The 72,089-nt window shown below is 37.1% G+C and overlaps 1 protein-coding gene across 1 annotated transcript; it reads left to right on the top strand.

Moving 5' to 3' along the window:
- Positions 1-34,944: 34,944 nt before the first annotated feature.
- On the top strand, positions 34,945-61,302 carry LOC121255328 (protein ACCUMULATION AND REPLICATION OF CHLOROPLASTS 3). Its single transcript, XM_041155590.1, is given in 17 exon segments — positions 34,945-35,337; positions 35,340-35,445; positions 39,991-40,049; positions 40,327-40,391; positions 40,539-40,673; positions 44,580-44,628; positions 52,882-52,994; positions 53,073-53,144; positions 53,400-53,510; positions 54,897-55,078; positions 56,921-57,205; positions 57,310-57,395; positions 57,553-57,956; positions 59,476-59,580; positions 59,684-59,821; positions 60,743-60,909; positions 61,087-61,302. Coding segments are annotated over 17 exon segments (2,385 nt in total). The 5' UTR covers positions 34,945-35,102; the 3' UTR covers positions 61,160-61,302.
- The last annotated feature ends 10,787 nt before the right edge of the window (positions 61,303-72,089 follow it).

Raw genomic sequence — 72,089 nt, 5'->3', positions numbered from 1 at the left:
CAATAATCATACTGGAAGGAAAAGTTCATACCCAGACTTCCTTATTACTTCGCTCAAAAGGTAAGAGAATCATTAGTAAAATCATATGGTACTATTGATTTTATTAATCTTACATATGGTGATATTATAATTACTATTAATAGAACTTGTAACACCGGGGTCCAACACCAAAATTGCATTGTAAAGCCTCGATTCCGGAAGTCTGGAGAGTTAACTCTTGTAATATAAAACCATCTCCCATAATATATTTATATACTCAAATTTTCCATGATATACAAATTCATTTATTCAAAGCAAATATATATGTTCCTCCACCAGGACATCAAATAAATACCTCAATGAAATAAATTAAAAACTCCACAAAAATTCGAAAATATCCATGACTCAAAATACCAAAATAACATAAAATCATAAGCCTACTAAATAAGACTCTCCAATAAATACTTATACCCTTTTGGCACTTATTCATCTACGATCATCAAACCTTACTAATACTTCATACTTTTAACTTCCAGCTGAGCCATCAAAATTATATGAAAAATATTGTGAAGATAAGGGGTGAGTTATCAACAACTCAATAAGCAGAGAATATATACTAGTATGTAAACATGAGCATTTATAGAGTTTTGGCTGCAGAGTAGAACATTTTCGTTCAGAATGCAGAATCAGAATATTTACTTTCAAAATGCGTAATCAAAACATGTTGTCAAAAATATCAAAGTGAAACTTTCATAAACATTCTTATTCAAAAATAAAATCATTTGGCATATCATAATCTGAGACATCATCTTCATATTATATCAGAGTATCACATCGGGACAGATACCATGTTTAACCCCATGGAAGTGTTATAAACCACATTATACCTGTGGCAAGGCCGTATATCACTATTATCACCCATGGTAGGGCCGTATACCACAACTATCACCCGTGGCAGGGCTGTATACCACTATTATCACCCGTGATGGGGCTTTAACTGAAACGAACCGAACCGAAAATAGAACAAGAACGTCATGCCAAAAGTTTTTCAGATGCCACCTCATATCAAAAGAGAGTATTGAATAGATTCAAATCATTTTCACATATTCAAAAACATATTCAAAACATCTTCACATCACATGCACAAATTTTCATAAATTTTATATTCACTCTTTTTGCACAGTTCAGAAATAAAATGTAAAAAATAAGCTCATGTTTACACCAGTCATGACAAAAAATACTTTCTTCTTATACACAGTGTCATGAGCAATGCAGGACAAATAACTGAGGTTATTTTCAAGTTTTCTTTTCATAACAAAACATGTACATTTTTTATAATTAACCTTAGTTCATTTCTTTTATGCAAAATCTAGAATAGGAACCCCCCGCTTACCTGAATTTCTTAGCTTGTCAGAATTTTTCTACAACAGTGCCGAGCAAATATTAATCATCACCTATAAAGTAATCACGAAACTTGCGTAAATTTTCAATTGAACGCGTATTTCATAATTAACACCCAAGTTATACAAAATCTATATTTCCCTATTGTCTAAAAATCATCGAGGTCCTAAAATATTGCCACTCTCCAAAATACTTTGATTGTCATGTAATGTCACCTATTAATCGATTAAACTCTAAAATTATTCTTCGCCCCTAATCATCTAATTTCTCTTAGTCCTATCGCAACAATCTCATCGTAACTATAATAATAATTTTATCACAATACAACTGAGGTCCACCGTAAAAACAATGTCCATCCTAAAATAGAAGTTCAAAACACCTTAGCTTGTAACACTGCAATTTCATTTGAAAAATGTTTATGCTTGACAAGCTTTACGGGAACTTAAATAAAACACTTTCAATTTGAAATATGCTTATTTCGTGTAGCACAAGTTGCGCGGCAGAGGCTTACTGAGAGGGAAAGGAACATGCGACGACGTAGGGAGCTGGACTGAGGCTGAGATGGTGAGTGTGGCGGCAGGGCACTGGGAGCGAGAGAGAGAGAGAGAGAGTGTGTGTGAGTGATGAGCGAAAGAGAAATAACATGAGAGGGAGGAACAGAGAAGTGACAATGGCTTATCGAGAGTGAAGGGAGAAGCGGCGGATTTGGGTGGTGAGACAAAGATGTCGGCGAGTTGGCCGGCTGAGCACTGAGGGAGATGAGTGATGAGAGAGATGAAGATAACGTGAGAGAAAGAGAGATGGAGTGAGAGACAGTGGGATGGATCAGGTGTGGCTTATCGAGAGCACGTTGGCAGACTTGGAGTGGTGTGTAGTGCCCAACGACACTCTCTGTGTAGGTGGCAATGGCGTGGAAGAGGCTGGCAATGTGGGCTTATTCCGTGGTGGTTAATGGCTGAGATGTGGAGGCTAGGTGCTGGTTTCACTGTGCAGCGGTTGGGTCTCCATGGAGGCTGCCGAACTTCACATAAGGGAGCTTCATAGTGGAACCGCTTATGCAACTACACATATATGTTATGTATATATATATGCAGTACTAAGTACCCTAGGGCAGCAAAAGGAAACGACATGCATGCTACGTGGTTAAAGCAGTTGGTAGAGGTTAGGAATTTTAATGGGAAGAGGACTTTAAATTGTAATCCTAGTGGAAAGAGGCGAGTATGACATAGGGTTATAAAAAAATGGGCCGTCGCGTCTTCATGGGAGGGGGCTAAGGTTGTGTGGAAAACTGCTATTGAGTGTGGTCTTTATCTATATATGTGCAATTGGAAACCTTAACGAAAGAAAATGAAGAAGACAACATGCATGGAGTTATGCATGGGTCTCATGAAGTGCTTTTGGGCTTTAACTCATGCATTTTAAATTTTGGGTCCATTTCCAAAATGTTAGGGGGCCCACATCTTGGGTAATGAATGGTCTTAACAAATATGTTAGGCCGGTTAGAGACTCTAAATAATTTATCTTATTTGTTTGTATTTTTTATGGGTTGAGAAAAAAATACATACTAATGGGCCTAGTATTCGATAAATTCCCTTGGCCTTGTCTCAAATTCTAAAAATAATACAACTTGTCCCAAAGATTTCTCGGGTCAATTTTCACTTGGCCCATTAGAAGATTTTAACCTAATTATTAAGCCCAATAAAATCCATACTCTGTCAAAATAAATTTTGGGCCCGTAACTTACTCTAAAATTACTTGTTAAAACTCAAATGGTCTTTTCATACATATTAACCCAATAGAAACATTTTATTGCACTCGTGCTTGGCTTGGGCTTGGTGCTGGACCTGGGTGTTAATGCATTCTAAAATTTTTTGGGTTTGTACGTATAAAAAACCCACTTGAGATTAACGATTAATTTTTGGGATAGGCTATGGGTTTAAAATTTTTATTTTTGTAGGATGTGGATTCTTTAAGGGGCCTGATAATTATGTTAAAAACCCACTTGCCTAAACTACGCCCTTGCCGCCTAGTAGCTCAGCCCTGAAGCCATGAAGGAAAAGTTGTGAGCCAACTTTCTACTTAAAACCGACGCCGTAGCCCAGCCCTCTATTGTCCCGTAGCGTCACTACATTAGTGCACCCCCACCGTAGCGCCCCCTGCTCAGCCACCATGTGATAGCCCACTGCGCAACTCCATGCACGGCAACCACCTGCATAAAGAAATAACATATGCACCTTTGTTTTTGCTTCTCAAAAATTGAGCAACTTTGGACTCTACTATAGAGCCATGTTCCCCCCCTTTTCAGCCATCGCTCCTCTTTGGAAACGACCACACCACATGGCCGCAGCTCAGTTGTACTACTCCCTAGACCACCATACGTAAGTCCCTCTCGCTTTCCCTCACCACATTCTCTCTCTCTCTCTCTCTCTCCATTCTCTCTCCCCCCACATTCCTTCTCTCACCTTATTTTTCTATCTTCATCTCGATGCTTTTTCGTCGCACTTGTTGCTGTTGATCTAGATTCGGCCACCCAGGTCCATTGTTGCAAGCTACACTTGGTGAGTTGAAGACTCCATCGCACGGCTTCATTACACTGGTGACTATTTATTTTCGTTTGGCAATATTGTGAGGAAATTCAAAAAAGTTAAAAAGTGCAGGTAAGTGGGATTTCTACGCTAGACTTTGTATAAAAGAAATGAACTGAGGTCGATTTTGGAAAATAAATTTGAAACAACCTCAGTTTTTTGTTCTAAATCACTCACGAAACTTTGTATAAGAAGAAAATATTTTCGATCATGACTAGTGTAGACATGAGTTTATTTTTGACATTTTGTGTTATGAACTGTGCTAAAAGGAGCGAATATGAAACTTAAATCATATGATTATGATCTGATTTGGTTGGGTTCTGAATATGTTCTATACCCTAATATGATATGATGCGACTTCTGAAAACCTCTAGTTTGTCATTCTGATATGTTCTATTCTGACCTTACCACAAGTGCAAAACTGTGGCCTCTATTCGGGTTGGTACCAACGTTTCTGCATGGTCTGTCCTGTGTGCACACTCGGGGCTCTGAGAATAATAAGGGAAAGATTTCACATTCTATTTCTACTTTGTTGGCTGTCGGGGTTTGCACAACCCTACCACGGGGGTTAAACATGAAATTCTGTTCTAATGTGATGTTTCAATTATGCTATGCCAAAGGAATTTTTAGTATATGTTCTTTGCTTACTAAGTTGTTGATAACTCACCCTTATCTACAATATTTTTCAAATAATTTTGATACTTCAACTGGAAGTCAAGAGTAAGAAGTGTTAGCAAGAATTGATGGTCGTAGAGGAATAAGTGTCAAATGGTACAAATATTTATTGGAGAGTTTTATTTAGTAGATTAATTATTTTATGCTATTTTAGTATTTTGAGTCAAGGATATGTCTGAGTCGTTGTGGAGATTTTAATTTATTTGACTGAGGTATTGCTTTGGTGTCTCTAGTCTTGATGGAGGAACATATATTTTTGGGTTTGAATAAATGAATTTATATTTTATGGGAGATTTGGAGTATATAAATATGTTATGGGAGATGGTTTTAGGTTACAAGAGCTAACTCTCCGGACTTTCGAGACCGGACGTTTCAGAACTGGTTTAATTATGTGTAATGATTTAAGATTAAAAAATCAAATGGATAAAGAAAATAAATTTGCTAAGAAAGAACTGGGTACCTTTTGGGAACAGTTTGGTTATGCTCCATTATTGCCTCATTCTAGAAGACATAAAAAAAAAAAAAGAACAATAATTTATAAGAATTATTTTACAAAGAAACGAAAATATAAAACACCTTACAAAAAGATAAAAGATAAAAAAATTCATAATAAAGCAATAAGAGATACAAAGAAGTATGATAAAAATAAAAAATAAATTTTTTGTTATCAATGTGGAAAAATTGGCCATTACAAGTCAAATTGTCGAGTCAAATAACAAATTAAAGAATTAGATATACCCGGGACATTAAAAGAAAAATTATTAAATATCTTTATAACATTGTCAAGTGAAAAAGAAGAAAGTTATCAATTAAAAGAATAAGACATTTTAGAACAATCTTCTGATAGTGAATCAGAAAAAGAAAAGGCTCATGCTTGTTATTGCCTAAATAAAAATAATTGTATTTGTAACAAAACTATTAGTGTTCTTTCAAAATATGAAAATACTATCTTAGAATTAATTGATAAAATTAATGATCCACAAGAGAGAAAAAATTATTTAGTAAAACTAAAAGATAATTTTGACACAAAAACTAATCATACTACTTCAGTACTAGCACCTTATAATATTTCAAAAATAGTAAGTAGATTTAAAACTGAAAAATAAATATTTGTTAGATGGCAAGCTATATTAAGTATTTTTTATTTTGATATTGAAAATATTAAGAGAGAATCTATTTCTCTTTCTGACTTTCTATCCTGAGAATTCTTACAGGAAAAATTATGTCATCCTTAAAATCAAGAGTAAAATCTAAATCTTCTTACGCTAGGCCACCATCTCCTCTCATCTTTCACCCTATCCTTCTGCAACTCCAAAACCATACACGTTACTGGGAACATTACCACAACTGATTAGGCCATCCTACAACTCATTCTCACCATTAGCCTCTCCAAAATTACAAACATATTCAAAAGCTGTTTCTCCTTCTTCTTCTACTCATTCTCAAATTATTAGTCCTTTACTCTTATCTCAACCTTCTACATCCTCTATTTTTATTAAAACTCACTGGCATCCAGTCTTTCCTATTGAGTCTGAAATTCAACACCTATTTGATCCCCAAAAATTAATTGAAATCTTTTTCTTGCCAGATTGGCACTAAGTTCCACAAAATATTAAGCAAATCTAGCATTTGTATAAATTTATATTAGAAGACACATATTCAATTATTCTTTATGAAATCTCTTATTCTCTTCAAACTCAACTTTCTCCACCTGCATCTCCAATTATTGATTTTCATAAAGTTACCATTAAACAAGTCCTCACCTTGGAACAATGTGAAAAAATCCTTATTTAACAAGGAAATTTTCTTATTCTTATGACCTGCCATATTATGATTATTACGATTAGCAGCAAGTATGGACAAAAATGTTTAAAACAAAACAAAAATTGCATCATTCGTAGTTCCTCTATTTTGACAAATTACAAAAGATCATGACATTCCCGCGATGGTCCTTACTATGATGAGATGATTATGGACCTGAATCTCTTCTTCTCCCTATCTCTCTCTAAGAAAGTTTTAAGATTTTCTCATCACAAAATTATTATCCACCTGCATTAAAACATTTGTTCGTAAAAAAAAAACAAATTAAACTGGTTTACAAAGTGTGAATCTGTTATCAAACATCATCCCTCTTTAAATACCATTATGTTCTTAGCCAGCCAAGTCTCCGTCAAATTATGAAAAAAATATAATTATGATCATGTCGTAAAAATGTTTTCAAAGATTATCAAAAGCACTAAAGTTCTAGTCCAACGAAATAGATTTTAGGCTCAATTAGCATCCATTACTAGCAAGAAGGATTTGAAGTAATTAGCTGAGACAATGTCACTAGTCTTTGATAGCGATGATGAAGAAAACTCGCCGCTGCATCATGTCAGATTATCTCCATCACAACAAGGCACATCATCACCAGTGCAACAAGCCTCTCCTTCTCAGGCCACTCCTTATCATCCCAACTCTTCTTTCCATCCAGCACTTCTAATGGACTCCCAAGATTCGTTTGATCTGGAACTTGCAGATTATGACCCTCAGATTATGATGTGATTCCAAAAAATATTGTTTTCTCAATTATTCAACATGACAGTCACTTTAAGATGAAAGCAGAAGCATTATTGATTACCGTCAGGAGCATTATCTCTTTAGATCCACCAATGCATAAAGACAAGCAACTTTAAGCGACTATTATCAGACTACTTTTCAACTCCACTCAGAAAGATTATTGGTGCCACTCATCCATTATTCGTCGACTTTAGTGTCTATAAAAGGAAGTTTGTAAACAAAGGGAGGTATTCAAAAAAATATCATCTGAAGCCCTTCCCTTGTCCCAATCCTCACTTCGAAATAATCTCTTTGTGTAAAATTTCCTTCATGTCTTTTGCCTTCAATCCTTCTAAGAATTAATCCTCTTGTAAGAATTATGTTTTTAATGAAGTCAAATTTATCAGATATGATTTCTATCTTTTATATTTATATAATTAATAATTCATGCATATGGTCGGTTATACTGCCTATTAATATTGTTTCATGCATATGGTTGGTTATACTGCCTAATATTATATTTTAATTTAGAATTAGTACCTGGGATACGCTTTTGGTATAAAAGCCATTGGCTATTAATATTGTTATATTTTAATATATTACTATATTAAAATAATATATATATAGTATAAATAGTATATATTACTCTATTACTATATATACTAACTCCATATAGTATTTCTCCAGTCGATCGATATTTGGGAAAATATACTATATATAATATTTACATATCAATATACTATATATAAAAAATTCATTGCTTTTAAGTTCAAACGTTTACAACACATGTTCGTACGGTATGGGAAATAAGTAACATTCAAACGTATTAGTTGTAACGTTCGCACGTTACTTGTATATATGTAGTGCGTTCGAACGTCGAATGACATTTTCAAATCCAAAATTCGAACCATCGCACTCAGTCATCGAATCCATCACACGCCGTCGTCAGTTGCCACCACAGTCGTTACAAAAAACGTTAGTGTCCATCTCTCTCCCTTTTATTATTTTTTAACATTTTAAGGAGGCTTCGGTATGAACCGAAACCTATTTGGGGCCGGATTTGTAACTTGATTTTCCGGTCACATGAGTGGCCAATGGCCAAATGTCCACCGTATATAGTCTACACTCAGTGTAAATGTAACGCCCAGTACCCGAAAAGGATTGGAGGATTACTATCTTAAGATCATCTCCTCACAATATAAATAACATTTCCAAATATTTCATAAACATGAATTTACCTATCCCAATCAAATATAAATACAATCCTCATAGAGTTTCAATAAAATGACCCAACAAGATAAATTATTTGTTATAATAATAACAAATCTCCCAGCCAATCAGATCAACATAATAACAACATCATCAACACTAAAGAAAGTCCCCTCATAACCACAATACTCTTAGGCACTTAATAATTAATCCACGGCTAACCCCGCCCATGCCTCCTAATTTTGGTTCTCAATTGCGTCATCAAAATCATATGAAATGTTATGAAGACAAGGGGTGAATTATCAACAACTTAGTAAGGAGAGGACATATACCAGTATGTAAATATGAGCATTTACAGAGTACAGGATGCAGAATAAAATATTTTTAGGGTTAGCATGCAAAACAAAATAGGTTTTAAAAATTAACAGAGCGAGGGTTTCAAATATTTATAATCCAAAGTACTTTGGCATAGCATAAACTAAGCATCTTCATCATATCAGAGTAGACTAGACGACATGTTTAACCCCATGGTAGGGTTGTGTTATCTCCGGTGGCCAAACCGGGCAGAGACAAAAGTGAATTTTTCTCTTATTATTCTCGGAGCCCTAGTGTGCACACAAGAAAGGCTACACAAAAACCACTTTATTTCCAAAGTGGGTGCATTCAAATAAAGAGAAGATGGTACCAACCATATAATAGAGCAGAGCATAGCAGAATCAGAGTTAGATACCAAATGAGAACGTCATGCGAAAGGTTTTTCATATGCATATCATATCAAACAAAGTGTTGAACATATTCATATCATTTTTATATGATCAAAAACATATCCAAACATTTTCATATAACATGTGCAAAAATTTTCAGTTTCATATATGGCTCTTTTGTACATTTCATAAACACGTAAAATATTGATCGTATACACTATTAATGTCAAAAAGTATTTTTCTATTTCATACAGATTTTATGAGTGAATGCAGAACACAAAACTAAGATTGTTTTCACATTTTCTTTTAAAACATAACATGCACATTTTACAAACCAACCTCAGTTTATTTTCCTTTTTATGTAAATCTAGAATAGGAACCTCGCTTACCTAACTCTCGTCGTGTATTGTCTAAAACGTGAGTTTGAACTCTTGCAATTTCAATACCTATACCAAAGAATAAGCACTGACATATTAAAAACCTACACAAATGCCCAAAAACTACTCAACACAGTAACTACTCGACTATAATTAAAGCCAACCCATAATTTTTAATTAATGCATCACCCTCACAGAAAGCAACACAACCCATTTTCTAGAAACTAATACAGCCCAACCAGCCACTCATACCAACCAATACAGAATGCATAGCAGCTCCTCCAGCCAAGTGCAGTAAACAACTATATCTCAAACCAACCAGTCATCATCATAGTCTCCTCCATCCAATTCACCCAACCAAAAGAACTCCCAAAGAAACAATCCAAAAAGAACCCAGACAAATTACATGCTTCACCATTTAATATATTTTCATCAAATTTTCCAGCAACTACCAAACATACCCCTCATGCGCGTTATACTGCAAATAATGAGTCTAATACTCTAGTTTGTCATACTTTTCTTTCATTGGTGGTCATTGAAATTTGTGAATGGAGCGACGCTGTCCAGATATGTGAATACTCCCCTATGCGCCAGCAACCCGCTAATATTTAGATTTTGTATTTGAAAAGAATATGCGATGGTTAATACAAATCAAGCAAGCAGCAAAAGAAACTTACCTAAGTGTGTCACGGCATAGGTCGACTCGAATGACTCAAGAAATTCACTGCTAAACTTAAATGGACAAGTTCTATCCTAAAAATGGAATTAAAATATAATGATTTAATGGGGAATTACACAAGATCAGTATGTATTTTTAAAAGTAAAAAAATGCTACAACACATGGATCAAGGTTTGGGAGGGTTTACTAGTGTTGGTGAGAGAATTTGAATGATCTTAAAATGGCAGTGATACACAGTGGGGAGGGGAAAAATTTGCAAGGGCCATTGTTGTGAAATCTTTGTAAAAAATTTTAGATGTGTGATATTGAGATCAAATAACGAGGAAAAATTCAAATTGAGGGAAACAGAGGTTGTGGGGGTTACCTGCTTGGTGAGGGTGTTCGCTGACCACTCGACCAAAGGTGGTGCACGGAGGTGAATAAGGAGGCTATTAATCATGAGAGAGACAAAATACAAAAGGGTGAGGTTCGAATTTACAGAGGAAACAACTAAAATTGATTCAGATGTGAAATCTAAGATAATTTAGAGCGAGAGAGAGAGAAAGAGAGAGAGAGAATAGAGCAAGCCTAATGGCGTGAGGAGTCTCGGCAACAGATTTGCAATCATAGCACCAAAATCATTGAGCACATGAGAGGGTGCGAGAGAGATTCTGCTAAAAAGCAACCCAAGAGTGAGGGAATTACCAAAAGAAAAAAAAACTACCGAGACGTTAGAGATGGGTTCAGGAAGAGAGATGGGGGAAGAAAATCTGGGAGTGATGGAGAAAGAGTTGGGGGCGAAGGGAGAAAGAAGAAATTGAAAGGGAGAAAGCTTACCAAACGACACTGTATGGCCTCCAACGTTGGGGTTCCTTGTGGGCGTGGGCCTGGGCGTAGGCTTTGGACAGGGTTTTACATCCTTCCTCCTTTTAAAAATTTCCTCATCGGAATTTGTCACAAACTATCAAGATCTCTGTTGAACAATTGTGGATAGTTAACTCGCATTTCTTCCTCCAATCCCCACGAAGCTTCTCTGATAGAATGATTGTTTAACCAAAGGTATATTTCAAGTTCGTAGTACCTGTTCCTTCCGCTCCAAGATTTGTATTGGTTCCTCAGCATAAGTTAGATCTCCCTAAATCTGAAGTGGCCCATAGTCAATAATGTGGGTCGAGTCAGGGATATACTTCATCATAATAGAAACATGAAATACATTATGCAATCCTGCAAGTGCCGGTGGTAGTGCCACTCTATATGCCATTGGTCCAGTCCGATCAAGAATTTCAGAGGGCCCGATAAATCTAGGGCTCAACTTGCCCTTATTTCCAAATCTTATAACTTCTTTCATTGGTGTAATCCTTAAGAACACCTTGTTACCAATCTCAAACTCTAGTTGGCAACGACGATTATTTGCAGAACTCTTTTGTCAGTTTTGAGCAACTTTGATTCTAGCCTGAATGATATATATCTTCTCTGTGATTTTCTAGATGATTTCTGGTCCCAAGATTCTTCTTTCACCCACCTCGTCCCAATACAAGGGAGATATGCACCTTCTACCATATAATGCCTCATAAGGTGTCATTCCAACACTAGCTTGATAATTATTATTATAAACAAACTCGACTAACGGTAAATATCACATCCAAGTTCCCTTAAAGTCCATCACACATGCCCTTAACTTGTCTTCGAAGATTTGAATAGTTCTTTTTTACTGTCCATCTGTATGCGGGTGAAAAGCAGTGCTAAATTTAACTTAGTGCCCATAGCTTCCTTTGGGCTTTGCCAAAACTTTGAAGTGAAATGTGGGTCTCTATCCGACACAATGGATACTGGTACCCCATGCAACCTCACTATTTGTGTCGCCCCCAACCCCGCTTGGGATTTGGAGGAAATTGAAATGCTGAGATATGCAACACTAGGGTTACCTGCCCCTCGTATATGACAGATAAGATGTAATGCACCTAATAATAACTAGTAGTATGCAGCAGTATATCGCAACAGAATGTCAACTTAGGTCAAATAGTGAAACAATAATCATGGTACCAAAGAACATAAAATCCCAAAATACTTCATATTCCATAAGAGTCAGAAAAAATAGTTATGAGTTTCTACAAGAACTCCCAAAACACAAGACCAATACATCCAATCATCAAAATAATCATTTCCCCAAATGTGGTCCCATAACATAGGTCCCATCAAAATAGTCATTTCACTTGCTTCTCTAATGCCATGTCCTTATCCCGATAGTGACATCTCTTAAAGTTCTCAATGTTCTGAAGTATCTCAGTAATTACTTGAGCAATTGACTCAAGATGGTCCAAAATGGAAGGCTCAGTCGAACCTAAGACCATTTTAGGCACGATCCTCTCCAGATGAGATATTGTCCTCTTTCGCTTCGTCATTAGTGCCCTCTTGGGTTCTTGTCACAACTTCTATCATTCTGAGTAGGGGAATGATAGTGGAAAATTACAATAGTGAGATTTTTAGAAATCTCAGTAAGTAAACAAATAGTATATAACAGATATCGTAGGCATATGAAAGCAAACTTAACAATGAATGCATGGACATGAGACTTTACTTATGCATTTGACCTTTCAAAAGACATCGTGTAAAACATGACTTTCATAACTTTTTCTTTCATAAAACATTCTTTCTTCATTTCATGCTTGTTCATTTAACATACTTGTGAGCTTGAGGCATTTCTTGACTTCTAACATATAATTAGATACCTCACGGCTCCCCTATGCATTGTGTGTTCCCTGTTAGTTATCGCATCAACCATTAGCCATTTTGACCAAGGTAATTACGGCTTACTTTAGTCTTTCATATTACGGCGGTTCCCTATCCGCCTTCACCGTAGTGCACCCATTAGCTTTAGGTACGATCCCGTTTCGGTATCCTTTTCTTTTAGGAACCATTCAAGATCCGTTGACAATACTTCATTGACCTAGTGGTTATTCCTCCATTTTAAACACTCGTGAGAGGACAGAGGAGTTCCACTAGGAGATTCTCCCGTCCTAGCCTTTGGGGTCGTGATAAAAATTTTCTTTTTAAAAAGACTGTTTTTCTATTCAAAAGACTTTCACAATCCCAATGCATGTGACATGACAATGAAACTTAGAACTTTCATGAGACACATGAAATGCCAAAATGTTTCATCATAACCATATGACATTCATACATGCAATTCCAATACATTTTGCGTTACGGCTTGAAAATACTAGAACATGCGAACATGCTCCTTTATAAAAATTCTAAGGCATTTAATATCAATCAAGAAGTGAACATGCAATATTTTCCATGTAGTGGCCGAAACATATAAGTCCTAGCACATCCAAGAATGGGTCTTAGCTCATTAAATTTCAATCACAAAAAGATCATATCTTATCCATAGTAACAGTCGAGACCTTTAAGCTTGAAAACATGCATTCCAATCAATTTTTCATGAACTTAGAATCTTCTAATGTGTTAAGCAAAACCTTTAACAATGAATACTCATGGGTGGCCAAAACACTTTAGTGATCATAGAAAAATATTTTCTTGAACTTAGTCTCATACTTGATTTGGTTAGGCAACAAACATTCACATACAACAAACATTGTGCAATCCGAACCCTAGCATGGCGTCTTATTCTATTTTCATAACATGATTACAATCCATAGACCATTCTATTCATACATGAGATATTCATGCTAGGAAAAGATCATAACATATGTCACAAATAATCACGTAAAACCGAATCAACCAACAAGTTCTCATAACATATACATAAAACATCCAAGTACAAGTTTGAGGTTTACTCACAAAAAAATCCGTAATAGATAGCAAGCAAGCTGAAAATACATATAGTACTAGTTAGGTTCATCATTCAAGAAAAAACCCTAACCTGTGTGTTTAAGTGTTGTGCTCTAGACATCATTTTCCAAGAAAAACATTCCAACATTTGGGCCTTCCTTCCTTGAGTCTGAAACCTACCTCCAAAAAAAAAAAAAAAAAAGATCCTAGCTCATAGAGATACTAGGGTTGTGGCCTTCATCCTCAAAGCACTAGGGTTGTGGCCTTCATCCTCAAAGCATCATGCTTTTAGGTTTAAATCAAGTAGGGTTGTATCTATATTTCTTGAAGAAAAACCCTTTTCTAACCATGTGCATAAAAATGTAGGTTTATATGGAAAAACCTTTCAAAACATGAGTAACTCCTTCTAGCTCAAGTGTGTGTGTGTGAGCATGAGTTCTAGATTAACTCATTAGAAACCGAAACTCCACCCCCTTGAAATCGTGCGTGTTTGTGTTGGAAGGGTGAGGTTGGCTTTATACCTTCTATGACTCTCCTTTTGGAAGTATCTTCTTACTTTGCTTATCCTCAAAAGAATGTTTGGGTGAGAAGAGAATATTGTGGAGAGTGTTTGGATGGTAAGAAAATGTTAGAAAGTTGGAAAGAAAGGGTGATGGCCGAACACCTCAAGAGCAATTCTCAAAATGACTAAAGGACTAGGGTTTTCGGCTCCTCTCCCTTTTATAGACACAAAAAGCTTCTTACATGAGCCAAGCTCATTTGCATGGTTGCCAAGTGGCGTGTCACCCTAAGGCCTCTTCCTCTAGCTCATCATTTGATTGTGTTGGAAACACAATAGGATCCCATTTGGACAAGTGGCGTGGCATCCTCAAAACCGAAGCCTTAGTTTCGTTCTTTTTTTTTCCTTTCATTTTGTGTCTTGGTTCAAAGAATCTTGTGGCTAAATGGTCTTTGTCAAGCTAGCAATCTTCCTCAATCTCCTACATGTGTGCATGTGTGCCAAGTGGCATGTAAGGAGTGTGTGTGCATGGTTTGCCAAAACCTCTCTCTCTTCCCTAGAAGATCTTCTTTCACCAACTTTTTGGACAAGCATGTGATTGGTCCAAAATTGCACAACTCCCTTTGCCCTAGCCGTCCATCTCAAGGTGTCTTCACACCAAGATTTCCTTCTAGAAACCCTAGGCATGTAGGCCTTTCTTCCTAAGCTTTATTTTGCCCTTTCCCAAGGCAAACTTTTTACCTACCTTTTTGCATGTGTGACACATGGCAAAAAGCAAATTGTCCTTCTCCTATGGTTGTCGTGTAAGGCCTCTTGGCCTTCTCTAGGCTCCTAGGCTCCACTTTTCCATAGCCTCATCATTCTCCTTCTAGAATCTTTCCCCCATAGTGTCCAGTGTCACAAAACTTGTTCCTACAAGCAAACCTCCTTACATGCGTGACATATGTCAAGAAGATGGATGATCTCCTATGGTTGGGGTGTAAGACCAAACCTTAGATCCTTCTTACTTATTTTCCCTCAATTCCATCTAGATTCATCAAGTCCTAAACATAAGCTCCATTGGATGACAAGTGGCATGTAAGAACTTGAGTTAGGCGTGAGCCCTAGTTCCATTGGGCTTCAAACCCTAGTTTCCTATGAAGGCTAAAACTCTCATGGGCTTATCTAAAAAAAAACATTACAGCCTAGAAAGTCTTGGTCGTCACACTATTTCATGTACATACAGCTCGACTAGTTTCTCCAGTTTATAAGAAACTTTAATGGGCTCAAAGTGAGCAATCTTTGTTAAGTGATCCACGATCACCCATATTGTATCCTGTCTGCTCAATATTCTTGGTAGGCCGGTCAGAAAATCCATTGAGATATGCTCCCACTTCCATTCTGGAATCTGGAATGGTTGCAGCAACCCTCCTGGTCTCTGATGTTCCGCCTTTACCTGTTGACAAGTTAGACATTGTTCCACATGTTTGGCAATTTCTCTTTTCATACCATTCCACCGAAAAGACTCTTTCAAGTCTAGATACATCTTGGTACTCCCTGAGTGGACTGTGTAAAAGGATCGGTGTGCTTCTTCTAGAATTATCCTTTTTAGTTCATCATTAGCGGGCACGCACAATCTACCTCTGAACCTTAACATACCATTCTCAAAAATGCTAAACTCGAATTTAGTCCCTTTTTAGTTCTTCTACCAACCTCACTAACCCCGAATCCCCTTTCTGAGTGGCCTTAATTCGGTCTACTAAGGCTGGTTGAACAATTAAATTAGCCACAAAAGCCTGTTGGTTGCTAGTGATAACCTCAATACCTGGTCTTTCTATGTCCATTAACAACTGGTGCTGAGTGGTAATAGCTGCAACTGTTGGTCCCATTAACTTCCTACTTAGTGCATCAGCTACAACATTAGCTTTACCTGGGTGGTAGTTAATGATGCAATCATTGTCCTTAATTAATCCAAGCCATCTCCTCTGCCTTATGTTTAATTCCTTCTCAGTGAAGAAGTACTTTAAACTCTTGTGCTCCGTATAAATTTCACATTTTCCCCATACAGATAGTGTCTCCAAATCTTAAGTGCAAAAATAACCGCTGTGAGTTCCAGATCATGCGTGGGATAATTTTGTTCTTATACTTTCAATTGGCGTGAGGTGTATGCTATAACCTTCCCGTGTTAAATTAATACGCACCCCAAACCCAGCCTTGACGCATCATTGTAAGCCACAAATCCTCCTCTAGCAGTGGGAACTGGTAACACTGAGGCTGTCACTAATCTATATTTCAACTCTTGGAAGCTTTCTTCACATTTTTCTGTCCACTCAAACTTATTAATCTTCTTGGCGAGGGTAGTGAGAGGGATTGCTATTCTGGAGAAACCATCAATGAATCGACGGTAATATCCCGCCAACCCTAAGACACTTCTAACCTCATCCACTTTTCCTAGGTCTACTGAAATACCATTTTTGGAAACCACATGTCCCAAAAGTGCGATCGACTCTAGCTAGAACTCACAATTTTCAACTTAGCAAACAACTTTTTATCTTTGAGTGTCCCGAGTACTAATCTCAAATGCTCTTCATGCTCACTGTTGCTCTTGGAATATATCAGTATGTCATCTATGAATACCACTTCAATTTTTTCTAAGAAGTCATGGAACACTCTGTTCATCAAGTCCACAAATACCATTGGGGCGTTAGTTAGGCCAAAAGCCATGACCAGAAACTCATAATGGTCGTGAAAGCTATCTTGGCCACGTCTTCTGCCCTGATCTTCAATTGATGGTACCCAAATCGAAGATCAATCTTAGAAAATACCTGAGCACCTTGAAACTAATCACATAAATCTTCTAAGTGGGGTAGTCGATATTTATTCTTTATAGTAACTCGATTAAGTTCCCTGTAATCAATACACAATCTCATTGACCCATCTTTCTTTTTCACAAATAGAACAGGAGCTCCCCAAGGTGATACACTAGGCCTGATGAAACCCTTGTCTAACAAATCTAGCAACTGCTCTTTAAGTTTAGCTAGCTCAGATGGCGCTATTCGGTAAGGGGCTTTCGAAAGAGGTGTCGTGCCTGAGACTAACTCAATGGCAAACTCTACTTCCCGTTCGGGTGGTAGTCCATACAAGTCTTCAGGGAATACTTCCGGATATTCCCTCACAACAGGGATCTCCTATAATTTCAACTCCTCCTTTGGCGTATCCATTACACAAGCTAAGAATCCCTGACAACCATCACACAATAATTTCCCAACCTGAATAGTAGATATAACTGATAGAAGTGAATGTACTTTCGACCCCACAAGTTGAAACTCACCTCCCTCAAGGGGCTTGAATACTACCTCCTTTTAAAAAAAGTCAATACTGGCGTGGTAGGAGGCCAGCTAGTCCATATCCAATATCACATTGAACCCAACCATATGAACAACTATTAGATTAGCTAGCATCATCCTCCCTTCAATCCATGGAGAATCTTGTCACATGTTATTGAATTCCCCATTAGAGCTGAGACTGCTAACTTGTAATTTAACTTTTCAATTTCCAAAGTGTAGAACTTAGCATAATCTATAGAAATAAATGAATGTGTAGCTCCAGAATTAAATAGCACGGTAGCATCATTAGAAAACAGGGGAAGGGTACTTGTGATCACGTTTGGTATACTCCATTGACTTAAGTGGGCGTAAGCTTGAATTGAACACAATGTTAATCTTTTGAAAAAATAAAGATCGTACTTGTGATCACGTCATTTTTGTCCTCAGCCTCTCTAGGAGTCAATGCGAAGACTCGAGCGGGCGCAATCGTGCGCTGGTTGTTGCCTCGCACTATCACTTCAGTTCTATGTGGTGCCGATATAACTGTCTTGTTGCTGTCCAGTTGTAACAAGTAGTCCTTGATGTAGTGGCCCGGTTTGCCACAATGGAAACATAATCCTGCCCCTTTTCTGCACTCTCCGGAGTGCACTTTGTTGCATGTCTTGCACTTATATGTCTGTTGGTTGCTCTCTACTTGCCTCTGACCAGTGTTATTGACTTCGTTCCTCTTTTTCCACAGGCCTTAGTCCATGGCAAAATAAAACCCCTGTGGCGCAACCCTCTTCCTTTGATCTTGAAGTTTAGCACTTCTCGTGAGGCTCTGCTCGAGTATTATGGCCTTATCTACCAACTCTGAGAAACTTTGGATCTGAAAGGCCACCACTTGTTCATATATCTTGTTATTGAGCCCCTTTCAAACTTTCGAGTCTTGCTCTCCTCATTGGGGATTAGATATGAAGCAAAACGTGATAGCCCAATGAATCTAGCAGCATACTGGTGTACTGTCATGATTCCCTGCACTAAGTTAGCAAACTCCCTGGCCCTAGCATCTCTAACTGATCTTGGGAAGAAACGGTCAAAAAAGATCTGCTTGAAGTGGGGCCAGCTAACTACTCCCCTCCCATAAACTTCTCTAATGGTTCTCTCTAAAATCCACCATCGCTTCGCCTTACCGGTCAACTTTAAGGTGGCATACGACACCTTCTGTTCATCTGTGCAGTTTAAGACCCAAAGTGTCTCCTCAATATTTTGAACCTAATCCTCCACCAGGGTTGGCTTGCCTCTCCCATTAAATGAAGGAGGCTGCATCCAGTTGAACTATTCCATAATGCAGCCTCCTTCATTACCATTATGGTTGCAACTCGGGAGATTCTATGTGAGCTCCTCTATTAACTATTGCGCCACTACTCGAAGTACTTCAAAAGCACTCGAATTTGCTTCTCCTTCATCATCAATCGCGTTCAACTCCGAAATGTTTCATTCTCGAGGATGAGTTGGCATCTTGAAAACTTGGATTTTTTAATAAACGTTTCAAAATATAGAGTTCATATAAATATATGCAATTAGTTGTAATCATAAAACAAAAATATATATACTACTTTGAAGCTATAAAAGAATCTATATAAAAATGTACACGCAAATGTAGTAACAATATACCTCCAGAATCTAAACCATCCTACAAAATCTAAACCTTCAATCTTATCAAGTCATTTCGTAAAGTCTACAAAATGTGCCTACAGGATTTAAAACCTCACTCATCATGAAATCAATTCATAAAATCTGTAAAATCTAACGCCTCAAATTTCATAAGACATCTTTCCTAAAGTTTGCAGAACCTCAAATCTGACTCTGATACCAACTGTAATGCCCCGTACTTGAAAAAGGTCGGAGGGTTACTACCTGACACCTAAGATCATCTCCTCTTAATATAAATAACATTTCCAAATATTTCATAAACTTGAATTCACATATTCCAATCAAACATAAATACAATCCTCACAGAGTTATCAATAAAATGATCCAACAAGATAAATTTAAAAAAAGAAAAGAAAAGAAATAAACTCCTCAAATTCTCCACAATAATAATAACAAATCTCCCAGCCAATCATATCAACATAATAGCAACATCATAAACATGAAAGAAATTTCCCTCATAACCACAGTACTCTTAGGTACTCAATAATTAATCCACTGCTAACCCCGCTCATGCCTCCTAATTTTGGTTCTCAGCTGCACTGTCAAAATCATCTAAAATATTATGAAGATAAGGGTGAGTTATCAACAACTCAGTAAGCAGATGACATATATCAGTATGTAAACATGAGCATTTACAAAGTACATGATGTAGAATAAAACATTTTCAGTGTTAGCATGCAGAACAAAACAAGTTTTCAAAATTAACAAAGCGAGGGTTTCAAATATTTATAATCCAAAGCACTTTGGCATAGTATAAACCGAGCATCTTCATCATATCATATCAGATCAGAGATCATGTTTAACCCCAATGGTAGGGTTATACTATCCCCGGTGGCCAAACATGATAGAAGCAAAAGTAAATTTCTCCCTTATTATTCTCGGAACCCCGAGTGTGCATACATGAAAGATCACACAAAAACCTATTTGTTTCCAAAGTAGGGGCACTCAAAGATAGAAAAGTTGGTACCAACCATATAACAGAGCAGAGCATAGCATAATCAGAGTTAGAATGATTTGCCAAAGGTTTTTTAGATGCATATCATATCAAACAAAGTGCTGAACATATTCATATCATTTTCATATGATAAAAAAAAAAGATCTAAACATTTTCGTATAACATGTACACAAATTTTCAGATTTCATATTCGCTCTTTTGCACCTTTCAGAAATATGTCAAATATTGCTCGTCTACACTATTCATGTCAAAAAGTATTTTTTTTTTCTTTCATACAGATTTCATGAGTGAATACAGAACACATAACTGAGGTTGTTTTCACATTTTCTTTTAAAACATAACATGCACATTTTATAAACCAACATCAGTTCATTTTCCTTTTTATACAAATCTAGCATAGGAACCCTACTTACCGGACACTCGTTGTGTATTGTCTAAAACTTGAGTCTGAACTCTAGCAATTTCAACACCTATACCAAAGAATAAGCACTGACATATTAGAAATCTACACAAACGCCCAAAAACTACTCAATATAGTAACTACTCGACCATAATGATGGATTAAAGCTAGCCCATAATTTGTAATTAATGCATCACCCTCGCAACAAGCAACACAACCTATTTTCCAGTAACTAATACAGCCCAACCAGCCACTTGTACCAACCAATACAACATGCATTACGACTCCTCCATCCAAGCACAACGAACAAGACAACCACCTGCCCCACTCGACATCACAACATCAACCCATACAGCTATATCTCAAACCAACCAGTCATCATCATACTCTCCTCCATCCACTTCACCCAACCAAAAGAACTCCCAAAGCACCAATCCAAAAAGAACCCACACAAATTACATGCTTCACCATTTAATATATTTTCATCAAATTTTCAAGCAACTACCAAACATACCCCTCATACGAGTTATAGTGCAAATAATGAGTCTAATACTCTAGTTGTCATACTTACTTTTGTTGGTGGTCGCTGAAATTTGTGAAAGGAGTAGTGCTATCCAAATATGTGAATACTGCCCTATGCGTCAGCAACCCACTAATATTTAGATTTTGTATTTGAAAAGAATATGCGATGGTTAATACAAACCGAGCAAGCAACAAAAGAAACTTACCTAAATGTGTCGAGCGTAGGTCAACTCGAATGACTCAAGAAATTCACTACTAAACTTAAATGGACAAGTTTTATTCTAAAAAGGGAATTACAAAATGATGATTTAATGGGGAATTACACAAGATCAATATGTACTGTTAAAAGTAAAAATACGATGTAATACATGGATCAAGGTTTGGGAGGGTTTACTAGTGTTGGTGAGGGAATTCAATGACTTTTTTAATGGCAGTAATACACAATGGGGAGGGGAAAAGTTCGAAGGGGACCACTATTGTGAAATCTTTGTAAAAATTTTTAGACGTGTGATACTGAGATCAAATGAAGAGGAAAAACTCAAATTGAGGGAAACAAAGGCCGTGGGGGTTACCTGCATGATGAGGGTGTTCAATGACCACTCAACCAATGGTGGTGTACAACGATGAATAAGGAGGTTGTTCAATGTGATAGAGACAAAATACAAAAAAGGGTGAGGTTCGGATTTCCAGATGAGAACAACTAAAATCGATTTAGATCAGAAATCTAAGATAATTTAGAGAGAGAGAGAGAAAGGCTTACAGGCATGAGGAGTCTCAACAACAGATTTACAATTGCAACACCAAAATCACTGGGCACATGAGAAAGTGTGAGAGAGATTTTTGCTGAGGAGCAATCTGAGAGTGAGGGAATCACCAAAAGAGAGAGAAAAAAAAAACACTACCGAGACGTTAAAGATGGGATCGGGAAGAGAAAGGTGGGGTTGGAAAATCTGGGAGTGATGGAGAAAGAGTCGGGGGTAAGGGGAGGAACAAGAAACTGAAAGGGAGAAGGCTTACCAAACAACACCATATGGCCTCCAACGCTGGGTTCCTTATGGGCCTGGGTATTACAGTATACTTCATTTCTACGGTGGCCATTACAAGATTAATGTCCTAATTGAGGAAATTGGAAATAGCCGAGTCAACTTAGCCATTTCTGGGATTAAATGTCCGGACGTCCCACTAGCAACGTTCAAACGATCACTTGTACTCCGAACATTTGAAAGTACTGTTACATTCAAGCGTTTATACTATAAAATGTTCGCATGTAACATTTTCCTAGACGTTTGACTCCTAATGTTCGAATGCAAAATTTCTATAGTTTGAACGTTTAGGCATACATTCAAACCGTATACATCAAATGTTTGAATGTAAGGTCTTGTGGGACATTTTAGTCCTAACATTCGAATGTAAGCCTGCATAAGTCAGAACATTAAGTTAAATACGTTAGAATGCACTAGCACGTTCAAATGTATTTACATGAAACGTTTGAATGTAACGTTTCGTGGGTCTTCTGAATCCTAACATTCAAACGTAATTACCTACACGTTCAAATGTTATCATTTTACGTTCGAATGTATTTTAGAACAGTTATAATTTGTTTCCCTTTATATATATGTATACTCGTGTTTATTTTTTACTCTTTTTTTTTTTTTTTTTTTTTTTTTTGCAGAATATGGCTCATCTTTTGACAACTAGGAAACGAGAGAGTGAAGGAATTCAAAACACTTCTCGGATAGGTTGTAGAATTGTCATAGCTGAGCGCGAAGTGTATATCAACGAGTTCGATGAGCTAACATGGGAGGAGAAGTGTCTGAGATTCGTCTTTATTTCTAGAGGTTGGACCAACATCTGCGCACTAAGGGGGAGGATATACCCCTTTGTGGTCCACGAGTTTTACATGGAGATGTCATCCATGCCTTAGGATGCATCATCTCACACCGTAACTGTACGCAGTGTTCAATTTGATGTTTTGGTGGATGTCATCGTTGAGCTACTCGGGGTCTATCGCGTGTCTGAGGCATCGACTACTATGGATGCTTAGGCTGAGGGCACACCAGATGTAGGTACATCTGCATCATCTACTGACCAGGCCAAGTCTATGGCTAGAAATGTAAACCGATCAGAGGGCGAGGGGACTAATCAGCCTCAGGATGACAACTGCGATGAGGATTTCTTCATTCTCGCTAGGAGATACCACACACCATTTGATAAGAAGAACACGTTCCCCAAACGTTGTTGCTGCCATTTTTTTTGCATGTTTCATCTCATAGTTGCAACAAATATGGATCCTGTGGCACACAAGGCCACCTTCAGTTGGACTTGTGCACAGTTTCTCATATGAAGGGCATGTGGAGAGTTGACTTGCCACTGCGGATATTTGAGAGGATCCGTTACGAGGCGAGCATCATCTCCACTAACAACATACCATATGGGGTGATTATTACTCGACTATTACTTGACCGGAGAGTGCCACCCCAAGCAGAGGAGTGTTTGACTGAGTAGATGAACCCCCTAGACATGACCTCACATCGTCAGAGCATTGGAAAATGAAGGGGGTGTGAATGGCGTGAGCCTGAGCCTGAGCCTGAGCCTACACCAAATATTATTCCTTCGACCTAATCTGGGCCGGTGCTACTTCCCATAGTGGGACTACTAGTTAGCAGCTGATGGGCACATCTGTAGGGATGCTCGCCTTGCTTGGCTCAATGCGCGCCCTACTTGGGTTGATGCGATGGTCTCAGATATTACTGTGCACATCGACCGATAGAACGCATCAGTACAACAGAGTATCACCGAGGTTGGCCATCGTTTAGATATCCTAAACAAAAAGGTCAACACATTGACTGAGGAATTACGTATATTTGTAAACAACTTGTTCTGAGCTTTGCTGCACTGTTATCGTATTATATATTTATATTTTAATATATTTATTTTTCTATACTTTATGTAATGAAAAATATCATTTAATATATCTAGTATTTTTGTATTTCAATTCTCAATCCTTTTAAATTTGAAATTTCATTTTTAATTTTAAAACAATTGATGTTCGAACGTCAATGACTATCATTCCAATGTTTAAAGGAATAACTTACACATTCACACGTAAGTGGGCTTAATGTTCAAATGTACATGAACTGTTCGAATATAACATTTTATACGTTCACATGTACTCATTCCAAAATGACATCATCTGAGTTACATTCAAACGAAACATTGTTATAGTTCGAACATATAACCATTTCTCGTCCATCTTTAGTGATGGTTTGTTGCAACCGTCACAGAAAAGGATTTTTGGTTACAGTTTTAGGACTGTCACAAATTCAAAACTGTCACAAAAACTCAATTGTGTTGTAGTGTTTTCTTTTAACTTAATTGATTTGTTTTCTGGTTCAGAGTCGCATTATCTCTCGAATATAAAATATTTTGCCAACTTATCCACAATAGCCATTCATTTAGACTTGGTCAATCTATCTATTACCTAAGTTGCATATTGACTTATCTGTGTCTTAGGTAAGACCACTCCAATGGTCACTATGATTCTTTCACATGTCCAATGTGGGAGTAATGTATGTGCTTGAAGTAATCCCAGCTAGTGAGAAGGTAACAAACTTCTTCCCATAGTTTACCGTATTTATTATCGTACATTAAAAACTAATTTAAATCCTAAAGTTATTTTAAAAACTTCAAGAAATAAAACTTTTTTAATATAGAGTTCTACTCCTGATGCGAATATTCAAGTTCCAAAAATGATTTAGGCCCTGTTTGGATTCAAATATAGTTTCATCTTATCTCATTATTACAATTTTTTTCAAATTTTCACAAAAAATATAATAAACAATTCAACTTTTTCAAATCTCAAAACAATAATAATATTAAAAAATAATATTTTATTCCACTCATCTAAAACTATCTCATCCCACCATCCAAACCAGCCCTTAGTGGAAACATATTACTCTTCCTGATGAATGGGCTTTGGAACATGAAGTTCCTCCTACCAAGGTTATTTCTGATGAACTTAACCTTGATTATATTCAGCAATAGTTAAATGATACTGTTAAAATTATTTTTAATCAACCTTTAGTAAACAACAAAAGGAGAAATTCTTATGTTGGAACTAAAAGTTCATTTCCCAGATCTATTACTGATAGCAGGAAAAGAAAAGACCAAAATTTCATAAATTCTTTGGAAGATTTAGTAAAAACAGCTGAACCTGATTTAAAATTGAAAGGCATCTCTACCGTCTCTCAGGCTACTTCTACTTATTACACTTCCAAGGATACTGACGTATCTAATGGTAAAGCCATAAAAGAAGAACCTAATAAAAAAGAAGAAGATACTTTATCTTTATCCCTAACAGCTTCAGATATGGTTGCTCTTATTTATCACAGACAGCTTACTGTGATTAATAGAGTTTTCAAAATTGATTTAATTGCTTTATATAATGAATATAGTTCTGCTAAAAATAGTGATAAGAGAAAATCTTTTCATGTTACTTTTTCTGATTCTGAAAAATTACATGTTAAAAGTAAATGAAAAGAAAAAATAAATGCCCTACAGAAGCATATACTTTTCTTTGATTTTCTTAAAAATTATTATGTTTCTAAACTTAGTTTAAATATTGTTAAAACCAATTCCATCAAGGAAGAATGAAAGACTGTGGTTAAATCTAACCACCCTCCTTTAGAGACTATTGTTATTTCTCATAAGGGAGCAAAAATAAATGCTTCTCCCTCTAAAGTTCCCAATGTTGATCTCAACACCAATGCTACCACTTTCACTGAAAAAAAAAAATTATTGAACAAAATAATTTTTTCAATCAAACTCTTCATTTCATAGGCCAGCAATTGGACCGTATTGAAGAAAAGGTCGAATGTCTTGTTTCTATTTCGACTCCCACAATTGAAAAACTTTGATTATTTTACCGAAGAATAGGCAAGGTCCCAAGACCAAATAGACCAACACTCTTGATAAAATTAATCAATGTTTGTTGACTTAAAGAAAGAACAATCATCTACCAGTACTTTAGATAATAATGGCAAGGAAGTTGCTTCTGGTTTTTCTTCAAAAGAATCATCTGATACTGATTCTTCTGATAAAGATCTTGTTTTACTAGAAAATGTTTTCAAGATATCGATTTGGAGAATCCTGGGATTAAAAGATTTTCTTCAAAAAGGCAGAATCCAATGAGTATAACGAAGAATTGGTATCCCAGACTGACTCCATCTGATTTACAGTGTGAAGAAAGATTTTTTCAAACACAGTTTTCTATTTCTTTAGATAAATTTTATGGATGGAATATTGATAGATTATCTGAATAAGAAATTCTCGATATCATGAATAAAATGTCAATGGTTGCAAATGCTTATGTTACTAACAATAGTCTTAGCAAACTAAGACAGTTATAGTATGCTTTGACATTGGTGGGATAAGCATCTACCAAATAAAGCAAAGGAAACCATTCGAAATGCTATTAAGCATGATGATGAAAGTTTACCTATTTTTTACACAATCATAAGAAGAGGTATCCCTGATGGTGTTAATACTTTAATTTATATTATTCTTAAACATTTCGTTGGAACTCCCTCTAACATTACTAATCGTATTAAAGATTATTTAAATAACTTGATATACCATCAAATGTCTGATTGTAGATGATATCAAGAAGTTTTTATCTCTAGTGTTATGCTTAGGGACGATAGTTATAAGCCTTACAAGAAAGAAAATTTTTATTTATGGATTACCTTATTTATTTGCTCTTAAAGTTAAGGATGAACTTATTCATATATCAGGACTCCTTAATTATGATAATTACACTTATAGTGATATTATCAATACAATTATGAAACTTGGTATTAGTATGTGTAATGATAAAAAATTGTTTCGTCAACAAATGAAGAATAGTAAGAAAGCGTAATATGAAATGAGAAATTTCTGTGAATAATTTGGCCTTCTTCCTATTGCTCCCTCTAGATAGAAGCATAAATACTCTAATAAATTTGCTAAACCTCACGCCAAGAAAGAAGTAGTAACTGTGATGATTTTTATTTTTAAAAAAAAAACCATTATAATTTTTACAAGAAAAAACCTTCTAGTAAGAAAAAGAGTTTTCAAAATCTTTCAAAATGAAAATGTTTTAATTGTGGCAAGTTTGGAAATTTTGCTGATAAATGTACCAAAAAGTCCAATAAATTTAAAAACAAGTTCAATCAGTTAAACATTAATGATAATGATCAAGAGAATCTGTTTCGACTCTTAGAAACAAAACCCTCTACATCATCCGACATTAATGAATTATGTTCAAGTGATTATGAGTATCACTCAGAAACTGAATTATCTGATTCTCCCAATATTAAGGTTTGTAATGATTCTTGTTACAAACTTTTGGGCAAAACAATCAATGTCTTAACCAAAGTTGAAGAACAAGAAAATCTTTTATTAACTTTGATTAGTCAGATTACTAATCCTGAACTCAAAGAATAATATATTCATAAGCTCAAGAAGACGATGGTTCGCCAAGAACCTAAAACTTTTAAATCAAGAATAAGTTTTCAAGTAACTTTGGGAATATTTGAAAAGAAAAAAACCCAAAGAATATTATTAGGCATAGTAAGGCTGCGTTTGGATGTTGAGTTGAGTTCAGTTTTTTATGAATAGTAGTGAGCTGAGTAGTGGAGGGAGTTATGTGGGGCTCACCTTGTTTTTGGATATTAAGATGAGTTTAGTATTTTTTATGAGAAATTGAAAAAGGTTGTCGGTTCCACGTATAAAGATGTGTTAAGTTAAAAAATGTTGTGGGTCCCACATGTAAGGAGGTTTTGAGTTGAGATGAGTTTAGTAATTTGAGAGTTGACAATTTAGATGTTAGGCTCAGCTTAAAATTAGACTGAATTCAGCTGAGTTTTGCAATCAAATGCAGCCTAAGTCTCCTTGGTCTTGCTCTGCATTTTACGTCAAGAAAAATACAAAAATTGAGAGAGGGACACCTCGCCTAGTTATTAATTTCAAACTTTTGAACAATGTCTTAGTGGATTAGGTACCATATCCCCAATAAGAATGATTGATTCAAAAGCTTAGTAACACAGTAGTATTCTTTAAATTTGACCTGATATCAGGATTTTAGCAAATCCAAATTAGTGAGTCGGATAGAGATATAAGACTCAGATAGAGATAAAAAATTGTCTTTTCTACCCCATTTAAATATTATGAGTGGGATGTAATGCCGTTTGGAATAAAAAATGTCTCTAGTAAATTCCAAAACATTATGAATGATATTTTCAATTCATTTACCCATTTCACTATTGTTTACATTGATGATTTTCTTATTTACTCAAAGTCTATTGATGAATACTGAAAACATTTGAATTCGTTTCTAGATATCATTAGACAAAATGGTCTTGTTGTCTTTACTAAGAAAATCAAATTGTTCCAAACCAATATTAGATTTCTTGATTATGATATTTCTGAAAGTAAAATTCAACCTATTAACCGTGCTATTGAATTTGCTGAAAAATTTCCTAATGTCATTCTTGATAAAATCCAATTATAGAGATTCCTTGGTTCTCTCAACTATGTTGCAGAATTCTATAAGGATATAAGAAAACAATTTCATCCACTCTTTGAGAGACTACATTCCAACCCTTGTCCTTGGACTAAAATTCATACTAATTTTATTAAATAGATCAAGACACATATTAAAACTCTTCTGCGTTTTGGTATTCCTACTTCTGTTTCTTTCAAAATTGTTGAAACAGATGCCTCAGACATTGGTTATGGTGGCATTCTAAAACAAACTATTTCACTAGATTCATCCGAACAAATGTTTCATTTCCATTCCATAACCTAGAATAATGCACAGTTTAATTATAATAATATTAAGAAAGAAATTTTATCTATAATACTGTGTATTTCTAAATTTTAAAATAATTTGTTAAATAAAAAATTCTTATTACGTATTGATTGTAAAAATACTAAATATGTTTTAGAAAAAGATGTTGAAGACATCGCTTCTAAGCATATTTTTGCTAGATAACAAGCTATTTAAGTGTATTTGATTTTGATATTGAATATATTAAATGATCTCAAAATTCTATCCCTGATTTTCTTACTCATGAATTCCTGCAGCAACCATGAGTAAGAAAAAAGACAAGGAGAAGAGGATTGTCACTCCTCTCCCAATTTTTGACATAAAACTCATTGAAAATGAGCCTGCTACTCCCCTTGATATTGCTAATAGGTTTACTACTCTTGATAGTATCCCTACTATTAAACTTGCTTCATTTTTTATTGCTCTTAGTACACCATATGATTCATATGCTAAGCCCATTACCTCCACCCAATATTTTCCTGCTTCAAAAACCAATTATATCAAAAAGCTTTTTACTAGAATCTGTTTTACATAGAACCGAATAGGTCTATATATATAAATCCTTTTAAAGTTGCTTCTAGTTATTTCCCCCTGGTTTTCCTAGATTCCTGAGAATCCAACAAAAAAACTTGCAATACTACTTTGTATCTTGTTCCAAACAGAATCCCTTATTATTATATCCATTTATGATAAAGATTGATAAAACCAAATTAATCTATCACAGTGCCTACATCTTGAATATTGTTACTAAAGAAAAATGGGGAATCCATCCCTATACTTCAAAAAAATTCCCCCATTCTGATATTTTTTTACTGTTACTTTGACTACATTGATGCCTGGTTCAAATTTATGCTATTCTAGACCCCAAAAATGACACATTCTTGGTTTCTTAATTTTGACAAGAAATTCAAGACTATTTCCCTCTTTGGTTCCTGAGATGATTGTACCAATTTGACCCTATTCATGAAGTCTTTCCTAATAACCTTCAAAATGGATCGTTATAATAAAAAATTCCAATACTTCCTCCATTTCTGCAAGAAATACAAGGTTCCTTAGATATTAAAATGGAGTTATGAACGGAATGGAGATATATTGGTCCGTTATTAGTTCGTCAAATGGTGGGACATATATCCCACACAAAGGACATCATTGATAATGTCGCCAGAGATTTTCCTCAAACTGCTCCTGATTTCAAAAGCATTGAGGAATTTCCTGATTTTAAATAATTCATCCTGCCTGAATACCAAATTACTCGAGCCACTACCTATGCTAAACAGATTGCTAAACCTACTACTTTCTCCACTACATCTGATAAATCAAATAAATCTTCTAAGTCCAAGAAGAAGTCTATTCTCTTAGGACTTAAGAAAAAAGATTTGATTTATTTATTGAAGAAGTCCCTCCAGGACGACAATGGTAATTTTAATGATGAGTCTATGACATCCTCTGAAGCCTCTGTTGATAATACTGACCCTTACGATAATATATTTGGACATGATCTGAAAACCACCCCAAGGTTATCTAGTGATTGATTCAGAAATAATGAAATTATTGACGTTGGTACAAGCCAACAAAATTGCTGAAAACTCCTGATAATGACCCATTGATTCCCGTTGATGATTCCTGCAAAAACAGAGATTCCTCTTGATTGGATTCTTTTTTTTAGTAACTTTTCCGTGGTCAAATTCATTGTTCACTATTATTCATTGTACTTGTATTTACTGTTCACTACTCTTCATTGTACTTGTATTTACTATTCACTATTGTTCACTACTGTTGAAATAATTGTAAAGACGCCTCCTTGATCTATAAAAGGAGAACCTACCTTCAGAAGAAGAACACCTTTTTTTTCTCTCATCTCTCTTTGATACCACATATTCCTTATCCAACTTTCTCATACATTTTGTAAGTTATTTTGAATAAAAGACTATTTCTACTTACATTCATCTTATTTTTATACTTATTATCTCCATTTGATTCTAGTTATCTGGTCCTGCTTTTTATTATTTTATTAATTCCAATTATTTGGTCTTGCTTTCATTTCTTTTGTTTATTTACCTGCATCATCACTCCAGTTATCTAGTCTCTACTTCATTATCTGGTCTATTTTTTTGTCTGTTCTCTATCTTATATATACACACATATCAGTTATGAGAAACTAAATGAGGTAATCTATCAATATATATATATATAAACACACATGTATATATTAAAAACTGGATAATAGTAACGAAGATTTTGGCACACCCACATATCAGTTATCGGGTAGAAGTTGTTTGATAAGATCCAAAGAGTAGGGACAACCACACATGATCAGCCTACCCACCATTCCTCTTCGTTGTAATATTCGTTGTTAATGTTTTGGTTTTCGGTATTCTTTGTTTTTTGGCCTTTTTGTTAACTATGTTAATTTAATTTAATAAGATTAAATTAAAAAATGTAATAAATTCAGGTTTTTCTGTAAAGAACGTAAATGATTATTGAAACTAAAATGGATAGATCAATTTGAAAATGACAATAAATAATATACAAATGAAATAATTTAAAATGTATCATATTATAGCAATGACAAAAAATATAGATCAATTTGAACTAAAAGAAATGCATCGAAATTATTAAACCCATTAAATATAATTGTGGAAGAATAATTGTGATTTTAGGATTTTGGGTTTGAATTTTATGATTTTATAATTTGAAAACTATATTATATGGTTTAGCTTAGTTACACAAAATAGACTCTTTCAAAGGCAAATGAAGATTGGAGGGAATAAAACTTAATTTTATGAGGACTATAGTTTTACAAGGAAATTTTACAAAAATAAAATTTACTGAGGACTGGATTTCACAAAAATAAAAACCATAAACAAGAATGACTAAATGTGAAATGCTAGATATATTTTATAGAAACAATTTTTTTTTTTAATTATCACAATAAACCATATGAATTTGTCTTTTTTGTGATGTATGTTTACAAAACAAACAATTCCTTAATTTTACGGGAGGGCATTTTTTAAACCCCACGGGGTTGGCCTAAATGGTGATGGCCTTGGTCTTGGGGTATTACTCATTTCAAGGTTCAAGGTCCAACAACTCACGGGTGCAAACAATCCTTTAGGATCACACCTCTAGTGAAAAAGTCAGCGGTTTAACCAGTTCTATGTAAAGAAACTTTCGAGAGTGCGGTATACAAGACCAGAATCTATTATGTAAGTGTAGGTCTGAAGAGCTCTATCTTGGAGAGGTTCCCCTAAGTCAAAAAAAAAAAAAAAAAGTAGGGCTTTTTTTAACAAAATGTAAAACGAGAAATCAAGCAGGGTACATAATTGACTTGAGTTTATGTAAATACATTTACAACTTGGCTTTGATTATTTGAAGGTGTCAATTACAACAATTGCAGAAAATCGTGCAAACCATACCAATCACGTTGTCTAATAGGATCTACGCATTGTCTAATACACGTGGACCTGAAGCAGAGAAAAGATTGAAGAGTACTTGAGAATATAAACCTAAATAGATGCAAATCCAATAGTTATTCAGCCCCAAACATAAGCTGGAATTCTAACAACTCCACAAATGATGCAATAGAAACATAGATCTAGCAAAAATAAAGAAACCCAATATGGTTGGCCATAGATGATAATTAGTAAACTCAGATCTAGCCAAAATAAAGAAATTCATTAGGCAACAAGAGCAGAACGTGATATACAAATACAAATTCACAAAAATTTCTATACAAACAGAGAGAGAGGAACATACTGAGAGTACTCTTAAGATTTCAGGGACTTGGACAATAGACGGTGACCTCTCATCGGCGACGATGGAACGATAGGGATGTCATGCACTAGGGTTTTAGAGACTTGAGAGAGAGAGAGAGATGGGGCAAATGGCAGTGGGGAGGGAGAGAGAGAGAGAGAGAGAGATGAAATGTGAGTACGTGTAGGGCAAGGGAAGTAATCGGCAAAGGTTCAAAACGGCATCGTTTTCCATAAATAAAACAATGCATTTTTGTAATACTAAACAAGTTGTTTTAGAAAAGAAAAATCGATTACGAATAATCAGGTCAATACCCAATATCTGTAATTGGATCCGGGAATATCTTACCCGCCTGGATTCACCCAGATTTTTGGATTTCGTACCAGACCGGAAAAGAATTTGTTCAGATGCAACCCTATGCTGAAGGTAGAGCTCATGCTACCATGGAAAAACTTTTATAATTTTGTTTAGAATGGATAGTAGATGATGCAGTAGGTGTTGTGGAGGCAATGAAATCTTGTCTTGACTTGGGTTTGAACTAATTGTATTTGAAGGTGATTAACCAGGTGATAACTAGGTTAAATGACTCCAACATTAGTTTTAATTTTAAGACAATGCTAGAGCCATCGATGGGGCTCCCACTGGACTCTTTATGTGTTTTTTTTTTGTTCTTTTTTTATATAGATTTTTTAACACTTTTAAATATTTTTAAAAAATAAAAAAATTCATAACATCATTAAAAACACAATTCCTTAATCATGAAGTAAAAAAAAATTAAAAAAAATTAGTCTTCCTATTGGAGCTAATAAAAAAATATTAATCATTAAAAAACACTTCATAATTAAGGAAGTATTTTCTAATGATGTTGTAAATTTTTTTTTTATTTTTTTAAAATATTTAAAAATGTTAAAAAAATCTATATAAAAAAAGAACAAAAAACACAAACATAAAAGAGCAAACGGGAGCCCCAGTGGTGGCTCAAGCATTTTCCTTAATTTTAATAGATATGGACAACTTACTGAACATACTACTTTGAAGAGTTCCTTTGACTCTGTTAAAGTGCTGCATGGCATGCAGAAAGAGCTGCAAACATGATAGGCCACACACTACTAACCAAAAGTGCTCTTAGCCCCGTTTGGATTACAAGATATTTTCATTTTATCTCAACATCCAAACACTATAAATATAAACACTAAATTTTTAGTTTTTAATTTTTTCATTTAATTATTATCTAATCATTACTATATTTACAAACTTCCAAACAAAACATAAAAAACATTCAACTTTTTCAAATTTCAAAATAAAGAAAATATTAAAAAATTATTTCTAACAATATTTTAACTTTATTATATTTTTATTTAATTTTTTTTCTCATTTTTCAAAATCACATAAAATATTTTAATTTAAATCATTTCATTACTATTCATAAACTATTTCATTAATATTTCTAAATTTCTCATATTATCTGTTCTCAACATCGAAACAAAAGTTAATTTATCTATGTTAATGTCTATGTTGAAAAATCTTGTGGCATTCAACACAATATTGACCAACATGGTTATGTTGTTTATCAATGTACATGTATTCGATTTAAAAAAAAGAAAAGAAAAGAAATTTGAAAACTTCTTCAAAGTAAATTGTACATCATTTTTTAATCCATTATATCTTGAAAAACGTTTATTGCAAACACTTGATGCAAATGGTATGCAAACGAGATTGATGTGAAGATAGTTGATAAGAGAGATCGAGCTGATGAGAGAGATGCGAGAGAGTTGAGAAGAAAGAGATGAGAAGAGAGAGACTGAACTGATGAGAGAGAAAGATCGAATTAATAAGAGACTGAGTTGATGAGAGAGAACCTGAGAAACGAGAGATAGAGAGAGTTGATGAGAGAGCTGATTAGAGAAAATATATACGTTTAAAAAAAAAATATTTATTTTAAATCTGACGTGATATAGACGATACGCTTCAATTATATGCAACGAATGTATATAGAAGAACTGTTATTTGCCTAGGCGGATTTTCAATTTGACTGTCTTCCTCTTCGACAATCGACACTCATACTGGTTCACTTCTATCGACACCGTCCAAATTAACAACTCCTGCCTTCTGCCTTCTGCCCGTCGAAACCCTCCGCCCCGTCTGCCGAATATAGGATTGACAACGCGGAAACCTGTTCCAGACCATGCACATTTCTATGCAGCTTCCCGTATTTTTAGGTTTCCGCTCCTTATCTCGGGCATTCTTATGCCCTTATTCTTCAAAGCGTGTCTTCTACGGAAGGTTCCCGAAATATGGCGTAAGGCTGAAGAATAGCAGAACTTTGAAGCAGTTTGTCCGACTTGTAATGAGTTCGGAGAAAGACGGTTTATCGAATGAATTCGACGAAGGCAACGATGTTGAAGTGAATGGTGAGGATATAGGGGCGATTCTGAGTTTGTTGAGGTGATTGGCATTGGGAGTAGGAAGGACGCCGTTCTTGATTTCTGTTTGGGCTCGCCTTTGAAGTCCTCCTCATTGCGGTTTTGGTGAGCCGAGGAAAACTTTCTTTGTCGTTCTGATTCTAACTTGCTATGTTTGTTTTGGATATTATGGTGAATGAGGATTTTCGGCGAAACGTGATAATGGGTTGTTGCATCTATACATTTCTAGCATGTTGCTATATGGTTCTTGGTTTTGGATTGGAGTGCGCAGCGTTGTGGTTTTAAATGCGATTCCTTGGGCTCGTTTGGCAACATATCTCTCTTTTTTTTTAATGTATGAATTTTGCTTTTTTGTTCCAAAAAATGTGAATAAAATAAAAATGTGGGGAAGTTTGTTTGGTAACTAGTGTTAATCCATGAATATAAATATATGGAGATGTAGGACATCATAATAAAATGGTGTGATAGTTCTAAAAACCTAAGGTGTCTCTTCTAATTGAGCGAATATAGTGAAGGACAAAACCCAGGGCCCAGATGGATTTTCTTTGGCTTTCTTTCAAGAGTATTGGGATGTAGTGAATGATAATGTGATGCAGGTTTTTCAAGAGTTTCATCTTTGTCACAAGTTTGAGAAGTCCCTTAATGCCACTTTTATTGCTCTCATCCCGAAAATTGTGGGGGCCATGAAATTGAAAGATTTTCGACCTATAAGTTTGGTAGGTGGGATTTATAAAATCATTTCGAAGGTGCTAGCAAATCGCATCTGTTTGGTGATGGATAAAATAATCTCCAAACCTCAAAATGCCTTTGTTCGGGGTCAAAAAATTTTGGATTCAGTTTTGATAGCAAATGAGTGCTTGGACAGCCGGTTGAGGGATGGTATACCGGGAGTCCTTTGCAAGCTGGACGTGGAGAAGGCCTATGACCACGTGAGCAGGGATTTTTGTTTTATATGTTATGGAGATGTGGTTTTGGAGGTAGGTGGTGTGGCTGGATTAAACATTGTGTTTCGACCGCCCGATTCTCTGTGCTAGTCAATGGCAAACCTTGTGGATTTTTTCAGAGTTTGAGGGATTTGAGACAAGGGAACCCATTATCTCATTTTCTATTTGTTTTAGTAATGGGGGCTTTGAGTCGTATGGTGGAAGCTGCTTTAAGGGGTGGTTTTTTGCTGGTTTTTCAGTGGGAAGCAATAGCAATGGGTTATCCATCTCCCATTTATTGTATGCGGATGACACTTTAATTTTCAGTGATGCTGGCAGCGGATATATTCAAGCTTTAAGGTCTGTACTTTTGTGTTTTGAAGTGGTTTCGGGTTTCAAGGTGAATTGGGGAAAGTCAGAATTGGTCCCGGTTTGGGAGATGGAGAATATTAACCATCTAGCTGATTTGTTGGGTTGTAAAGTGGCTGCTCTTTCTATGAATTACCTCGGACTTCCTGTGGGAGCCTCTTTTAAAGCAAAAACTATTTGGGATGAAGTAGTAGAGAAGGTAGAAAAAAGATTGTCGGGTTGGAAGCGGCTTTACCTTTCAAAAGGTGGGAGATTAACTCTTGTCAAAAGTACCATTTCCAATCTTCCTACGTACTATCTCTCTTTATTTCCTTTACTGGTGGGGGTGGCTAATCCGATTGAAAATTTTTTAGAACTTTTTTGTGGGGTGGTATGGGTGAGGAATACAAGTTTCATCTTGTGGGTTGGCCAAAAGTGTGCAGTCCAAAGGAGATGGGAGGCTTGGGGGTGGGTAACTTAAGTACTTTCAATAAAGCCCTATTAGGAAAGTGGTTGTGGAGATTCCAATTGGAGGAGGATTCATTGTGGAGAATGGTAGTAGATGGGAAGTATGGTTGTGATTGGGTTGGTGTTCTAACGAGGGTAAGGGGACTTATGGAGTGAGTCTTTGGAAGTTTATTAGAAAGGGGTGGAAGGCGTTTGCAACACACACCAGTTTGGAGGTTGGTGAGGGCACAATAATTAGTTTTTGGTTTAATGAATGATGTGGAGAGAGAGCTTTGTTTTATGCATTTCCAAGAGTTTTCAGATTAGACTGAAATCAACATGCTGCTGTTTCAGATGTGTTATGTCGAGCCAATGGCACAGTGTACCGGAATCTAACCTTTTCCAGAAATGTGCAGGATTGGGAAGTTGAGGAGATAGCAGGTTTTTTCAGTTTTCTTTATTTCAGGAAGCTAGGAGGATTTGGGAGAGATAGAATGCTGTGGAAACATTCAGGGAACAAAAAAATTTTCTGTCAAATTCTTCTATAAGGTGCTGCAAGACCATTAGCCCATAGTGTACCCATGGAAGGGTATATGGAGAGTTCTAGTGCCACCTAAAGTTGCATTTTTTACTTGGACTGCTGCTTTAGGTAAGATTTTGACTGCTGACAATTTAAGAAAACGAGGGATGATTATATTGGAGTGGTGCTACTTATGTAAGAAAGATGGTTAATTGATTGATCATATTTTTCTGCATTGTGAGATGGCGAGGGAATTATGGGATGGCATTATCAGTAGGGTTGGGTTGACTTGGGTTATGCCTAAGAGTGTGGTGGACCTCCTAGCATGTTGGAATAGGCAACATCATAGCTCTCAGTTGGCTGTGACATGTAGGATGGTTCATTTGTGCCTATTGTGGTGTATTTGGTTGGAAAGAAATGAGAGATGCTTCAACAACAAGGAGAGAACAGTGGGGGAAAATCCGGAACTTTTTTGCATTTTCTTTGGTTCAATGGTTTTCTTCTGCTATTGTATTAAAGGGAGGGAATGCTCAAGTTTTTGCTTTCTTTTCAACTTGCTAGAGTGTAATTAGATGTCTCTTTTGTATACTTCCTGTGTACATGAGCTTTGCCTAGTTAGGCCGAAAATACACATTAGAATGTAATTTTGGGCTTTTTGTATGTTGACCCATTTTGCATTGGCCCGGACCGATAGATAATGGTCAGGTCTAGTCTATAGAGGTAATCGGTCTGGTCTTGGGCTGGAAAATGGGTGGACCGAAAATTTCGGTCCTGTCCAAAAATTCCCTCATGGACTGACCAGACCAGACTGATTACACCCCTAAGCTTGACTACCTCACAGTGTTGAAAGCTCAACTAATGTACTTCTTTAAGGGCATGCAGTAAGCAACCTTTGGAGCTGATTCTATCTTCCATTATTAGCATTCTTGATCATGTCTAAGCTGGTGATGGAGCTGTTGGCTTGCGTGGAGAGGTTCGTTCGGTGGACACTATTCGACATATTCATATTGGAGTGCCCTTCCTATACCTGATGGGTTTGATTAGGGCAATGTAGGGGGGGGGGGGGGGGCGCTTCTCTTCTATGTCTTTTTTTCTTGAAATTTCTTTTCTAGAACTTTGTAACGTAAATCTTAGTTTCTCTTTGCTGATCTTTTGTATACATCCCATGTTCTAGACCCATCTTTCATATTTTTTAATTAAATTTCTTATTGCTTACTAAAAGAAGGCACCAATAGTATTTCTTGGTACTTTCTTGATAAATGCAATAAGAAGCTAAGACAATCAAGATGTTGTGTTCCGAGGGAAGACCAATTATCAAATAGGGCTGGGCAACGAGCTCCTGCAACTGGGCCTGTCCAGCTATGCCCTATGATTATACTTATCAAGAAGATTTAGGCTACATTTAGATGTTGAGGTGATCTCAGATGATTTGTGAATAGTAGTGAAAAAGTAATGAATAGTTTGCGAATAGTAGTGAACTTCACTTACCAAACACAGTCTGGTGGATCTTTTGTGGGTTATCCTACACTGTTTTGATTATTTTGAAGTGATTCTACTGGGCTCAAAACTCTCCTTTGTATACTTATTTGTTAGTGAAAAAGAGAAATAGCATGTTACAATAATATAGATGTCATAGACACTCAATACTGGAGACCATAAACAATAAAAACCAACATTGGCTGACCTGTACAAAACAGCAAATTGTACGGCAAGAGTATTCATTATTAGAGCAAACATCATACTCCACCACACATTCCACAGTTACTACATTCCAACGAAATCACCATCGCCATTGAGCTTCAACACAGAGAGAATTCAAAAGGAAAATAAGAGTTAAAAGATTCAACTTTTTAGGAGAGGTTTGGATGGTGAGTTGATATGAGATAAGATGAGATGAAAGTTGAAAGTTGCATAAAATATTGTTAGAATATTATTTTTGTTTTGGGATTTGAAAAAGTTGATTGTTTATTGTATCTTGAGTGGGAGCTTGGTAATATTGTAATAATTAGATGAGATAAGATGAGTTGAGATGCTTCTTGTATCCAAACAACCCCTTAATCAATGCTGGTTTCAGTTTGTTGAACTACTTGCGCCTAGGCTGAAGGATGTGTTCCTTGATTTCTCTTTGGGAGGATGCCTCTCTCTTACAGCTTTGAGTTCCTCTATGTATGGTTCAGTTTTTAGATGATGTAAACTTTAGGGGCTATGTTTATTCTCTTATATTTTTCTTCTTCATTTCTTTTTGGAGTTTTCCTTGTGCATTAGTTGCATCTCTTTGTGATTTCAGTATATTTTTTGCATATAGAACTAGTTATATTCTTGAAATGTTCCAGGATTAGTCAATTATCCTCCAATGATCGTACTTGAGATTTTGTGTCTATGATATATCCATCATTATCAACTGTTTTGCAGGAATATTCTCATGAAAGATTCATCAAAGGCGAAATTACAACAAAGGTTCACTGGAAAAGGTTAATTCTTTCTTCATGTTTTTCCTAAGTTGGTCTAGAGTTGCGGTAAAAGATATACAATCTTGCTGGAAATTTCATTCTTATATGGAGGCAAGCCATGATGCTGTGCAAAGTAACTGAAACTCCTATGTATTGTGAAGGATAAGATATTCTATTTATTTTTGGACAGCAAAATATGATACTAAATCTATACCATAATCTACACTCTTATCAAATCATATGAATGTCGTATGCAATCGAAGTTCTTATCTATTTATCCTTTGGATTACTTTCGCAGATCTTACTCCAAGGATTCTTGAAGCTTCACTATTCATACAATTGCATTCAAAAGCTATTATCCTTGTTTGTACATTCCTTACCTGTTACTCTTGTATTTATGATTCTGATATCATTTTGGATAAATTTTGTATATTTTTCATTCAACAAAAGTTTTCTGCTACATAAATTGCCCTGGTAACGATTCTTTTTTATTTTATTTTTTTTCACTAGGTGGCTAGTGCAGGATATGGCTTGGATCACATTGCTGCAGTCGATATTCTTAGAACAATAAGATCTGTAAATGGATTCATTGTTGTGATTATTTTAAAGCCGTTCAGCTTTGAAGGACAGAGGCGCCATGATGAGGTAGTGTGTGCTTGTGAACTATCAAGAGTAAAAATAATAATTAGGATTTATACAGAAACCATTCTTCGATAACATCCATTTTGCTTTATATATTCTTGTCTCTTGGATTTGTATGGAGCAATCTAAATCTTTTAAAGTTGTAGTAAGGTGCAGGGTTATATGAGAGAATGTTTTCTATGTTTTTTTGGTTTTTTGAAATATCTAATGCATTTAGTTTACTTTGACAACACTACCGTTTAAAATTTTCCAACTTTCTCAAAAGGTGCTAATTTGTTTGAAGTCGTGCCTTATCAATTAGGGAGACATATTGGAAATGGAATGATAAGTGGTTGAAAGCTTGAGGTCCCAAGATACCATAAAAATAAAAGTATTGTAAAGGAATATGTTGTCTGTTTCTCTAAGAAGTAATAGAGATGTAATTGTTGATCAATTGTAGATGGGTATTTTTCTGTTTACACAAAGCCCTTAGGCCATCTAGTATTAGTTTTAACATGGCTTTTGCCAGTTGGACGAAATTTCAGGGATTAGTATTCGGGATCTATTTTTGATTGGTGTCGGGTATCTGGAACAGAGTCCCGACTAATCCCTGGGGTGCGCATGCTCTCGGTGAGGAGCTTCTTACAAGTATACCTCGGGTAATTCAAGGAGAGATTTCCCTAGTTTGATGGTCCATAGAAATTGTTTGCACCCGAGTTTGTTGAACCTTATACATGCTCCACCAAGATCAAGACTCTTACCACTCAGGCCAACCTCTAGGGTTTAGTAGTTGGCATCAATGGAAAATTATCTATCCCAAGCAAGTGCATTTGGAGTAAGGTGCCTTCCTAAGTTATTTATTTATTTATTTATTTTTTTAATTTCGGTTGGATAGCATCTTTGGGAAGATTTTGACCATGAACAACTTAAAAAAAAGTGGACTTATTATTATGGGTTATTGTATATGTGTAAGAAAAGTGGTAAATCAGTGGATCATGTATTACTTCACTGTGAGGTGCCAAGAGGGCTATGAGATGAGATCCTTAGCTGAACTGGACTTGCATGGTTAGTTTAGGATGGCTGTGGATCTTTTTGCTTGTTGGAAAGGCCTTCTGGGCAACCCACATTTCACTGGTTATATGGAGAATAATTCCTTGCCTCGCCTCATGTGGTGCATTTGGCTTGAAAGAAATGATCGGAGCTTTACTACGTTTGGGTAGTGAGAAGATTTGTAAATAGTAGTGAAAAAGTAATGAAAAAGTAATAATAGAATATTAAATAGTAGTGAAAAGTAATGAATAGTAATAACAAGTAGGTGAAAAGTAATAATAAAGTAATGAATAATAGTGAAGTATTCAGAGAATACCTGAGGTATTCTTGATGCCGAACTTAGGAAGCACTCTCTAGATGAGTTTAGAAGTTTCTTTTTTCATACCTTATTTCTTTGCGCTTTTGTCATTGTACTTGATGGATTTACTCTTCATGACTTTCTTGTATCATTTTCTAGCGCTTAACTTGTAATAGGTGTTCTCTTTTACATACTCCCTGTGTACTTGGGCAATATCTGTTTACTTGTTTCAATAAAATTTTAGGGCCTTTTCTTTCAAGATGCTAGGAGATTTGATCATCCTTCTTGGCATCACTCAAGCCACTCCCACCCAAGCAAAGAACTCATTCCACAAGGTCATGGCAATGTCACAGTGAAATAGTAGATGATCAATGGATTCCCCACTCTTTCTGCACATGCAACATCAATCCATGACAATGACTCGGTATTTCCTTTAAATTGTCTAAGTAAGAATCTTCCCCAAGGAAGTCGTCTATACAAAGAAGATTGCGTCTAGGGGAGCCTTTGTCTTCATAATGCTCTTCCACAGGAATGGGCTTGCATTATGCGTGTTAAGGGATTGGTAGAATGAGTGGATGGTGAACTTCCCTTTCTTAGAGAGGTGCCCAAGAAATCTTATATTCAACTTCCCCCCATATGAGTAGAGTACACAAGAATAAAGAACTCCGGAAAAGTGTCGACTTCCCAATCTTGAGCATTTCTATAGAATGTTACACACCATTGAGGAACACCATTAGATAAGTCTAAAAGGTCAAGCAATCGTGACATTCCTACATTCTCGCTAAACGAAAGATTTTTGGATCAACTTCCTTGAGTGCCCTATCACCACCCCATATGTTATGCTAGAATTTAATTCTGGAACCATACCCACACGACACATGCCTATTGGTTTTTATTTTTTGGTTTTTGTTTTTAAATAGGTCAAATGGGTGTGTCGGGTCAACTTGTGAAATAGGCCTGTCAGGTTCGGGTTGAGGTGATTGACCTGTTTAATTGTTTGGGTCAGGTCGTTTTTCAGGTTGACTAAAACTGACCCGACTCCGACCCAATTGACAGTCCTAAATTGGTGTTGCTCATGCTAAGGATGCTTTTGTAGTTTTTGGTGATATCTAATGACCTCCCACAGTGGAATGTTAGCTTCATCAGAGCAGCTCATGAGTTGGAGGTAGAGAAGCCTTTACTGCATTCTTTAATCTGCTTTACTCCATTAGTGTGAGATGAGGAGGTGGATACAAGCTCCTTTGGGCTTTTTCCAAGAAAGGGATATTCAAGGCCCCTCTTTCTATAATGCACTTGTCTCTAATGGTAACAATTCATTTCCTTGGATGAGTATTTATAAGGTACCTCTGAGAGCTGCAGCTTTTGCAAGGAGAGCTTCTTTGAAGAAGATCCTCACCTTGGATAATTTGAGAAAAAAGCACATTATTGTGATTTACTAGTGCTGCATGTATAAGAAAAGTGGGTAGTCTGTAAATCATCCTATATTCCATTGCAAGGTGGCTAGTGCTTTGTGGAATGGTTTTTTCAGTCAGGTTGGGATGGAATTGGGTCATGCCCAATGGAATAGTGAATCTTTTTGCTTGCCCACCAGGTGGCCATTCCAGTTTTCTGTTTTCTTTTTCTAAGTTAGATATATTTAAATAAAAAATATGTTTTCATCATAAATATTTGATTTATTATTATTTTTTAAAAAATTAATTAGTTTACAAAATTAAATTTGACAGTTGGCAATTTGTGAAGCTGCCCAGTGTTTTTTGATTAACCTTGATGGAAGAAAAAAATTTCAAATGGGTTCTCGTTCTAATGGACTTCTAAGTCGTACCACATGTGGTTAATTCTCAATACAATTCCACAGGATCTTAAACCTAAGAACCCCTTAGCACAAGGGTGTTTGATTGAAATTTCTTAAATCTATGTAATTAGTTGACTACTTGATCTTCATGTTGCATTACTCTAATAAATTGAGTTAATAGGCTAAATATATTACCATCCTGTTTTTTAAACTTTTTACTATGGTATTTTGTGGGTTATTTATTATTTTACATTAATTTTAAAAATATGCAATTTACTTCAATCAGGTGTGCTTGCGCTTTGCGCCTAGGCTCTAGACAGCACTTGCGCTTAAGTCCGCTGGTGCTTTTTACAACACTGTATAAGTCCTGTGTACTTGGATTGAGCCTTTTGTGCTTTTAACGATAATTTTCGTAACTTAAAAAATTGATTCCAAGGGTCAATCATTAACCTCCAATCTCGATCACAATTTTCGAAGCTGTTGAAAGAAGCAGGACATCATGGAACACTTCTGGCTAAAAAACTAAAAGTCACTCCTGATTATGACAGAATCCATTCCTTACGTCATACTTTATGCTATATTGAAAGTCTATGGACAATTTTTGATTACTTTTTTCATCAATTTACTGAAATCTTTCATTTAGTTGTGATCAATTTTAAATATTTCAGAGTTATGGAGAATATTATGTTTGCCCTCAGAATTTTTACATAATTGAAAGTTGGTCATATGAAATTGTATGACTATTTATATATGCATACACTAACATTGTACATATAACCCAATTTTACAGGTCAAACATTTGGTAGGAAAGCTTCGGGAGCATACAAACTTGTTTATTGGTAAGTGATGCCTCATTTCTTTTATTCGTACAACTTACCGATCAAAAAAAAAATTTCTTTTATTAGTACAACTTCCTAGACTGATTGTGTAGACCATTAGTTGTAGAATCAGATACAAACATTAAGGAAATTGAAAAAGATTGTGGTTAATGATAATATGCTTCTTGCACTTGTGGTAAACTTCTTGCCAAGGGCCTGTACACCCCCGGGATTAGTTGGGACACTGTTCCCGGACACTTGATGCCAATAAAAAAAATGCTTCTGATGTTTGGCAGAATCCTGTCTGTCGTGGCACTGGTATCAATTAACACCATGGTACTGGTAAACTTTCTTGTAATCTGTTGCAAATGGTAAAGTGCTTGCTGTCAATTGAGATGCATGCCTGTCATGGCTTACAGAAATGGGTTGGTTGAACTTGACAATTGAAACGCAAAGCATGATCATCTCGGCTCTATATGTTGCTTATTCCTATGCTTTGAAGAAGTATCTAGTTGGAAGATTTTTTTTTAATTTTTTTTCATAAGTAGTATCTAGTTGGAAGGTTAATTTGAAAAAAATGTTATTGATGAGATTTTTGTGGGGAGGTTTAGAGGCGGAGTGTAAGTTCCATCTTGTGAAGTGGTCCAATGTGTGTTTGTTAGTTACAAAAATAGGGGGTTAGAAACTTTATTTCCTTTAACCAAGCTCTTTTGGGAAAGTGGCTATATTGCCTACAAAACATATAACCTTTGGAGGGTGCTAGTGGATGCTAAGCATGGAGGTTTGAGAGGAGGTTGGTGTTCCAATGATGTAAATGAGTCATTCAGGGTTTGTCCTCGGAAGAATATTAGAAGGGATTGAGGAGATTTCACATGCTTTACCAGATTTGTGACAGGTTTGGGACCCTCTTTTGGCATGATGTGTGGTTTGGTGATCTATCTTTGAAAGATGATTTCCTCGAGTTATTTAGAATTTCTCATTTCAAGGATGCTTATGTGGTAGATCATTGTCAACTCTGGCATGATTCTATCCAGTGGTGTGTAAATTTTGTTAGGGAAGCCAATGATTGGGGCCTATCTAGCAAAGTGTATTCTAAATAAAGTCTTTTTACCATGTGCTTTGTCCTCATGATGGCTCCCCACCTTTTCCTTGGAAGCTTTTTTAAGGCGTCCATAGATTTATGTTCTTCATGTCGACAGCGGTATTAAGGGTTGTAGTTGCAGTCAACCGATGTTGCATGTGTAAAAAGAGTGGGAAACTGTGGATGGCCTTCCACTACATTGTAAGTTTGCTAGCATTTTACGAAGCATGGTTTTTGGTCTATTTGGGAGACATTGGTTTATGTTGTTGAGTGGTGGTACTTCCAGTATGTTGGAAAGGGTAGTTTGATAGTCATCAAGCACTTTATTCTGAAGAATGATCCTGGCTCGTTTACTGTGATGTTTATGGTGAATCAAAATGCGTGCAGTTTCAAGGATTGTGAGAAGTCAAGAGTTGGAGCTCTTTCTAAATACCTTGTATCGAGTCTATTTCTACTTTTCATGAATTTTTTGCAATTTTTTTTCATTTTTAAATAGCTTCATGGATCTCATGTATACTTCTTGTGTGCTGAGGTAACACCTATCTTTTAGCAATAAAATTTCTGTTACTTATGAAAGGAAGAAAGACAAATTGTAAAATGAAGCCTGCATACCCATTAAATTTTGTTTTTCACAAGTGTACCCATTAAATTTGTAAAGTGGAATTATTGTTTGGTTGGGATGTTTTAGTCCAGTTATAAAGAAGAGTATAAAAAAACATTAACTAGTCATTAAATTTGTAAAGTGGAATTATTGTTTGGTTGGGATGATTTAGTCCAGTTATAAAGAAGAGTATAAAAGAACATTATCTGGTTAATTACAGTTAGTTAACTACTTTGTTGATGAATTTGCTAGACTTATGGATATGTTTGGTTGAGAGAATCTTAAGAATGTTCAGAGAGGCTTTTTTTTTTAGATGTATTGTTTATATGGTTTTGTGAAAGTAGATGGAAAAATTTCAATATTTATTTTTGTAATATGTTTTGTATGGGGGTTTGTGAAAGTGGATGCATAGAGTTGAAAAGTTGAGTGAATATAATCTTTTATGGTAGTTTTTGTTTTGATTTTTGTAAAAGTTGTTATGGTTTTTATGATTTTAACTTGTCAATGAAATCAAATAAGGATTTTTTTTTTTTTTTGATAAGTAAATGATTTTATTAATGATGATAGGCATAGCCCAAGTACACAAGATGGTATACAAGAGATAAGACCTATCTAGGTTGTAGTAATGGAAACAAGAAAGTCATGAAAATCTAGGCCGTTAAAATCTATAGCTATGACCCGTAGAAATAAAGTTCTAAAATAGAAGGATCAAAGTTCCTCTTTTGTCCGCTCCTTATCTTTAAATGTCCGGTTGTTGCGCTCCTGCCATATGCACCACATAATGTAGATAGGGACTATCTTCTACATGACTTTGATTTGTGGAACACCTCCTAGAAGTGTCCAGCTGGCCAAAACCGTAACCATTGTGGCGGGCATTACCCAAGCTAACTCTATTTGGCAAAACACTTCAATCCACAATGCTCGAGCTATCTCGCAATGTAATAAGAGATGATCCACCGCCTCACCAGATTTCTTGCACATGTAGCACCAATCTAGTATAATTACCTTGTGCTTCCTCAGCTTATCTGTTGGCAGTTCCTAGGGAAGCTGTTCAAGTAAAGAAGGCCACTTTGGGGGGCGCCTTATTCCGCCAGATTCTTCTCCATGGGAACTGATTATTCGGTAAGTATGTAAGGGACTTGTAGAAGGATCGAATCGAGAATGTACCCTTACCTGTAGGTACCCACCACAACTTGTCCGATTGTTGTCCATTCGGTTTTGTAGAAAACAATAGGCTAAAGAATTCTTCAAACTTGCCTACTTCCCAATCTTGTGTTGCCCTATCGAAAGTGATGTTCCATTGGACTTGATCTCCCAATAACACCATGAGATCTGCTACTGAAGCTTCTTGATCACATGCCACCCGGAAAACTGAGGGAAAGGAATCCTTTAGGCCATCATCCCACACCATATGTCACTCCAAAATTTTATTTTAGAGCCCGCACCCAGCACAAGTTTATTTTGGCGAGTGAAAACCTCCCATGCTCGTCTAATGTGCTTTCAAACTCCCACTCCATAAGCCCCATTCACCTCTTCAGTACACCAGCCACCCCCACAAACTTCCATATTTGCAGTCAACCACCAACTTCCGTAGGGCTTTTGGCTCCATGTTATATCTCCATAAACATTTTCCAAGTAAAGCCCTATTGAAAGTTCTCATTTTTAATTCCAAACCCATCATAGGAGATTGGCTTGCATACCTTGTCTTAACTGACTAGATGGAATTTGAATTCATCCCTCACACCACTTCATAAGAAATCACGATGAAATTTTTCAATCCCGGCTGCCAAGCTAGCTGGAATTGGGAATAGAGACAAAAAATATGTTGGTAAGTTAGAGAGAGTACTCTTAATTAAAGTTATCTGGCCACCTTTCGACAAGCACAACCTCTTCCACCCTGCAAATCTTTGTTCTATCTTCTCGATCATTGTATCCCATATTGATAAAGCCCTTGAGGTGGCCCCCAGCAGAAGTCCAAGGGATTCATTTTTTTTTTTGATAAGTCCAAGGGATTCATGGGGAGAGAGGAAACCTTACATCCAAGCGTGCTGGCAAATTGCCAAATGTTGCTAACGTTCGCAACTGGCACTAATGCCGATTTATCAAAGTTCACTTTCAGACCTAGCGCTGCTTCGAAATAGAGTAGAATTGCCTTCAATGCTTGGAGCTGGTTTTGATCTTGCTCACAGAATACTAGTGTGTCATTTGCAATAGTAAGTGAGAAATATTAATAAGACCCCTATGAGGGTCACCAACCTAAAGGCCAGCCACAAAGCCATTCATAACCAATGCTGATGTCATCCTACTAAGCGCCTCCATAATAATTACATAGAGAAGTGGGGACAATGGATCTTCTTGTCTTAGGCCTCGGGAATTGTTAAAGAAGCCAATTGGACTGCCATTTATCAAAATTGAGAATCTTGCTGTTGAAATGCACTATCTGATCCACGAATACCATCTCTCCCCAAATTTGCATGTCCCGAACAAATAGAGTAGGAAATCCCAGTTTACGTGATCGTAGACCTATCCAGCTTACATATGATCCCTGTGATACTAGATCTTAATCTACTATCGAGGCATTCATTGGCGATAAGAATTGAGTCTAGAATTTGTCTGCCCCTTACAAATGCATTCTGTGGTTTCGTGATGATCTTACCAAATACCTCCCCTAAGTGATTTGCAAGCACCTTGGAGATAATTTGTACACCCCATTGACGAGGCTAACGGGCCTATAATTCTCTACCTCTGTTGCTCTGCTCTGCTTAGGAATCAATGCAATAAAAGTGGCAATTATGTTTTTCTCAAATTTTCCAGCTGAAAATATTTCATGGAACACACTCATTATATCCTCTTTCACAACCTCCCAACATGTTTGGAAAAGCTGTCTGGGCCTGGTGCTTTGTCCTTGACCATTCTTCTTACCACACCATAAATCTCTGCCTCCTCAAAAGGCCTTTCCAACCAAGAAGCAATATGTGGCTCAATAGACTCAAAACCTAGTCCATCAAGCTTTGGCCTCCACCCCTCTTGTTCTGTAAGCAGATGTTCAAAAAAATCAGCAACATGTTCTCGAATCACGGGAGCCTCCATGCAATCCACACCATCGATATGTAACATCTCAATGGTATTAGTTCTCCTACGAGAATTAGCTACTCTGTGGAAAAACTTCGTACTTCGGTCTCCTTCTCTCAGCCACAATGCTCTTGATTTTTGGTAGTGCTAAGAGATCTCCTCTTACCTTCTCTAATTTTGAAACCAACTCTATCTTTCAAGATCTCTCTTCTTGGGAAAGAACCATATCCTCATGTATCGTATCTAGCTCCTGTATCTCCTCCCACATGGTTTGGTTTTCTTGTGCTCCCCTATGTCTCTGAAGGATTGAGTATTCCAAAGCTTTAAGTCGTTCTTTAAAACTTTTAGTTTACCTGCAAGGATGTAAGAGGGGGGTGCCATGAAACTAGTAAGATGACCACCATTGCCTTACCCTGTCCACAAAGCCTTCAGCTTTCAGCCACATGTTTTCGAATTTAAAATATTGGCACCCTCCTTGGATACCACCACAATCTAGCAAGATGGGAAAATAGTCCGAGCAAATGCGAGGCAACCTCTTTTGGCACACATCCCGATAATGCATTTTCCAATCCAGTGAGATTAAAAATCTATCCAGTTGAGACCATGTCTGAGTATTAGACCAAGTGAAAGAACCCCCCATGAGAGGAAGATCCACCAGATTCAAATAAAAAATACATTCTGAAAATTCTATCATTGCTAGGTGCAGCCTACTCTCTCCAAATTGCTCTCTTGGGAATCTTATGACATTAAAATCTCCACCCATACACCATGGAAGATCCCACCAGCTATGTATTCCAACAAGTTCTTCCCTTAATAGTTGTATGATATTTGTCTACATTCGGTCCATATATACTTGCAAATGCTCACAAGAAATTATCTTCCACATTTTTAAAGGAACAAGCCACTGTACACTCCCCTATGAAGTCTCCCATTTTCTTCACCACCCTTCTGTCATACATCACTAAGACTCCACCCGAAGCCCTGTTCGATGCAAGATCCACCCAATCCACATAGGGATAGCTCCAAATACTTCACACAATTTTCCTTGAAATAAATTTCAGCTTGGTTTCTTGTAAGCATACTATGTCCGCCTTCCACCCAGGAAGAATTTTTTTTTTATACAAAGACGCTTATTTGCCTCATTAAGCCCACGGACATTCCAAGACACAATTTTAAGCTTCATATAGGAGATACTATCCCCTTCCCTTTGGATCTATCTTTGCTTGAGCTACCCTCATAGTTCAATGACCACGTAAGTCTCTTTAGTTCCCATTGTTTCTTGGTCCCAAATTTCTTGAACTGAGTGTGACCCACCTCTTTCGCAGTAAGTACAGCCATAAACTATTCCTTGAAGCCCTCACACTCCATCCCCACAGAAATTTTGAATTTTCTTTACCTTGAGTAGCACCTAATCAGAGACACTAGACTCGTTTGGTAGCATACAGTTCAGGGGTATGGGCTCCCCTTCTCTAAAAGCCCACTGAGAGTTTGATGGTGTCCCCATCTCCTCCTCCCTGAAGAGATTTCTGCCCTCCAACTCAATAACAGTTCCCTCATCACTTCCAGAGAGGGGAATAAGCATTTGTGGTCCAGTAATAGTTCCCTCATCACTTCTAGAAAGGGGAATAATCATCTGTTGAGTCCCCTCAACAGCTTCCTCGGAATTCACCTCAACAACTCCCACAGAGTGGGCTTGCCTTGCTGCCTGGGCCCCAAAATGCTCCTCAGATTGTTGTAGAGCCTCCGCCGGAATGGATGGGGCTTCCTTACTGTTCATCGGCGTTGTCTTCTGGCCACAATATGCCAGAATTTCAGCGCATGGTGGTGAAGCGTTCATTTCCTTGTCCCGCACTACTTCTATCAGGTCCTCCACCGTCGTCGGCACCTTTTAGACCTCCGTCGGCGACTTCTGAACCTCCTCCAATGGTCCCTCAGCTAGATGCGGTGCTCTTGCCAACTATTCCGACGAGATTATGAGATTCCCATCGGTGATGGGCCAATGGTCACCCCTTTTTCGGACTCTCCACACGGGCTGGGGCCTAAGAGACACCTTTCCCCCTTTTTCCCCACGGGCTGAAGCCCAAACTGGTTACCCACTCTACTTGGCCCACATGGGCAGCTCTGTCCCTCTTCAGCACCCAAACTCTTACTGGATTCGTCAACTATCGGGCCTAGGCCCTTAATACGTTGCTCATTTGTTTTCTTCATTAAGCCTATTTCTCCTTCTCCCATGCCCCCACTAGGCCCAATTCTCCTTTAACTTCAACGCACCGTATTAACCAATCAACCTTATTCTACGGCATACTCAATTGCACTTTTACGTCTAGTAGTGTACTATGCACATCCCCCACTGCCATGCTAACATTAGGCCTGCCACTGCCACCCTGCCATCATACAATACGAGGAATTCTATCAGTGCCGTGTCCATTACCCTTCCTTGCAGTGGCTCCTCTCTGCGATTCCATGCCACCGCCCCTTTTTGACTTTCATAGGGTTGCTCCACCAGCAATGCCTCCTTGTATGTGTGTATTTGCGGCTGGATCCTCACCGCCGATGGTCTCATCGGTGCTTCTCCTCTGTAGGTGTTTCTCCTTTCATAGATGAACTCCCACAAAGAGCGTTCTTTTGAAGATCTTTGGAACTTTTTTCTTTTCTACTTTGAGTTTGTGGGCTAAGATCTTCGTAAGAAATGATGATAATGTATTGAATCTATTTCCAGTTTAGTTTTCATGCTTTCTAGAGTGTAGTAGGTATTTTTTTTGTATACATCATGTGTACTTGCGCTGTGCTTATTCTTAGTAATTAAAAAAAAAAAAAAAAAAAAAAAAGTTGAACTCCCACAATGCCTCCCCCCTCTTTCTCCACCCACTGGCCTCCTCCTCTTTGGGTATAAATATAAAATTCCGTCTTCCACCACCACCATATTCCACCAACGCCATGTAGCGGCTGCGACCATTGGAAGCCCTCTGCGCTATGAAGCTACGGTTGCCTTCCCTGACTGTGGTGAAAATATCTTTCTTGTCATCCCTTAGACAGTCCTCCAATACTTTTGCCAACCATTGCACTGTAGCAGACCCCAGTAACAGCTTAGTCACTGCCCTTCAGCTCCTCTCTGTAATAACCAGGAAACCTCCATCCTTCACAAGGGAAAAAAGTTTCGACTCTATTACTATGTCTTTTGAAAAGCCCATCCAAATCACTCTAACACCCCAACACTTAGTCGTGGTCCCGCTGTCACAAACTGCCCAATCTCATCAGAAATAACAAATGATTGTTTTCCATCGTCGGGTTTGGTTATACAGAGAGAAAAATTAAGAAAGAGATTTTTTTATTTTTTAATAAAAATAAATAAATAAATAAACTTTTTTCAATGAAATCTAGGTAAATAATTGGATTAAATGTTGAAATAGAACCTTTTTGAGAGTGCAATATATTTTGATTGAAGTTGAAATTTTTTTTGAATGTTTTGGTTGACCAAACATGGTGTAAGTGGCTCATTCTTTTGTTTTTTCATCAACAGACATTGACACTGACATGCTACTCAGAAAAGACTTGGTTACTCTAGATGAGGCTTTGAAAACTGCAAATAATGCTGTTTTACTAGCTACTAATGCCATATCCATTCTCATATCTGTAAGTTCAATTTTTTCTGGTATTTGTTAGGCTCTCAAAGTTTATACAATATTGCTGAAACCCAATTATATCGTTCAGGAGAAACACAGAAGACTTATTGATGTATCACATAATGACGTGGAAGAAGTTCAAGTTTCAGAACTTATAAAAGTAAGTTTCCTAAACCATGCCACCTTGATTCGTTTATTAGTTTCATGTTTTATTTTTTACTTAGGCTGTTTTTCTTGATTTATGCTTTTTTAACTATTTTATTTTGTGTTGCACTATGTTCTGTTCAAACTCAGTAGTTACAGGGAGGAACTTCAATGTTTGTCTTTTATTTCTTGAGTTTCTGTATTTCATCTCTTGTTCATTCTGGTTGTTGCCTATTCTAGTAATTTTTGTTGCTAATGCAACCATTTACAGATTTTAGAAAGATACAAGGAAGCAAAAGTTGGATTTGGAGCTGGTTACAATGCCAAAGCTTCAATTTTACAGTGTCTATATGACTGCCCTTTCCTTGGTTTTGGTGCGAAGGTACGAACTTCAATTTTGAAATCTCTATATGACTGCCCTTTCCTTTGAATGTACGAGGAAAAGCAAAGTAGACAAGTGTGCTGGTTGTCATAAAAATATCTTCTTTCCTTTTTGTAAGGTTTTTTGCTATAAGAGAGACTCTGAAGTGGATAAAGCGGTCCTTGAACATCTAATTGAAGCAATGTGGAGCCCAAAGTTAACAAGCTGTTGAAATGTCATCCCTCCATTACTCATTTATTTAATTATGTTGTGGAGTGAAGCACTTGATAACATTATTAGGGCTTATCATTAGGTTTGTGAAACCCAACCCAACTAATGAAATCTGCCCAAACCACTGAGCTTTTGGCAGATTTCTCCTCACTCATTCAAGCTGGTCCGTTGGGGAGATTGCCTCCCTCACCTACTTGACCCAATAAAAACTTCAATATATATTATCCAAGACTAATATATCTTTTTTACCTTTAGACTGAATTGAAGAGGGTTTCTTTGTCGTCGATCTACCTTTCATCAACTTCCACTTATCAACCTCTCCATCCTTTTAACTGGCTGGAATCAATTTTACATTGCCTATGCCTATTATTTTCATCAATTAAACCCTTTATTACTTATCAGGGAAAAAAAGAGAGTCTGGAATCAATGAAATAGAATATGGATTTGAAATATGACCTTTCAGATGGATGGAAGGTGAGGGGATGGGCAAAATTGCTTTTGGGTCAACAAGTTTGCCCTTTAGAATTCACGGTTGAAAAACTTAGGTCACAACTGATCATTTAAGTCCATGTCTTGATTCCTTAAAAACATTGTTTGCGTAGCCCCGACTTCAAGACTCACTTGATTCTCTGTAAAGCTGCCTGTACGTGATCTGCAATTGAATCACTTTATTTACCAGATCTTCCAAATGTGTTTGGTTGCTCAATGGGTCTTGGTCCTTTACAAATAAAGCGGCTACAGAAGCAGTGGAGGTGAAAGATGTGCTGTCACCATTGTTGGTCTTGGCAATATTGGTGTATTGCTTGGATTAAAATTGGGACCGGGGGGGGGGGGGGGGGGGGGGGGGGGGGGGGGGGGGGGGGGGGGGGGGGGGGGGGGGTGGGGTGGGTGGGAGGGAGAGTGAGAGAGTTTGGATAATCATTCTTGTGCTCACTCTAGGAGCAAAATATCTATGTGAGCAAAATATGGCTTACATTAGATTTACTGTTTGTTTAGGCTTAATATTGCTTAAATGGAAAGTTTACGGGCCAGAAAGAAACAAACCAAAGGGAGGGGTCCAAATAACATCCCAGACCCACCATTAATGTTTGTAGTCCACTACTCTTAACGGCTGCTTTTTATTTTATTTTATTTATTTTTTTGCGGAATTTGATTTATAAAAAAGTTTTTTGGTAGGATTTGAATGGCATGGTTATATGTGTCCTTGCAAGTTCGAATACTATCAGCAACAGTGATGTATATGCCTTTCTGCATACCTTCCGTCAAAGTACAGAATACACTCAGAGGATTGTATTATCCGTAATTCACGAGCCTAATCTGGAGCCCAACCTTCTACTGACAACAGTTCTTATAGTAGGGTGAGATCTCTTGCTATTGTTGCCAGCTTGTTATTGTTGTTGATTGTTTGTTGCTGAACTTCTGATAACCAATTGCTTTAAAATTGGAATTTAATATTAGAGCATAATTGATTGAATTTGTATATTGAATTTTATTTTGCTTGTTTTCTCTCTTTCTCATCGTCTTTTTTTGCGTATATCTATTGATAAATTGATTCAGAGGCCAAATAATTATCAGAGAAATGTAAAGAGAACTGGAAATCATTGCAGGTGTTTGTGGAAATCTGCTGGGCCTGAATTTGCTGATGTTACCAAGATGTCATAGCTGTCATCAGCAATTTGCAGATACAATTAAAATTTCTTCAAATTCCAACTCACTAGGGCTGTTTCTTGTGCTTGTTTAAGTCTGATACATTGCTTGTTTGTGGAGTTGAAGTCTTAAGCATGGCTATTCTTTTTAACATGCATTGTTTGGACTAGAGTAAGATTTTTCGAGGGTATTTTTTTTGTTTTGTTGACTAATTATATCTGATGTTCTATCTTTTGGGATAATTGATTGTTAGTATTGAAAATGTTCAATTTTCAAAGATCACGTGGTGGAATTTGTATCCTGATCTCCTCAAGGTGGGTTAGGGGTTAAGAACCTGCTTTGGTTCAACCGAGCACTCTTGGGGAATTGTTTACAGTTTTATGAAACAAAGAGAAACGCCTTGCAGAGAATGATGGTGGAAGCTAAATATGAGAGCAAATGGGAGGGTAGTGTTCTAAGGAGGTGCATTAGCCATATGGAGTGGTGGTCAAACATAGGGAGAGGTTGGGCAGATTTCTCTAGATTTGTCTTGTATGAAGTGGCTCTTTTTGTTTTCGTTTGGACAGGATTAAGAAGCATTTTGACCTATGATAATTTAAGGAAGATGTATTTAATAGGGATGGATTGGTATTGCATGTGTAGGAATGATGTGGAATACATCAATCATCTTTTTGCTTCAGCGTAGTGTTGATAGAGAACTGTGGCTGCAATTTCTCATCATTTTGGAGTGGTCAGTGGTGTTTTTGGACATTTGACGCAGCCAGTTCATTGGCACTGGAAGATGGTGCCCCTTTGCGTTATGTGGTGGGTGCATTTGGAGAGAATGCAATTCCCGTAATTCTTAAGATGCGAGAGAGGGATGAAATGCTTAGCACTTGGTATTTCTGAATTTCGGGCAATTCTTAATGCATAGAACAGAAAAAGAAATAAAATCATTAGTAACAAGAATTTTTTAATTTCTGAATTTCGAAAGAATTTTGCGAACATGGTGGTGGAAATGTTGGTTTGGAATTAGGGGTGTAGCTATTGGGGCCCTTGGCCCCTTCCCAAGAAAGAAAAAACTATAGGGGTTTCTAATATTCTCTCAATTGTGGGCCCTAAACTATAGTGCTCACTTGCAGTACTATTAGATAGTATATCGGAGGGTTGGGTGGACAGAATTTTTCTGACCCATTATGCACTTCTTACACTGCATGTTGAAAATTAGTAAAGGTTCCAACCACAGACCCTGCATGTGTCAAAAGCAAAATCGTGTCTGGTCAGAAACAACTAGGGAAGCCTGAAGTGCCCAAAGGAAGATGTCTTTCATCAAAAGGAAAAATAATTTCTTCGTTAGATGATCGTGATAAAATCTTCGGACTGCCTGCTCTATTTTGGTTGTAATCTTGTGTGCATTTGGTGTTTCTTGCAACAACCTATGACTCATATTCCTTGACCTGTATATATATGCCTCTGATTTTGCTCATATTTACTTGAAGCCTATACTTTCTGATTTTTTCCAGCTTACAACTGTTATTTTTTAAATTATTGATGTATGATCATGTGATTACCAGTGATACTAGGCAACGGTCTTCTAAGAAAAGTAGCATATTGTCTACACTGGCCCAGCATTTTCCTTTCGTTTTTGATCTTCTAAGGAGACACAATCCGCAGTTGAACGAAATCGAGAGAAACCATTTACATGAGAATGCAAGTCCTTGTGAGGGGATAGATTCCAGAGACTCTAGTGAGAGAGGAAATGGGATTGATGTAAACGGTACTGCTGAAGATTCTGAAAAGTACCCTGAAGAGTTTAAAGCAGTGGTTAGCAGCAATGATAATGAGTTCTATGCTTCAAGGTTTGACTGCTTTCCTCCTTTTGTGTTGGTTCACTTAATGATATGTCTGCTACAATGATCTACGTTGTGTCTTTTCCTTTATTGTCTTTGTTTGGCTTTTATAGGGATTATGATAGTGAGTCTGAACAAAGTAAGGTTGGATCATCAGAAACCACCATGTCTGCCAGTTTTTACAATGCAATTACAGAAGGTAGTGCACCGTGGGTTTATTTTTCTTTATAACTTTCTTGGATGTAAATTACCAGACATACTTGTTCTCAGATTATTCCTACAACAACTGATTACTAAATCTGGATTAGTCCAACACTTTCTGGTCTGGGTAATAATGTTTCAAGTGTGTCGTCTAGGAACTCCTGCTTTCCAAAGGGAGCCACTCATGAGTTGGAACTTGGGGCCTGCATATCAGATTGCAGAGGAGTGGGCAAAAGAAAGAGTTGTTGACACTGGAACTAAGCCAATGCTTGATAACCTGAGTGTCTTCCACCTGCCAGTTGGTGTACGACCTTCGGAGGACTTAGAAGACAATGTCAATAGCTCATTTACGACACCAAACCTTGATCCAGAAACTAGGGATGATCTGAAAGCACTGCCAGCTGCTAATTCAAGCACTTCTTCTTGGAGTGCATTGACTGATGCAGGGTTTGAAGCAATGAGGGACTTTTACAATCACACATTCACTCCACCTAAGGGAAAATATGTTGATGTTCCTAAAAAGCAAGGAGTTCTATCTGTTCGTGCAGCATCTATGTTGGTAATGTGTTGGCCCGTGAAAAAAAAATTTCAATTTGCAAGGCATGGTTATTTTCTGAAAAGCTGTCTTTTCTCAGCAGAGCATAGTGTGTTCATGTTTTATTTGGTCTTGAACCTCCATATATTGTCCTAAATTAATTCTTTTAATTACTAGTCCATAAAATCAGATGATACATCAGAAATCTGAAATAATAGATGATGAACCTTCAATTAGCTAGCGTAGATTTTCTTGTAGAAAAAAATAATAATAAAAAATTGAATTAACTGTTTGTTCTTTAGAATTTAATTTCTTAGCAAAAAGAAAATACTTGAAACACTGGTGCACGGACAATGTCTTGCTAAGCATTTTAAGTAGTATATAGTTGCAGTTTTCTTTTTAAATGGGACTATGAATAATCTAAATTTTTGGAATATTATTCAAGAAAATAAGAAGATTGTTGTGTATGCAAATTGGAATGGATCATGGTCCTCCCCTCCTTGGCCTCACACTATTTTTTGTACTTGTACTTTGCATTCCTTTGAGCATTTCTTTCATGCTTTCCGAAGACATTGTAAGATTTTTGGTTCCAAGACAATGTCTGTCAATGCTTTGAACTCTGACTTGGAGATCTATGATATGTGTGACTAGTTCATTAGCTTTTCCCTTTGGGTACTGTTTGCGTACTTGACCTCATGGCTGGGTTTTTCTGCTTTTTTGAACACTTACCAGATAACGGTAGTGAAAGTGATAATTGAACAGAAATGGCAACTCTGAAAAAGAAAAACAAAGGATTGCTATTTCTGTTGTCACTCGCTGTCCTTGCTGATATTGCACAATATACACTATCTTTGATTTCTAATACTGTATATCAAACGACAGTTGAACATCAAACCGCATACAATAGCTCTTTGAAACTGCTATCTTTTACTTGCACAATTTTGAAGCAACTTTGCAGTTTCAAATGATTTTATGACAACTAAAATTTGAAAGTCATATATCTTTTTGAAAAGTGAGCCGAAATTAATCTACCTCAAAAAAGTATTTGTTATTGTTCAGTGGCTGTCTTTCGCTTTATTCACTAATTTAATGTAATGCTACATTTCACTACTTTAATACAATGCTACATTTTTCACACCCAAGTGTCACCTGTTTTGCAGTGAAGTACTAAAACTAGAACTTTTGACTTATAGTACCCTCAAAATACCATTTATCCTCAAATAGCACTATTCTTCCAACTCCAGCAGATAAAATGGAAAGAAAACTAGTGACAGGGTATAATCTTTATGATCGGATCTTAATGGACAATGGATGTCCAATACTAGCTGTAAAGATGGATGCAAAACAAGTGATGTGGAACAATTTTGACATTTCTTTGTCTACATTTTGGAAATGTAAATTCTTTTCCGTATATCTTGAAGATGGTTTTTTAAGTCATGTGATTTATAACCTATCATTCTATCTTGAAGTTGACTTGTTCTTATGTGCTCCGGAACATTAGAGGAGGGGCTATTTCAATTCTGATTGTATAGCTTTCATGCAGGAAGCTGAAAGAGATTCTTCAAAAAAGTGGAGTCCTATTGTGGAGATGCAATACAGAGGAGGGGTTTACTGGGGGCGTTGCCAAGGAGGTCTACCTGAAGGAAAGGTGGTTGTTCTGTAAACTAACATTGAGTGACACTCAACTTCTGGATTTTGTTTGTACAAAGATAATGCAATGCTTGTTTATGATTGAATGAATACATATACAGGGACGTCTGGTTCTTGGAGATGGAAGCATATATGACGGTATATGGCGCTATGGTAAGAAATCTGGTCCAGGTACATTCTACTTCAGTAATGGGGATGTTTTCCAGGGATCTTGGCGGGAAGATGTTATGCATGGCAAGGTTTGTCTTTTTCTTTTCTACACAGTTTATTTTGAACTTGAAAGACCACCTTGTGGACCATAGGATAGTCCTACTTCACTATGGCCTATCATATTTCTGAATATTTTGAAATCAGTTCTTTTGGCCATATCTGGTTTCAACTACTGAATTAAAAAATGTAGATATTGTAAATGTTTTGGATTTTGATGGAAATTGCATGACTCTCTTGAAATGCACGGGAATGCTTGGATGATGAAAGAAACGCCTATCCAAATGCAAATGTGGATGTAAAAGTTTGGTAATTAAATATGTTGTTTTGCACCTATTAAAAAGTTAAATATGTTTATTATAGATCATATTCAAATACATGTTACCATGAAACTACATCTATAATGACTACTTTAGAATTGGAGTAAGGCATTTGTTGTATTTTTGTGTAAGCATCGTGTAAGTGGCCCTTGTTGTAATCCCTGTGAACACCTAAAAACAGTAAACAAATTTATCCCATTTTATATCTTCCAGATGTTTGCCCTTGCTGACAACAAAATTTTTTTGCTTCTGTGGGAGTTATGTTTATGTCCATGAAATTTATCTTTTGCTCCTATTAAATATTCATTGTTCTTGATTGCATAACCGGTATATGTGGTTATAAGTTCATTTTATTCTGTTTCCGTGGAGGATATACTTCAAACCAAACCAATGCATTTTTTGCTTCTATATTTAGTGAACATAAAGGATGGGAACCGCACATCCTATTAATTGCTGGTGATGAACAATAGATTGCAGTCTCTTTTGTTTTTGTCCCTACAGTAGTTGCAAACATAAATCGATTCTTATTAAAAAAAAAAAAGAAAAAGAAAAATGCACGAGTATATTTTGTTTGTTCCTTGAAGAATTCCTTGTGGGTTATCCTGAGAGATGTGGACTTTTGTGGTCATGTAGGGTTGGTTTTATTTTCACACTGGGGATCGATGGTTTGCTAACTTTTGGAAGGGAAGGGCCTATGGTGAAGGTCGTTTCTATTCAAAGTCTGGTGATGTCTTTTTTGGCCATTTCCAAGATGGATGGAGACATGGTCACTTCCTTTGTATCGACATCAATGGGAAAAGGTCTGTGTTTGCAAAAGCTTTCCTGCTCACGTTTTATCTCCCTTTTGTAGTCTTGTGATGGCAATAGCTTTTCTGATCTGCGTTTATTTCCGCTGAATTAAGTACTGACCTTATGTTTTCTAGGGATAATGAAGTCCTATTAAATGATTCACTATCTATTCATTCTGCATATTTCAGGTCTCTCGAGATTTGGGATGAAGGTGTTCTTGTAACATGTAAGCAATTGGACTCTGATATCGATACTGAATAAATTCAACTTCGTGCTTTCATCCAAAAATATTACTTTTCTAAACTCATTAATATTTTATTGAGCAGTCGTGTAAAGTTTGTACAATAGTTGTGATGATTGTATTAGTTTCCAATTTTTGTATCTTCTCACCCAGTTCCTTGTTTTTTAAAAAAAAAAAAAAAATGTACAGTTTTTGAAGCACATCTGCATGAATTTTCCTTTACTTTTTTTTTTTTTTTTTGACTTGAACCGAGAAGAAAGTTTGGAATGTCTGCTGTTCTGTATGAATTCTAGGTTATTTATCATGTAAAAATTACGTCAATAAAGTATTGATCTCAGAATTTCCAACCTAAAATGCAGTGGTGTTTTATTCTACTAATGTTCAGTTGTGTTCGTGTTTATTTGGTGGTTTCTCTGTTCCTCTCCCTATGGGATGGAGGGGGCATGCGCAGTCGGGTGTAGTGTGGAACGGGGTAGGGAGGTCAGCAGAATATAATGGAAAATTAAAATAAAATAATAAAAAAGAAAACACAAGCCACCCAATTGCAAGGGAATCCTCATAATTGTTTTGACTTTTGTGCGTCGTGACTTTTATTTAGAGACTGACTAAAAGCAGGAATTTGGTCGCTTGACGCCCTATCGCAGTGGCGTTGGCAGTGTCCACAAAATCTGAAGGAAAGGCCCTCTCACAAATTTATGCTAGGAGAATAAGATGAGATGATAATTTTATAAATAATAATAAGATTGTTAATAATAATAAGATAGTTTGAGTTAAGTATTTATTGAATTTTGAAAAATAAGAGAGAAAAATTTGAATAAAAAATATTATGAAATTAAAATATTATTAGAATATGATTTTTTTAATATTATTTTTATTTTGAGATTTGAAGAAGTTGAATTGTTTTTAATTTTTTATTTGGAAATTTGAAAAAATTGTTATGATTAGTTTGAAAATGTTTGTATTTGAATGATGTTTAGGAAGGAAATAAAATAAATGAGATACGATGGGATGAGATTAGATAAGACGAAAACAATTTCCAAACATCCCCCTGGCCTTGTTTGGTTTCACAGATAGTCATAATTTATTTCATTTCAACATTTCAACACCATTCAAACACATACTTCTCAATTTCAAATTATCAAATTTTCAAAATTTTCATTTAATCAAATTATTTATTACAAATTTTCTAAATTTTCAAACATAATACAAAAAAAATTGAACTTATTCAAATAAAAAATAATATGTTAATTTTATAATATTTTTATTCAATTTTTTCTTTCATTTTCTAAAATTTCATGAAATAACTTAACTCAAACCATTTCATCACTATTTACAGAATATTTTAGTAGTATTCACATATTTCTAATCTCATCTCATTTGTATAACACTTATTCTGTAAATTGAAACAATATAATTCTTTGGGTTAAATTTCTCTGCAAAATCCAAAACTTTATTTTTTTTCTCAACAAAATCCAAAAATCTGAGAGAGAATGGGAGCGGCATTTCTTTCTACAGCCAACAAAAGCTGCATTTCTTGATAATTCATTTCCTTGCAATCCAAGGAGCTGCATGTTAATGCCTTCTGCTCCTTCTCTCCAAATTTGCATTGAAATAAAATCCTCAAATCCAATTGTTCGTCTTCTTCGTACTTCGTTTCTTTACAACCAAGAAATTTGTTTCGATGGAACACATTGTGTAAGAGGTTTTTTCCCATTGTCTTAGCGGTTCTAAGAGGGGCAATTAAGGAAACAAGAAGCGAAGACCCAGCCCAGAACAAGTAAATTATTCGGCTCGACCCGAGGGTAGACCCCCTGGATGCAACCTTCATGAGAAAATGTACTGCAGGGGGATGTGACTCGTCGACCTGGAGACCCCTCAAACAATGTTCAACCTTTGAGTACCTGTCCATGTAAACGAGCAGGAAGTAGGGGGACCCTTGATTCTCTGATACGGAGATACCAACAGACCACTAAGGACGCCAACAGGGTAAGGTAAATCAAGAAACCACGTCGCATTAATGGCACCACTACTCGGGTTACATGCCACATCAATGACGCCGTCGCAGAGGCACGCCACATTAAAAGACTCTAACAGAAAGAACAATATAGGGCACAATCTCCATGGGGGTAGACACGATCCACCCCCCGTCCCCCCCAACAAAAAAAAAAACTCCTGGTATAAATAACATGTCTCAAGTACAAGAAACCTCTCTCAGATCCCTATAATCTCTCACTTATTTACAAACTTTCAAGAGGCTTTACTAACTTTGACATCGGAGACTCCCTAGCCCCAAGGCCGTCTTCCCCTAGTTGCCTTCTTTTCTATTTTCGCAAGCCCAGTTCGGAAGACTTAAGTTGCAGGAATCTGGTCCAAAGGCATATGAAGCACGACGTTAACACACTGCATTATCATTGAGAGTAGATCTGCCGATAGAAAAATATAATAAATTAATTCTACTTTTATTCTTTAAAACTTATATTACTATTCTTAAATTTACAGAATAATATTTTCACACAAAAATAAAATTATTGTTTTCATATTTAAAGTGAAAAATATTATTATCTTGTAAAATAAATAGTATTTATTTGTAGACATAAGAAAAATAATTCAGGAAAGTTAAAGATAAAGATAATAAGATCAGTGACACAATGAAGGAAAAATATTGTCATGTAATAATTTTATAAATATAACTTTGATTTTGATACTATTTCCAAGAAATAATTCAGGAAAATTATGTGCTACTATTTATGTCATTATTATTGTTATTCCTATGAATTTTATTTTTAAATTAATAATAATAGTAACTTTTTTGAATTTGAATATGAAAATAAAAATATTTGAAAATAGTATAAAAATCATTAGGGTTGGGCTCCGGCTCTGACTCTGAGTCGGAGCAAATTCCAACTCCAATCGGAGTTGCCAGAGTCGGAGCGTCAAAGCTATGATGACCAAGATTTTCTAGGCTTTTTTGTAATTTTTTTTTTCTTATAAGCCCATGAGAGTTTTGGCCCTTGTAGGAAATTAGAGTTTTTGAAGTAAAATGGAATTAGGGTTCATGCCCAACTTGAGGTTTATGCATGATACTTGTTATCCAATGAGGTTATGTATAGAATTTGATGAATCTAGATGGAAATAAGGGAAGAGAGGTAAGAAAGAGCTATGAATTTTGGCTTGCACGCCTACCATAGGAAGATCAATCCCTTCCTTGCCATATGTCACGCATGCATGGGGATTTTCTTGTAGGAAGAAGCTTTTTGACACATGTCATTATGGGGAAAGGAACTTAGAAGGAAATTATTAGGATTATGGGAAAGTAGAACTAGGGAAGGCCAAGAGGCAATGGACGTCAACAATGGAGAAGCGAAAAGTTGCTTTTTTCCATGTGTCATCCATGCATGAAGTTAGGTAAAAAGTTTTTCTTGGGAAAGAGAAAGATTAAAGTTGAAAGAAGGCCACACGCCTTAGGGCTTCTAGAAGATTATTTTGTGTTAAGAAACCCCTTGAAGTGGATGGCTAAGGCAAAGTTCTTTGTGCCAAAAGGGACCAACCACATGTTTGTCCAAAGGTATGGTGAATAGGAAGATCTTCTAGGGAAGTGTAGGGTTTGACAGCCCATGCGCATGCACACATACTTCACATGCCACTTGGCACACACGCACAGTTGTAAGAGATGGAGGGAGATTTGAGTTTAGTAAAAGACCATTTAGCCATAAGGTACATTGGACCAATAAATGAAAAGAGAGTGCAAAAAAGGAAGTGAGTTTCGGCTTGGAGGAAAAGGACGCCACATGCAAGGAGGTGTCTTAGGGTTTCCAACTCAATCTAATGATAAGCTAGAAGAAAAAGGTGATAGGGCTACACACCACTTGGCATTCATGCATGAGCTTGGTTCATGCAAGAAGCCTTTGAGTGTCTATAGAATGGGACAAACCGAAAACCCTAGAACTTTTGGCCATTTTATGTTTTCTCTTGAGAATTTCGGTCACTACACTTTTCCTCCCAAAGTTTCCATCATTTTCTCACCAGCTAAACACTCACTTCAATATTCTCTTCTCACACAAACATTCTCTTAAGGATAGGCAAAGTGAGGATACTTTCCAGAAGAGGAACTAAGGAGGTATGAAACTAACTTTTCCTTGCTTTACACGTACCACAAGCATGGCTTCATGAAAGAAGGGAAGTTTTGGTTTAAGCATAGTTCATCTAGAACTTATGCTTTAACATCCACACTCTTGAACTAGATGGAGTTAGCTTGTGTTTTGAAAGGTTCTTCCACATGAGCCATGCCTACACTCACATGGTTAGATTAGGGTTTTCTTCAATAAAGATAAATGTAACCCTACTTGTTTTTAAGCCATAAAGCATGGTGTTTTGAGGTAAGAGGGTCACGACACTAATGATATGTAGCTAGGGTTTTTATTGAAGATAAGTTTCGGATTCAAGAGGGAAGGGTCCGAAATCATGGAGTTTTCTTGGGAAGAAAAAGATGTAAGGAGCACTACACTTGAACAAATGGGTTAGGGTTTTTCTTGAGTAATGATCCTAACTAAGTATTACATGTGATTTTCAGCTTGCTTGCTATAAACACATATTTCAGATTTTTGTAAGTACACCTCTAACTTGGAATTGGATATTTTATGTATAAGGCTTGTGAACTTGTTGGTTGTTTCGGTATTGTATGGTCTCTTATGATATTATTGTTCTTCTATGTGCTATGAATTTCTCTTGATATGATTGTTTTTAAGCATGATTGAAATGGGTTATGGAAGATGTGTATAAGGTGGAAAGGAAATGGGGTAAGAAGTCATGTAGGGTTTCAGCATGTTCTATGTTGTTTGAACATGAATGTTTTTATTTCACCATTTCGGCATGGAAAAAGATCATGAAAGGATCAACCATACTCACAAGAAAATGTTTCGGCACTCATGAGGTTTCCTTGTTAAAAACTTTGCTCAATGCATTAAAAGATTCTAAGTTCATGAAAAATTGATTGGATAAATGTTTCCCTTCATAAAGTTTTTGGCGAACCTTATAAATGAAATGAGATTATTGGTGCTTTGGAATTTATGTAATAAGAACGATTCTTGGTTACATTAGGGTTTGAAGGTTTTGGCCCTTACATGTTTATTATTGGAATGCATGCCTTTGTTTGATATGAATGCCTTTAGTTGTTATAAAATAACATGTTCGCACGTTTTAATATTTTCAAGCCGTAATGGGATATGTATTGCATGTATGGATGTTTTATTTTACGATGATGAAGCATTTCGACATCTCATGGTTATGATGAAGCATTTGGTAATTCATGTGTATCATGAAAGTTCTAAAATTTATTGTCATGTCACATGCATTGGGATTGTGAAAACTCATTTTTGAAAGGAAAAGAGTTTTTTTCAAAAAAGTAAAGTTTTTATCACAACCCCAAATGTTGGGACGGGAGAATGTCTTAGTGGAACTCCTTTGTCCTCTCAGGAGTGATTAAAATGGAGAGATACCCCTGGGTTGATGAAGTATTGTCGGCGGATCTCGAATGGTACCTAAAAGAAAAGGATACCGGAGCGGGATCGCACCTAAAGCTAGTGGGTGAACCTACGGTGAAGGAGAAATGCGAGCTGCCATATATGAAAGTCAAGATGTAGTCACCTTGGTCAAAGTGGCCAATGGTTGATGCGGTAACTAGTGGGAAACACACGGTGCATAGGGGAGCCGTGAGGTATCCAATGATATGTTATAAGTCAAGAAAGGCCACGATCTCATAAGTATGTTAATGAACAAATATGAAATGATAAAAGCATGTTTATGAATGCAAAAGTTATGAAATGTCATGTTTTTATATGAAGTCTTTGAAAGGTCAAGTGCATATGTATAAGTTCATGTCCATGCATTCATTGTTAAGTTTGCTGCATATGCTTATGATATTTGTTGCACGTTAATTGTTTACTTACTGAGATTTCTCAAAATCTCACTGTTGTATTTACCCACTCGGAATGATAGAAGTTGTGCTAGGTACTTGAGACCATTAAGTACGGATGGAATCGAAGAAATAATAGAGAACAAGTTCACTGTGGAGGCTCGTCGTCAATCAACCCTAGAGTTGCTTAAGGTGTCAGCTCAGCGACTCAAAAAGATTGTATCTATTATCAATGAGTCCGATGCCCATTTTTCATCACTGGACCCTCAGAAGATGTTGAGGCTTAAGCAAGAGATGAGTTTTGTGTCAAGGCATCTAGAACAAGCTAAGAACTTTACCGTAGAGTTTTGGGTTTGGACATAGACGTTCGCTCGTTTAGGGGAATATTCTTAAGTCTCCTTGAGGATGAGACCCTGGTTTAGACCCATTCCACTTTTGGAAAAGGATCTTCTGTTTAGCTTTTAAAGTTTGGTCTCGTGTTTTTGGGCGTTCTTTAGAAACTCGTATCAACTATGATGACTCTTTTGAATTATGCAACAGTATAGGGATCTAATGTTTTCGGTACCATGACCAATGTTTCCTTCAAATTGACTTAAGTTGACTTTTCGTTGCAATGTACTGCATACTATTAGTTATTAGTATGTGCATTTGCATCTTATCTGTCATATACGAGGGGCAGGTAACCCTGGTGTTGCATGTGCTGGCGTTTCAGTTTTTGTCAAATCCAAAGCGGGGGCTCCACAAAAGCCACAGAGAGAAATCACCCGCAAGAAAAAAAAAAATCCAAATTTTATTGCCAAAATCAGCCATAGAAAATAAATTATACGTACAAATATAAAGTGCTCAAATAGAGGGGTAGGAAACGATTTGCAAGGGATTGACGATGAGGGCGAACATGTGCATGATGTTGTTGTAGTAGCGAAACATTTGAGTTGAAGATAACCTGGACCTAGGTTGAATCTTGAAACGTTTAAAGCAGGCCAAGTGGGCAAGCTCAACGAAGAAAAGAGGAAGAGGGATGATGGTGAAGACGAAGAAGAGGAAGAGAATAGTGTGGTAGTAAAGGAATAGTCGGACCAGGCATCTGACTTGTTCGATCAAAGAATGTGGAGGTGACAATGGAGTGGTAGACATAATGGTAATGGAGTGGTAGACGTAATAGAAGGAGTAGAGGGGGAAGAGAGAAAACACAAGAAATGTGCAAGGTTTTAAAAGAGATGAATATATAAAGAATGTGGAGGGATAAGGCAACCTTTAAGTCTACCTTTCTCTTTGTTATCTCGCGGGGAGGTAAGTTGCTGATGGAGATTCTATTGATGGAGATTTCATTTTTCTGGTAGCTGAAGGCTGACCCGCACTCAGCCATAGGAGGGATAAGGCAACCTTTAGGCCTACCTTTCCCTCTGTTACCCCGCGGGGAGGTAAGTTGCTGATGGAGATTTCGTTCTTTGGGTACCTGAAGGCTGACACGCACTCCACCGCAAGAGGGATAAGGCAACCTTTAGGTTACCTTTCCCTCTGTTATCCCGCAGGAGAGGTAATTCGCTAATGGAGATTTCATTGATGTAGAGTCCATTGGTGGGGATTTTGTCTTCGGGTAGCCAAAGGCTAACCTGTACTCCACCGCAGGAGGGATAAGGCAACCTTTAGGCCTACCTTTCTCTCTGTTATCCCATGGGGTAGATAATTCGCACAGTGATGTGGCTAGTCCACTCCTTCACTGCGCTGGGGGTCAGGGTAAGTTTTTTTGGCCTCCGGGAGGGCATCAACCGCTTTCCATCACAGGAGGGGTAGAAGGCTTTCATCCAAGTTCTCCCTTTTGGTCCTGCGATAGGTACGCTGTTAGGGAAGTTTGCAACTGGACCCGCTTCTGCCTGTTGGCATCGCAAGGATGGGTAAGTTGCTAATGGAGATTTTGTCTTCAGGTAGCTGAATGATGACCTGCACTCCACTACAGGAGGGATAAGACAACATTTAGGCCAAAGTTTCCTTCTGTTATCCCTTGTGGAGGTAATTCAAACAACGATGTGGCTGGTCCACTCCTTCACCACGATAGGGGTCGGGGTAAGTTGTTAGAGCCGCTGGGGGGGGGGGGGGCAAGACCCTCCATCCATCGAGGGAGGGGTAGAACTACCTTTGACCCTGTTCTCCCCTTTGGTCCCACTGGAGGTACGCTGTTTGGATAGTTTACAACTGGACCTGCTCCCTCCTGTTGACGTATGCAAGGAAGGTAAGTTTGAACAACGATATAGTTGGTCTGCTCTTCTCCACAATAGAGGTCAGGGTAAGTTGTTTGAGTCGCTGGTGGGGTAGGACTCGCTCTCCATCGCGGGAGGGGTAGAACGACCAGCAGCCCAGTTCTCCCCTTTGGTTCGGAGGGAGGTACGTTGTTCGGGCAGTTTGCAATTAGACCCACTCCCGCCTGTTGCATCGCTGGGAAGGTAGGCATTGACTGGACGATGATTTTGCCGTTGTAGGTTTTGCTAATTGGAGATATTGTGTCAGGTTGTACAACGAGTGTTTCACACCACATGAAATAATTGTGTTAGTAAAACAGAATTCAAATAAGTTTTGAATGAGACAAACTGGTGCATTTAGCTGCCATGACTGATTTTTGCCCACTATTGTTTGCCCGCTGCTTGACCAAAATTGCCTGCAGTTGTTCGGTCGTTTCTTCCCGTCCCCGCTCCTCATTTTTATTTCCGCTTCTATTTTTTGCTTTCTTTCTTTTTCTTTTTCTTCTTTTTTTTTTGTTTTTTGTTTTTTGTGTTTTTGCTATTGTTTGCCTGCTGCACTTGGCTGAGGTGGCGGTTGTCCAAGGTGTGTATGCGACATTCAGGGTAACGGTGTTGAGTGCGTGTGACACGCAAGGCGTCTGGAGCCGTGCATGTGGCAGTCGAGCAAATGTGGCCAGTGAACACGTTGCATGGGCCATGCAACGTGTGCTGTATGTTGCAAACTCGCATGGGTCGTGTGACATGCCTCAGGGGTGGCCTATGGCCGTTGAGTTAGGTGTCGATGTTGCTGTTGTGGAGTGTAGGAGAAGTGAATCTCGACAGTGAGCTGGCCATGGAGAGGAGGCCGTGGAGCATGGCTGACGTGTAGTGGTTGTGAAGTTACTCTGCCCGCTTAGCATGGCCGACGAGAGGAGGACCTTGGCTGTGTGGTCCTACCCACTATGCATGGCCGATGAGTAGATTGGTGGTGGGTGAGGAGACCTTGGACGTGAGTTGGCCGAGGAGCCTAAACCGTTGCAGGTGTCACTTGCAGCAAAGCCAAGAGGTGGTCGACGACTATCCTAGAGGAGGGGAGAGATGCCAGCAAGTCTCTAGGTGGCTTTCGACAGACATGTCATTCCACTACAGAGCTGGCTGAAGAGTCCCACCCAAACGTGCCATGCTGTGAGGTCCCCACCGTGAGGGGAGGCGGCGGACCATGTACAAGGGGACAGACGGCGCTGGTGGTTCAGTAGGTGCACTCCTATGCCCGCCGTGGCGCTCCCAGTGTTGTGGTGCATTGCTTTCCTGTTGTCGTTGTCGTGGGTTACTCCAACAGAGGTAGACGGTGTCAGTGGTCCAAGCAGTGTCCACTGGCAAACCTCACAGCGAGCCTCCCACTGAGTACGCCGAGTTGCACCGTGCACGTGGCTGCTTGCCACCATATGCTTGCCATAGTTGTAGGGTGCCCAACCTTCAGGGACAGAGGGCGCCGACAGACTGAATGGTGGCTGTCGAGAAGTTCTCTGAGCTCACGGAGGGCTTCCATGAGCTTTTTGTTGAGCTGCAGTGCACAGCTTTTTTCTGTGCATGGCACTGTGTCGGGACGTGATGCTCATGCGGGTACTATGCACTTAAGTGCACAATGTTTATCCACTGTGCATGTGTATGCGCCCAATGTATTCCAACAGTACTGCATACTTAAAGTACACAAGCAATGGAATTTACAGCTTAAGTGGCCGAGAAGTTTGGTTCTCGGCCTTACATGCTAGATGTATAATTGCTCCTTTCGTAGAGTAATGCTTTTCATAAAAATAATAGTAGAAAGGCTGAATATACTTATCTGGAAAACTTTCGTCTTCTCTTTTAGAGATTATTTAGCACACCTTGTTGGTCAGCGTAGTCATACATTCCTCTATAGTTTTCAGCCTTGCCTCTATGGGTTCTTCTGTGTCTCTTTTGAGCTATCCGGAATGGGTTGTTGCAGGTATACAAAGTACACGTAAGATCTATGATGATCCCATAGACAACGCCACTGTGAACATCGTGTTTCGCACACCTTTGGGCTAGGTTCTAGCAACTTAGGTCTTTCAAGCTGGGCCTCGATGTGTGGAGCCCCCGATAGTGATCTGGTGGTGCAATACGGTGTCAATGCGTACATATATGCAGAGAGAATAAGAAGAAATGAACATAAAAATTTACGTGGTTTGACACTAGACTACTTCCACGGGATTTTTCCCCCCCGGGGGGGGGGGGGGAGATTCCACTGTAATAATTTTTTTTTACAGTCTTTCATAGCCTCTTATTTTCACTATACAATGGGAGCTACTGATCTATTTGCTAGAGAATCGTTTTCTTTGGAGCTCTCAAGCTGAAGAAGCAGTCGAAGAAGAACCCGAAAGTTAGAAGCTGAAGTCCCAGGGTCCTGAATCCGTAGGTTCCCATGCCTTTTATCTCTTGACCCTCCTTGGCTGAGTTACTTCCCTATTTTTCTCTCCTGACACCTTACACCTCACATTTCCTTGCTTCCCTTGTTTTATGTCAAATCACTCATTTTCCCCTCTCGACATTACTTTCTCATGTCTGATATTACACTTCCCATGCCTTTGTCCTCCCTCTTTCCCTCATTTTTTTCTTTTCTCCTAGTGGGCCCAGGAAATTCCATGGGTTATGGAAAAAAATCCTCACACATGTATAACTTTTCAAATAAGAAGGATGACCTTTTAATTGATCTATAGTAGCATGAATGTGCATATCTTTAGATCCTAACTTTTTTCTTAGGGAATAAAAATACAAACAATATGTTATGCTTAAAAAAAAAAT

Source organism: Juglans microcarpa x Juglans regia, chromosome 3D (genome assembly GCF_004785595.1).
Source record: "Juglans microcarpa x Juglans regia isolate MS1-56 chromosome 3D, Jm3101_v1.0, whole genome shotgun sequence".
Classification (NCBI taxonomy): Eukaryota; Viridiplantae; Streptophyta; class Magnoliopsida; order Fagales; family Juglandaceae; genus Juglans; species Juglans microcarpa x Juglans regia.
The sequence above is the reverse complement of the archived record's forward strand: the minus strand, read 5'-3'. Positions and strand labels throughout refer to the sequence as shown.